Source organism: Nerophis lumbriciformis, linkage group LG09 (genome assembly GCF_033978685.3).
Source record: "Nerophis lumbriciformis linkage group LG09, RoL_Nlum_v2.1, whole genome shotgun sequence".
NCBI lineage: Eukaryota > Metazoa > Chordata > Actinopteri > Syngnathiformes > Syngnathidae > Nerophis > Nerophis lumbriciformis.
In genome coordinates, this window is record NC_084556.2 from 20,856,914 (window position 1) to 20,929,002 (window position 72,089).

General features: G+C 39.8%; 1 protein-coding gene across 1 annotated transcript; it reads left to right on the plus strand.

Moving 5' to 3' along the window:
- Positions 1-4,796: 4,796 nt before the first annotated feature.
- LOC133607555 (A disintegrin and metalloproteinase with thrombospondin motifs 15-like) lies at positions 4,797-42,381 on the plus strand. Its single transcript, XM_061962293.2, has 8 exons — positions 4,797-5,907; positions 20,004-20,136; positions 20,242-20,409; positions 25,695-25,978; positions 32,543-32,720; positions 32,827-32,999; positions 37,849-38,024; positions 38,096-42,381. Exons 1-8 carry the CDS (start codon positions 4,912-4,914, stop codon positions 38,886-38,888), a joined length of 2,901 nt encoding a protein of 966 aa, XP_061818277.1. The 5' UTR covers positions 4,797-4,911; the 3' UTR covers positions 38,889-42,381.
- Positions 42,382-72,089: the final 29,708 nt, after the last annotated feature.

The window sequence follows — 72,089 nt, forward strand, 5'->3', positions numbered from 1 at the left end:
AGGCGATCAGTTTTTTAAAAACGCAATTATTGCGCATGCGTCCTGACTCCTTTTTGCTCCTCGTAGCGTGGGGGAAATGTAAAGGCGTCCAGTTACTGTTGAGCCATAAGCGGGAAATTAGCAAGCAGAAATGCATAAAGAAAGGAGGACATTATGGAAATATCAAATCCAAAGCCATGGAAATGGCTTGTTCTCTCAACAAGACAAGATCATTTTATTTTCAATTGCCGTAGACAACGTCATTAGAGCAAACGCCTGCTGGCGCACTTTACTGCTTGTAGAGAGTGCAATTAATCATATTTATATAGTGCTTTTCTGTAATGACTCAAAGCGCTTTACATAGTGAAACCCAATATCTAAGTTACATTTAAACCAGTGTGGGTGGCACTGGGAGCAGGTGGGTAAAGTGTCTTGCCCAAGGACACAACGGCAGTGAGTAGGATGGCGGAAGCGGGGATCAAACCTGGAACCCTCAAGTTGCTGGCACGGCCATTCTACAAACCGAGTTATACCGCCCTGAGAGGAAGGAGCTTCATACCAGTTGAGTGCATTAATAGAATAACATGCAGATTGATTGATAATATAACTGCTTTGGTTAATGCATGTAAATGTCAGCGTGCTTCATATGAAGTTTTACTGCAAACGTATTCCTAACCCCTTCCTGCTCCATCACTGACACAAATATAATACCAAAGTTCCCCATATGGACCTTCTGGCTCCTGTGGCGCAGAATGTGTTGAAAGGCAATATGTCAAACGTTAATTTCATATTATTGACACTTTCGAAGTTGGATTAATCATGATTGATCACAAGTTATTACTTGCTTAGAACATTTTAATTAACTTAAAAAAGACCCCAATATTTGGATACAAACGCACTTTTTTGTCAGAATGTCATTCAGGGAAAAAATGTTTTTTTATTCGATCAAAACTTGGTAACACTTTTATTCAGAGTTCATTAAAGTGAAATTTGCCAGGAAACACACCAGTTGGAGTGCATTGACCTAATTACTGACCGTATAACAACATTTCAGGTAACTATCCCTGGTTAAGGTAAAGGAGCATTTGCAGTCAAATAAATTACATGATAAATTTGTGTATACTTATATACAAGATTAATCCAATATTGTTTTTTAGATTAATCACACGAGTTAACTCATTATTTTTGACAGCTCTATAATTAAATGGACAAGCGGTAGAAAAAATGGATGGATGGATGTTGCACACAAAAATAATTATTGAACAATTAACTCCCATGAATTTGTTTTGGTATAGAAAACATGCATCATATTAAACTCAAGTTTGAATAACATTTTTTCACGTAAAAAAATGTTATGTTTTTTTCGTAATGGGGCCTCTAAATAAAATCTGCTTCGGGCCCCAATTTAGCCTTCACCTTAGAACGGGCCACCTTCACCTTAGAGGGGATCCCGGGGCTGAAAGAGCCCCCCTCGATCCGAAAACACAGATAAAAAAATAAAAAGATTTTACTCAGTCACGGCCACAATGAAAAATTTAAATTTTAAGAATAATTTTGTTCTTGCGTACATCTCCTTCGCGGCGGCCGCATGTCCATGCAGGAGTGTACCAGAGGCCGGTCAACTTCAAGAATAGTGCTGCCAATCTTGGAGATTGCGAAGTGAAGTGAATTATATTTATATAGCGCTTTTTCTCTAGTGACTCAATGCGCTTTACATAGTGAAACCCAATATCTAAGTTACATTTAAACCAGTGTGGGTGGCACTGGGAGCAGGTGGGTAAAGTGTCTTGCCCAAGGACACAACAGCAGTTACTAGGATGGCGGAAGCGGGGATCGAACCTGCAACCCTCAAGTTGCTGGCACAGCCACTCTACCAACCAAGCTATACCGCCCCACGTGCTTTTAGCTCAGTGGTCAGCACGCTTGCCTCTCACACCGGCGACCTCAGCGCAGTAGGAAAAAACAAAGCAGCCGAGAGAGAGAGAGTACACGAAGCAGAGCTGTCTGTGATTGACAGCTACGAACGCCAACCATTGCATCCCGCCGTCAAAATTGGGGTCCTCTGATTGGGTGGGGTCCGTGGGCTTCAGCCCAGGTAAGCCTGTGTACCAAGGCCCCGTTTACACTATGCCGGGTCACCCAAAAGAAAAACAGGGACCGGATCTTCATCTTCCAGCAGTTGCTTGGGACATTTCACAGTCACATCCATAAAGCAATATTTGTAGTCACACAGTGCTTGTATCACATCCACGGGAGGAAGGGGCAAAATTTTTCGGTAAATAGAATCACAGCTGACGGACATTTGAAAGTTCTCTTGCCGTCTGAGATATGTTGTATCCCAAATAGCTGCAATTGCGCGTTTCCTTCTCTTAAGGTAGTCATGTGTGATTTCCACAAGTGTCTGTACATGTAGAAGAAGGAGAAACACGGGCATGTCTGGATGACTCGCCTTTATATTTCCAGTGGTTGGCTCCGAGTTACGAAACCGCTTTATTATGAAGCTGGCGGTGGCGCTGTCTTCCTGACGTCACTTCGAAAGTGGGCGCGGTCTTTCTGGCGTCACTTCCTCTCTGAACTCAGTTTGTAAACGCTCAATGAGTCCATACAAAGCTAAGTGCTGGAGATTCAAGAACTACACGACGCACTGAGCCGTGTAAAAATTTGTCCGAGGAGAGGGACCTTAAAGGCCTACTGAAACCCATTATTACCGACCGAGCAGTCTGAATGTTTATACATCAATGATGAAATCTTAACATTGCAACACATGCCAATAGCTTACTAAAGTGCAATTTTAAATTTTGCGCGAAATATCCTGCTGAAAACAACTCGGTATGATGACGTCTGCGCGTGACGTCACGGATTGTAGAGGACATTTTGAGACAGCATGGTGGCCAGCTATTAAGTCGTCTGTTTTCATCGAAAAATTCCACAGTATTCTGGACATCTGTGTTGGTGAATCTTTTGCAATTTGTTCAATGAACAATGGAGACAGCAAAGAAGAAAGCTGTAGGTGGGAAGCGGTGTATTACGACCGACTGCAGCAACACAAACACAGCCGGTGTTTCATTGTTTACATTCCCGGAAGATGACAGTCAAGCTTTACCATTGGCCTGTGGAGAACTGGGACAACAGAGACTCTTACCAGGAGGACTTTGAGTTGGATATGCAGACGCGGTACCGTGAGTATGCATGCAGCTGCGGCTTCCAAACCTTTGATTGCTTGCCCGTACGTGCGTGCCGCTATGTGCATGTCACGTACGTAACTTTGGGGACTTTGGGGAAATATATGTGCTGTATGAACTTTCGGGAGGTGAACGGTACTTTGGGCTGTGGGATTGAGTGTGTTGTGCAGGTGTTTGAGTTGTATTGGCGGGTTATATGGACGGGAGGAGGGAGGTTCTTTGTTATGTAGTATTAGTTTGTGGCATATTAAATATAAGCCTGGTTGTGTTGTGGCTGATAGAGTATATATATATGTCTTGTGTTTATTTACTGTTTTAGTCATTCCCAGCTGAATATCAGGTCCCACCCGCCTCTCACAGCATCTTCCTTATCTGAATCGCTCCCACTGCCCTCTAGTCCTTCACTCTCACTTTCCTCATCCACGAATCTTTCATCCTCGCTCAGATTAATGGGGAAATCTGTCAGAGTGTGTAGGTGACGAAACCCAAGATGCAGAGAAGGCGGCAGGCATTGTGCGGGAAAACATTATTTAATGTTCAAAAAATAAAGAATAAAGAAAAGACACCAACCAGGAACTAGGAATGGACAAACTGGAAACAGTGAACAGGGATCCAGCAAACAGGGACTAGGAACAAAAAGACAGTAAGCTACAAACAGCTACAAAATATAGCTTACCGCATACAGCTACACTGATATCGACACGACAGGTCGGAACGACAATAATCCAGCACTGACTGGAGGAGAAGGCAGGTTTAAATAGCAGCTGGCTGATTGACACCAGGTGTGGCCAGGTGCCAATCAGCCACAGCTGAGAGGACACAGCACTCAGGGAGACAAGTAGGAAATAACCAAAATAAGAGCGCCGACAGGAAATAAAGACAAACAGAGGAAAAACTCAAAACATAACTAAACTGTCAGTGACACACCTGACAAAATCGTTGCTTTCTCGGTCCGAATCGCTCTCGCTGCTGGTGGCCATGATTGTAAACAATGTGCAGATGTGAGGAGCTCCACAACCTGTGACGTCACGCTACTCGTCTGCTACTTCCGGTACAGGCAAGGCTTTTCTTATCAGCGACCAAAAGTTGCGAACTTTATCGTCGATGTTCTCTACTAAATCCTTTCAGCAGAAATATGGCAATATCGCGAAATGATCAAGTATGACACATAGAATGGACCTGCTATCCCCGTTTAAATAAGAAAATCGCATTTCAGTAGGCCTTTAAACGCTGGTTTAGTGTGGCTGAAACGGGGCTTAGGCTAAATAATTATTCGTTTAAGGGGTTAAACGACTTAGTGTAGACATGGCCTAAGATGGCCCCCAGGGTGCACTTTGGACACCCCTGTGGAAACCAATTTTTTTCTTCACTGCTGCGAACTACTCCATAAACATCATTAAACTGTGCAAGCGAGTGCATCTCATAACGAGTGTGAGACAGCTCCTGTGCCAAAGTGCGTGTACAGTTGAAATCATGCAGGTGGAAGCACTGGACTCTCCAGTGAGTCATCCCTGCTCACTGCAACATGTTGCATCCAATGAGTGTCTTCTCCAACGGACTGCCCCCCTCCCTCCAAATACTGGGGTAGAGTTTCCATAGTTCCACACAAGACCTCAAGGCATAAAGTGGAGCAAAGCACACACAGACAGACAGGTGCAGCCCGGGGATGGGTCAGGACCAGGAGGAGTTTGCACTCTTATAGACGTTGGAATATGCTCTTCGTGTGATTTAGTCTGCTTTGAGTCGTCGGATGCATTCTTCCTCGAATGCAAATATAGTCATGTTTATCAGAACAACGTGCCTGCTCCACTTTGTGGTGTCCCTGTCCAAACTGGTTCGCTGCATGGAAAGTGAACTTTGCTTCCCGGTCAGACTGAACATCCAGCAGCAGCAGCAGCAGCAGCAGCAGCAGCGTGATGGTGGGTGGGAGCCTGACAACTACGTGGATGCTCTCAATGGGAAATGTGTGCTAAGAATTGAAGCTTTCCACCTGGAGTTAGTGCTGGATTTACAGCAAGACTCCAACTTTATTGGTCCTAATTATGTGGCCGGCCAAGACGCGCCGTGGCTATCCGGTACCGGTGTGACCACAGACCTCAGCCGGTGTTTTTACTCCGGTCACGTGAAGGGTGACCGCAACTCTTACGCAGCTGTGAGCTTGTGCAAAGGTGTGCAAGGTGCATTCGCCTACCAAGGCTGGGAGTATTTCATCAGCCCTGTGCGTAACGACACCACCAGTGCGAGCAGCGCGCACGTCGTCCGGCGCAGAAACAGCAGCCACTCGAAGCCCAATTCCACGACAAAGTGCGCGGTGGACAATGACATCAGCCTCCATTTCGCGCGGCTATTAGGGAAATACAAGAGCGTCAAAGACGAGCGCAATGTGACCGAAACCATGCTGAGAAGGATGGGGAGAAGCAAGCGCTTCGCGTCGGTGCCGAGGTACGTGGAGACCTTGGTGGTGGCGGACCAGACCATGGTCGAGTTCCACGGCGACAACCTGAAACATTACATCTTGACGCTCATGTCGGTGGCGGCGCGCCTGTACAAGCACCCGAGCATCCTCAACTCCATCAACATCGTCGTCGTGAAGATTGTGATAATATTCGAGGTGTACAAGGGACCCAAAGTGTCCGCGAACGCAGCCATGTCGCTCCGGAACTTTTGTACTTGGCAGAAAAAGATGAACAAGCACAACGATAAGCACGCAGAGTACTGGGACACGGCCATACTTTTCACTAGACAGGTAAACACCTCTTTTTGTTGCAGCTTTTATTGTGACACCTTTATACTGCCTCTGCATTTCATTCTTAAATATCACTTATTTATTATTTTAATACTAATCGGCGCATACTCATTAATTGACTCAATTTTATTGGCTTAATAATCACCTCTCATCATTCACTTAAATATTATGATAAATGTCAATTTTTCATGAACTTCATAGTGTAGGATTATCATCAGGGGATAATAATAATCAAATACATAACTATCGTAATTATCATTGTATTGTTAGCACATCCTGGAGATTAAGCCTCCACTTTGTGTAAAACCTCGTGACGCCTGTGTTTCAAACTTTAGTCAAGGGTCCTTGAATGCATCACAGATATGTGCTTGAGGTGTAAAAGTCAAACTCAAACACAACTTTGTAGGGTGCTGCCACCAATAGGTTCTCAAACTTTGTTCACCAAGTATACCACCTCAGAAAACACTTGGCTCTCCAAGTATACCACTATAATGACCAACATTAACATGTAGTAGCGTAGTAGGCCTAAATATTCATTAAAGACAAGGGAGCAGTCTAATTTAACAAGTATATTTATATTTTGGCCACTGTAACGTTACACACAGTTTGAACAGTAACACTGTGTTTGGATATTTAAGTGATTTTATGGTGTACCACTAGATGGAGCCTGCATACCACAGTTTGAGAATCACTGCCCTGGGCTTTGTGTGGCCCTACACAAGATTTTTTTTTGTGGCCACATGATGGTTTTTAGGATTTCTCATATATTATTAGATTCCTGAAGGGCCCCAACCCCAGCCTAAACGTAATGCTGATGCCCCACCTACACACACTCTATATCTTTACATGCACTGACTTCATTTGGTTAAAACTAACTTTTTTAAACATTACATCAAGCTATGCAAAGCTATGCAAAACATCTTTAGGTTTTTGCATGCATCTTGTAATGTCTCCAAGATTTCTGACTTTAAATAATTGTACAATTATTATCATCATTATCATTATTCATTTCAATATGATTACAAATCTGTCAAGTTTTCCTTCACTTTATTGGGTCATTGCAGATTAGCTGATTCCAGTGATTATCATTAGTGTAAAATAATACTCATAATAATACATCATCATTATGATTATTATTATTATAAATGCATTTACTCGGGGTAAAGCCTACTCCGTCTCTAAAAACGAGTGGCGCCTCTGTTTTGAACTTTAATCAAGGTTCATTGAATGCACCAGACTTACGTGCTATGAGATGCAAAAGTAAAAATGGAAAAATAACTTTTTCCGATGCTGACACAAATTGATTTATTATATATTTTTTACCTTTCCTCTTTCAACTCATTCTGGTTCCAAAAAGTTGCCGCTGTGTGTGATTACTTAAATCTGAGGTTCTTTCTTTTGATGTTGTTATGACGTCTGCATTGAGTGTTGGATACTTGGTTTGTTGCTACCAGGAGGAATGAACTATTTTGGCATTTTTTGCAATAGGGCGTAAATAAGGTAACACATTCTTACTGGTAATTTGATTCAAACAACCTTATTATTGAACTTTGACAGGAAAATTGTTTTTTATCCAACTTTTAAGGCATCTTTTGTGGCCCTAAAGCCAGCCCTCACAACACATAAACTTGACCTATTAATTTAGCAGTATCATTAGTAATGTGTAAAATAAATGCACTGCATCATGGTAGTAAGTGCCTCTAATATTTTAACACAGCTCTTTTATTACCATTAGCTTGTGCTGGTGTGCCTAATGTTGTGGCTGTTTATCCATCCATCCATCCATTTTCAACCGCTTATTCCCTTCGGGGTGTGGCTGTTTATGTGTTACAATAATTGAACACAAATCCGATTGTTGGGGTCTTCATGCACAAACATACACATTTCTGTCCTTCACTGAAAAGACAAAGAGGAACATGTGTCACGTTTTACAACAAATATGTCACAACCCGACCACTACTATAAACAAAGCAAGATGTGTCATTATTAGTGTGACACTCAATCAAGTGGCCTCATTCAGCAACTAACCATAAGAGGCCTAATATTGCCACATACGATAAAGAAATTTTTTTTTATTGCTTTGTATACATTTTTCGACCAACAATGTCACTTTCCACTGCCTCAACACAATGTATACCACTGATCTGCTTTTGGTCCAGGGTCTATAGAGGAGTTGGGAGTCCTGACCTCAACACCATCCAACACCTTTAGGATGAACTTAGACATCAATTGCACAAACCGACTCCAAAATCTTATGCAAAGTCTTCCCATATTTTGTGCATCCATTTCTACTCTTTGTGGGTATAATGGTCATATGTCCCATTACTTTTGCCCATTCAGTGCATCTTTCCAAAGTCAACAGCAAGATTGCTATTTTCTTTAACATGTTTAATAAGATAAAATGACACATGGTTATGTTATACACTTATACAATATAAGTTGTGCAATATTCTGTTACCAAAAATAACGAACATTGGGGCCCTAAGGGATGCGCTAGTCGGAAGTGTTCTGTTTCTCACAGCAGTTCTCGTTCCTCCTCCTCCAGCTGTGTTTTTTCCCCCCAAACTAGCCTGCTCCTCATTAAACAGGGGCCTGAGGCGAAAGCCCGGGGAAGGACATATGATGTAGATTGTGCATGTTTAAGAAGTCACACCCTTGCAGGTTTATGCCGCCGCCTGCTCAATCCAAGTCGGAAACCTCTACGGTGTCACATCTCCACAGCTGTAGTCAGCCTACGTAATGTGACCGCGGCTCGCCTCACTTAAAGGCCTGTATTTACTCTCCTTCCATTATTGACCGTAGACTCAGTTACAAATGTTACCCAGACTTGTATTCACATGCTTGTTGTGTCACTTGGTTGCAATCATCTGTAGAATGTAGACATACACTATATCGCCAAAAGTATTTGGCCACCCATCCAAATGATCAGAATCAGGTGTCCTAATCACTTGGCCCGGCCACAGGTGTATAAAATCAAGCACTTAGGCATGGAGACTGTTTCTACAAACATTTGTGAAAGAATGGGCCGCGCTCAGGAGTTCAGTGATTTCCAGCGTGGAACTGTCATAGGATGCCACCTGTGCAACAAATCCAGTCGTGAAATTTCCTCGCTCCTAAATATTCCAAAGTCAACTGTCGGCTTTATTATAGGAAAATGGAAGAGTTTGGGAACAACAGCAACTCAGCCACCAAGTGGTAGGCCACGTAAACTGACAGAGAGGGGTCAGCGGATGCTGAAGCTCATAGTGCAAAGAGGTCACCCACTTTCTGCACAGTCAGTTGCTACAGAGCTCCAAACTTCATGTGACCTTCCAATTAGCCCACTTAAATTACGCAGAGAGCTTCATGGAATGGGTTTCCATGGCCGAGCAGCTGCATCTTAGCCATACATCTCCAAGTCCAATGCAAAGTGTCGGATGCAGTGGTGTAAAGCATATCGCCACTAGACTCTAAATCAGTCGAGACACCTTCACTGGAGTGATGAATCACACTTTTCCATCTGGGTTTGGAGGTTACCAGGAGAATGGTAGATTTCGGACTGCATTGTGCCGAGTGTGAAATTTGGTGGAGGAGGAATTATGGTGTGGGTTGTTTTTCAGGAGTTGGGCTTGGCCCCTTAGTTCCAGTGAAAGGAACTTTGAATGCTCTGGGATACCAAAATGTTTTGGACAATTCCATGCTCCCAACCTTGTGCGAACAGTTTGGAGCGGGCCCCTTCCTCTTCCAACATGACTGTGCACCAGTGTACAAAGCAAGGTCCATAAAGACATGGATGACAGAGTCTGGTGTGGATGAACTTGACTGGCCTGCACAGAGTCCTGACCTGAACCCGATAGAACACTTTTGGGATGAATTAGAACGGAGACTGAGAGCCAGGCCTTCCCGACCAACGTCAGTGTGTGACCTCACCAATGCGCTTTTGGAAGAATGGTCGAAAATTCCTATAAACACACTCCGCAACCTCTTGGACATCCTTCCCAGAAGAGTTGAAGCCGTAATAGCTGCAAAAAGTGGACGGACATCATATTGAACCCTATGGGTTAAGAATGGGATGGCACTTCAAGTTCATATGTGAGTTAAGGCAGGTGGCCAAATACTTTCAGCAATATAGTGTATTCCATAGGTTCTCTCATAGCAATCTAATAAATTGAACTTTTTTTTAAATTTTGCCCATCATTCACAATCCTTATGTGAGACAAGAACACAGGTATTTCCCTTTTCTTTGCAATTTGCATAGTAAAAAACTGTTAGTAAGAGGCGTCTAACAATGCATGTAATTGGGATTATTCTATTCCGCCTAATAAGCGCAGCGCTCTAAAAAACATCCAAAAATTGCCAACAACGCTCCATTTACCTGCATATTAACTAAGCTATATTGACATTGTTATTGTAAGAGCTAACACAGAGGAACTACTTTTTTGGCCTTGTGACACATCGCACTTCCGACCACTAGCGAGTAGCCAGCTACTAGCAAGCTTGAGCTACTAATAATGTTGGTTCAAATCAAAGTAAATCAAACTTTATTTATATCACACTTTTAATACATAAAAAATGTAGCATGCCCCGTCAAATAAAAAAGGAGCTTGAGATTCTTCTGCTGTATTGCCTTTGAGTTGGGAAAAGTTAATGCATCTCATCTGTTTAGTAGAAGGTTGTTTAAAAAAGTTGTTTAAAAGCCCACATGCTACTAACTTGATACTATATGGCTCTCAAAAAATGGAACATAGCATAAGATCATCGCAACATCAATAGGAAGAACTTGTTATTTGAGGAGTGAGGATTATTCTGATTTCACCAGCTCAAAGAGCGCACAAGTCCTGAAAGATACAACCGTCCCAGTGATAGCAGACATTGTAAGTCACTGTTTTATGCTCTTTTTTGAGACGTTTAGCAACAGTGCTACTTGATAAGGCTCCAAGACTTTCACAAAGTCTGCCATTAGTTTCACAGAGCGCGTAGCAATGGTAGCGCCCAGGAAAGATGTTACGATAATGCTCTAAAAGAGCAAAATACTGTTTATATTACATGTTATCATGAATGTGCCTGTTACTACATTACATACATATTTACAGCATGTATATCAACACTGTTGGAGGCTTTTTTAGAGTGCTTTGTAGGCAAAATTACCTCCATTGTTAGCCGCTTCCTACAAGCAGTTTTTCCACTATTTAGAATCCACAGAAAAGGGAAAGACGTGTGTTCTTGTCTCACATAAAGTTTGTGGATGGGCAAAATTCCCCGGAAACATCAGTACCAGTTCCCTTCCATTTCAGCAACAACCTTATCATATCTTCTCAAGGGACAATAAAATAGAATTTATTGGATATAACTTAGAGTAGACCATAGACAGCTTGGGAAGCACTACATATTTACTGCCCTCTGAAAAGAAGTCAACACACGGTTATTGTTGTCTAAAGCAGTGTTTTTCAACCTTTTTTGAGCCAAGGCACATTTTTTGCGTTGAAAAAATCCGGAGGCACACCACCAGCAGAAATCATAAACTCAGTTAACAGTAAAAAGTTGTTGTCGCAATTGTTGGATATGAATTTAAACCATAACCAACCATGCATCACTATAGCTCTTGTCTCAGAGTATCACCACCTGTCACATCACCCCCTGACTTATTTTGAGTTTTTTGCTGTTTTCTTGTGTGTAGTGTTTTAGTTCTTGTCTTGCGCTCCTATTTTGGTGGCTTTTTCTCTTTTTTTGGTATTTTCCTGTAGCAGTTTCATGTCTTATATTTCCCACATCTACTTTGTTTTAGCAATCAAGAATATTTCAGTTGTTTTTATCCTTCTTTGTGGGGACATTGTTGATAGTCATGTCATGTTCGGATGTACATTGTGGACGCCGTCTTTGCTCCACAGTAAGTCTTTGCTGTCGTCCAGCATTCTGTTTGTGTTTACTTTGTAGCCAGTTCAGTTTTACTTTCGTTCTGCATAGCCTTCCCTAAGCTTCAATGCCTTTTCTTAGCGGCACTCACCTTTTGTTTATTTTTGGTTTAAGCAGAAGACACCTTTTTACCTGCCTTTACAAAGCAATTAGCTACCGGCTGCCACCTACTGATATGGAAGAGTATTACACGGTTACTCAGCCAAGCTCTGGACAGCACCGACACTCAACAACAACACATCATTTGCAGACTATAATTACTGGTTCGCAAAAAATGTTTTCAACCCAAATATGTGTAATTAGATAATCTTCCACGGCACACCAGACTGTATCTCACGCCGCGGCACAGTGGTTGAAAAACACTGGTCTAAAGAACCACAAAAGAGAATCCACTTTACAGTAAACGTGCCTTAAATGGGAATTTTTAGTGCGAGCACCATTGTTATCTAGCACTGCTGCACAGGGTGCTACTTCCACTCCTCCATGATGATATCACTGGTGGATGTTAGACATCTTGCGCTCCTCCACATTCCTTCCCATTGAGGATCATACCTGTCAACGCTTCCCTTTTCCGTAGGAAACACCCCATTTTAGGCCCTTCTTTTCCGGTTCCTTGCCATTCCCGTAATTCATTAAAACAATATATACTTTACTTAGTACTCACCAGCATCAGGTTCCAGTTTATTGTAGCTTTCGGCAGCACTCTGGCACACTGGCGCAGACACATCCTGTAGGCCTTCAAAATAAAAGCACACACAGTTGGCTGCACCCCACGTGTCCATTTTTTCCCTATTATTTTCCAATACCAACGTTGACAGGTATATTGAAGATGCCCCGCAGGAGCTCAATTAGGTACAGGCCTGGAATAGATATACTTGACCATCACCTTGACTTTAAAGTTAAAAGTTAAAGTACCAATGATTGTCACACACACACTCGGTGTGGTGAAATGTGTCCTCTGCATTTGACCCATCCCCTTGTTCACCCCCTGGGAGGTGAGGGGAGCAGTGGGCAGCAGCGGTGCCGCGCCCGGGAATATTTTTTGGTGATTTAACCCCCAATTCCAACCCTTGATGCTGAGTGCCAAGCAGGGAGGTAATGGGTCCCATTTTTATAGTCTTTGGTATGACTCAGCCGGGGTTTGAACTCACAACCTACTCCAACCACTAGGCCACTGAGTAGGTGGCCTAGTTTGATCTTTGTTGTCATTTTGGAGGTATATCTGAGCTTATGTCGGAAAACTGCAATGCGGTCCAGAGTTTTTTTTGATTGATTGAAACTTTTATTAGTAGATTGCACAGTGAAGTACATCCGTCCATCCATTTTCTACCGCTTATTCCCTTCGGGGTTGCGGGGGGCGCTGGAGCCTATCTCAGCTACAATATTCCGTACAATTGACCACTAAATGGTAACACCCGAATAAGTTTTTCAACTTGTTTAAGTCGGGGTCCACTTAAATTGATTCATGATACAGGTATATACTATTTTCATAATACAGTCATCACACAAGATAATCATCACAGTATATAAATTGAATTATTTACATTATTTACAATCCGGGGTGTGGGATATGGAGGGGGGGTTAAGTTTGGTTGGAATCAACACTTCAGTCATCACTTAAGTCATGCTCTGCTTCACATTGTCACAGTACATGTTGGAATTTGTGTTTTAGCCATACTTGACTGTAGGCAAAAAACAATTATATCAATTGTATTACCAGCTATTTTGACAATAATGGCTGCGTTGACTCATTTTCAATGAATAGTAAATCTATACTGCTGTACAAGCTCCATTTACATAGTATTGCCCCCTGAGAAGATATACCCTAATAAAATGGTTGGCTGAAGTGTGAAGTGTGTACTCACTTTTGTGACTGCTACATGTCCCTGACATACATTTTAGACTGCTGTTTTATTGCTACACTGTTGTACATCAAGACAGTTCTGACAAGATGTCAGGACCTCACTTATGCATGTGGCCAAAGACCAAGAGCTTGTCAATGTTTCAAATGCAAGGAAACACCGACAAGTTTCTTCACCCTCATAACATGCAAATTGTATTCAAATTGATGCCTCACACCAACAAACTGAGACAGCGGACAGATGTGGGAAGTAGGTCATCCTGTAGAACAAACTCATTGACACTGCAGGTTCTTTCCCTTCTTCATGTTTGCTTATGTTTTCATTTCTCAATAATGACCTGAAATATCTCATGAGCACATCTGGAGTTCACTTGCAAAGGCCGAACAATTGCGGTTTTGTTCTTTGCTTTGGAATAATTTGTCACAACATCACTAGACTACATGCTGTTGCTTATGTACTGTACATGCAGCCAGGGATGCCGAACTATATATATATATATATATATATATATATATATATATATATATATATATATATATATATATATATATATATATATATATGTGTATATATATATGTGTGTATATATATATATATATGTGTGTATATATATACATATGTGTATATATATATATATGTACGTTTATATAAAAAAAGACGTCATAAACGTTAATGTGAAATAAATATAGCTGTAGAAGTTCAATAACAAGGTTGCTTGAAGAAAATTAGAAACGTCAAAGATTAACTTCACCCACTATCAAAAAGACAAAATGGTTCGTTCCACTTGGATAGCAGCAAACCTAAATTAGAACACTTTACTCAACATGGACGTCATGACATCATCAAAGCATTCACCCACAGCACCAGCATTTTAGAACAAGGATGAGGTGATAGAAGAAATATAAAACAACAATAAATCTTACCTGTGGCAGCATGGGCAAAGGTTATGTATAAGTTTTAGTTTTGCATCTCCCTGCACATAACTGTGGTGCGTTCAAGGACCCGCAAATAAAGTTACAGAGGCGTCACTCGGTTTTAAAGACAGGGGGAAACTTCCAGGAAATGCACTAATAACAATTGAATCAAAATGACGTATTATCATTATTTAAATTATCCTATGTCTATCAGATAATCTGTATTTACATTTTAATTTTGACAGATTTATAATCAGGTATAAGTGAATGATGACAGAATATATCATTATTTAGATTCATATTCTTGTTGCGTTCGCTCATTGTAGTGGAGGTCATGACCCCAAATTGCAGGAGTCTGCAGACAACGTGCAGGTAGACGTCTGTTTAATGTCCAAATGTTCAAAAACACAAATAGCACTGGGAAAATTTTGCATGAAAAAAGTACAAAAATTTAAAAAAAGTGCAGCAACAGAGTGCACAGAATAGCGCAGAGAGCTTACAACAAAAGAAAATACATAACTGTGTACATAACTCCAACAAACTCAAACAATGATCCCACACCGACATACACGTGAGACTGGCTTCACTAGTGCCTAGGTCAGGGGTCGGCAACCCAAAATGTTGAAGGAGCCATATTGGACCAAAAATACAAAAAAAAAATCTGTCTGGAGCCGCAAAAAATTAAAAGCCATATTACATACAGATAGTGTGTCATGAGTCATGAGATATACATTGAATTAAGATGACTTAAAGGAAACTAAATGACCTCAAATATACCTACAAATGAGGAATAATGATGCCATATGTACATATAGCTAGCCTAAATAGCATGTTAGCATTGATTAGCTTGCAGTCATGCAGTGACCAAATATGCCTGATTATCACTCCACACAAGTCAGTAACATCAACAAAGCTCACCTTTGTGCATTTACGCACAACGTTAAAAGTTTGGTGGACAAAATGAGACAGAAAAAGAAGTGGCATAAAACACATGTTAGAAAGTCGGAGAAAGTTATAAATGTAAACAAACTACGGTCAGTTCAAGGACCGCCAAAATTAGTAGGACAAAACGGCGCTCACCAAATACTCGAAACAGTGAAGCATGTTTAATACAAATAGTGTGCTTTATAACAATTAGGGAGGTTTGTGTCATGTTTGTCCTCCTAGAGAAACCATATTAAAACAAAACAAAACAAAATTTCCCCTCATCTTTTTCCATTTTTCATACATTTTTAAAAAAGCTCCAGAGAGCCACTAGGGCGGCGCTAAAGAGCCGCATGCGGCTCTAGAGCCGCGGGTTGCCAACCCGTGGCCTAGGTGATCAGCGGCCAGTGAAACACATAATCACTAATCACCCCGAAGTGGAAAAGACGGCGCTAATTAGCAGAGGTGACTCTACTGCAGGGACGACACAAACAAAATAGGATGTGTAAACAAAATAAGAGCACAAGACAGGAAGTGAACCAAAAACACAGGAAAAACACCCAAAAACTAAACAAATAATGACCTGGCGTAACATGTCGTAACAATTTTGGCTACTTTGTATTGAAACTGTTTCCACTTTTTGTAAAAAAAAAAAAACCGTAATAAAACAAAACAGAACTTATTGAAAAACGATAACTTAGGCTGGTTTATCTAATATCTAGAAATGTTCTTAATAATTTAATACCATCCTTAAAAAGCCAAAAACCTAACTTACGTTTTTTTGTATGTTTTAAAATGCTGGTTTAAACAAAATGCAAGTGACACATTTTTTTAGTGCATGTCAACATACCAAGTGTGTGTGTATGGGGCAGCGACGTTGGGTTTTGGGGTGGGATGGGGTAACCTTTAGGAGTCATATGTATGGGGGCCCAGAATATGGTGCTATGTCCCTGCATGCAGGATTGCTGAGGATTTTAAGGGTTGTGTTTTCCATGCAATAACTGTTTAGGAGCTTTGCAGTGTTTGCATAGACGGAGCAGGCAGCGGGGCGGTTCTGTGCGGTCATCTTTGTCAAGTTGTCCTGTGATTATGAGACTCAGTCAAGTGCTCCAAATGGATCGTTGCTAAGATTAGGATTTGAAATTTTGTGGTGACGGAAAAGGCTATTTGGAAACTGCTCTGGAATGGAAATGGTAAGATTGGGGACAAGTCATATTACCTCACATGGGTCAAAATGTAAGCATTACTTAACACCATTGTGGTTCGGAAACTTCCGCCAGCTTCTTCAAGATTCCATTTTTACTATTAAGCTCTTCTGGTTGTTTCCTTCAAGTAATTCCTGTCTGGTGTGAAACAAAACAAGTAGTGCAAATAAGCCTCAGAGGACCAGAAACTAATATTTTGGTACACAGACAAGCTTTAAACAAACCTCCAGATTAGAAAGGCAACTATGGGAGACCAAACAGAACAGTGTGTTGTAAACATCCATCACAGTTCAAAGACTTACTGTTTGTCCTGCACTCATCTGTTGAAAGGCACTTGGAATTAATCGTAGTCGCTTATTCACAGCCTATCATATCAATCTCTACATAGCATGCAAATGTGAGAATTATTGGTATAATATCAGTATCAGCTCTATAGTATCAGCTCTTCTCTCACACAACGATATTATTTAGTCATAAGAAGAGCTAAACAAATTATGTGGCGGTGGCAGCAGGTAGCTAATTGTTTTGTGGATGTCGGGAACCTGGTTTGTTGTGGTCACAATATGCAGACGACAGCGGGAGGCAGCGTGCAGGTAAAAAGGTATCTAATGCTTAAACCAAAAATACACATAAGGCCAGTGCCGCTAAGAAAAGGCATTGAAGCTTAGGGATGGCTATGCAAAACGAAACTTAAACTGCAAAGTAAACAAAAACAGAATGCTGGACGACAGCAAAGACTTACAGCGTGTGGAGCAGCTGACGGTGTCCACAAAGTACATCCATACATGACATGACAATCAACAAGAAAATAGGAGCGCAAGACAAGAACTAACACACTACACACATAAGTCACGGCGTGATGTGACAGGTCATGACAGTACACCTACTTTGAGACGAGCTATAGTGATGCATGGTTGGTTATTGTTTGAATTTATATCCAACAATTGAGAGAACGACTTTTTACTGTCAATATCGGCTGCGGAGTTTCATTTTTTTATGTTTTCTGCCAGTGGTGTGCCTCTGGATTTTTTCAATGAAAAAAATGTGCCTTAGCTCAAAAAAGGTTGAAAAACACTGTTCTAGATCACTAATCCGCGCCTCCATGGCGGCACATAAACTGTGTTTTTTTTTACTAGTATCATCACAAGAAACAGCTAGACATGCTACACTACACATTATAGGAAGATACATAAAAGCATAGCTAACTGTTAAGCTATAACTCTTGTACCTGTATGTAAACAAGGGTGTGCGGATCGATACAAATATTGACAATACCGTTATCGATAATACAGTGATCAGGTTGATATTTATGTTTACAAACTCCAGGGAATAAGATCCAATGGTAGTTTTTGCTTTTGTTATTTTGCACTATTGCAGTGGTTCTTAACCTTGTTGGAGGTACCGAACCCCACCAGTTTCATATGCGCATTCACCGAACCCTTCTTTAGTGAAAAATAAAATGTTTTGGTTTTTTTTCAAATTCAAGACAAAGTTATATGTTTTTGGTAACACTTTAGTATCGGGAACATATTCTAAGTAACAAAGACTTCATTTAGAGTTTTTTGGACACTAGGGGAACATATGTAAGTAACAAAGATTTAAGTTAGAGTTATTTGGTTAGGGTTAGGGTTAGAGGGTTAGGGCCAGGGTTAGAGGGTTGGGCTTATAATAAGCCCATGCCGAATAAGGCATTAATAAGTACTTAATAATGACTAGTTAAGAGCCAATATGTTACTAATTCACATGTTAATAAGCAACTAATTAATGGTGAATATGTTCCCCATACTAAAGTGTTACCATGTTTTTTTTACTGGTGCACAAAATGAACTGTGCATGAACATCACCTTGTTCAAAAAACAAAACCAACACAGTGCATAAACTCACAACAAATTACAAACCTGCAAATCAGTGTGACTTCTGCTGTTGCCGTATCCATAATATACCGATAGGGAGAAGTTTTTATTTACACGATGAGTCGGGTGTGTCTTGACCTCCGCCGAACCCCTGAGCCTGACTTACCGAACCCCTAGGGTTCGATCGAACCCAGGTTAAGAACCACTGAACTATTGACTATTTATTTTGCTCAAAATATTGTACATAATAAAAGTGAATAATTAGTCTTTGTCTGATGATTATTGTGATAGAAAATTGAATCATTCAATCATATTGTAAATTTAAAGTATCAGCACTGGTAAGGCCAATACTGCCCCTGTAACTACAGAACCTGGTATTGGATCGATATTATAATTTGTAGTATCGCCCAAAACTAAAGTATAATATTCAAGCAACTGAAAAATAATTACTTATTTAATTTTGACAAAAGTGTAGATAGAATCATGTTACAACAGAAAACAACCAGCTACTAACAGTAAATTAACAAGTATATTAATAGTTAAGAGAAAATGATACAACCAGAATAGATGCAAAATGTCACATCATTTGTCAGCAGCTTAAATTTGAACCTATTTGAACGTAGCTGTTTTGAAATGCTTCTATATGAATATGCCAAACAATATATCGTAATATATATACAAAAGTTTGGACACAACTTCTCATTCAATGCCTTTTCTTTATTTTCATGACTATTTACATTGTAGATTGTCACTGAAGGCATCACAACTATGAATGAACACATGTGGAGTTATGTACCTAGCAACATTTTTTTAATGTTTTATATTCTAGTTTCTTCAAAATAGTCACCTTTTGCTATGATTACTGCTTTGCACACTCTTGGCATTCTCTCGATGAGCTTCAAGAGGTCACCTGAAATGGTTTTCACTTCACAGGTGTCCTAGTTTTGATGCCTTCAGTGACAATGTACAATGTAAATAGTCATGAAAAATATGAAAAACGCATTGAAATGAGAAGGTGTGTCCAAACCTTTGGCCTGTACTGTATATCCTTATCGCAGGAAGCTGCTATGTACAGTATTGCACGATATAGATTTTAGGCCATCTTAAGGCCATTTAGCCTTTTTAAAAAATGAAGTTTAACTTTATAATTGTGACAAATACAGACATTTATTTGATAAATCTGTTCTCCTAAAGCACTTTTGGGAACATATTCTTTTGGTGCGCTTTCATTTGTTGGATATAATTTGGAGCCGCTGACATACAGCAGCTTTAAGCAATTGTTCTTCCCACAGACATTGACCAAATTCATATCGTCTATTTTCACCCTCCGACAGGTGTTCCACGACTTTTCGAGATCCTGTATTCACTGAGACTCATTAAAAACAAATGTGACTATTATTTATTGACAATAGTTTGCTGACTTTTTCACTTACTTTGGTTTTTCAGGACCTTTGCGGTGCCTCCACATGTGACACCCTTGGTATGGCGGATGTCGGCACCATGTGCGATCCCAAGAGGAGTTGCTCCGTGATCGAAGACGACGGCCTCCCTTCGGCCTTCACCACAGCTCACGAGCTCGGTGAGCCGTCGATCATTCGGCGCACATTAGCCCCGCGCAAACCCTGACTTCCACTCCGCGAAATAAATCAAGCATTTGTGAAAGACATCTGTCATCTGTCCGCAGGACACGTCTTCAACATGCCGCACGACAACGTGAAGGCCTGCGAGGACGTGTTTGGGAAACTGCAGGATAATCACATGATGTCTCCTACGCTCATTCAGATCAATCGCACCAGCCCGTGGTCGCCCTGCAGTGCTGCCATCATTACTGAGTTTTTGGACAGTGGACATGGTGAGTCTTCATGAGCCCTTTAGACCAGTGGTCTCCAACCACCGGTCCGTGACGCATTTGCTGCAGAAACATTAATTCATTTATAAACTACCGCATTTTCTCTGACTTAACTTTCGCCTGTCCCACTAAACACACCAATAAGCTTGTTAATAGATGTATATTACAACTTCTTTGTTATAGTACGAGACAATGCACATTAATAGACATATAAAATGTTAATGTGCCAGATTGGAGCCAAAGGCTAATTTGTTGACTGTTTTTATCTGCCACACGTAGAAAGACGGTCCGGGAAAATAATGTATACATTAAACCGGTCCCTGGTGGAAAAAAGGTTGGGGAACCCTGCTTTAGACAGTATTTTGTAAAAGCTTAAGCTGCGTCAAAAGTCCCACATTATACTATTTTCAACCATTTTGAATACAATTCAGAGGTAACTAGGCGCTGAAAGGTGCTTTTTGTAAGCCCTACTGACAAGTCTGTTTTGTGTGTCTGTAGCTTTAATGCTAATAAGCTAGCTTTGTCCACACATGTCTTCTTGTGCCTTTTATCCACTTTTTATATAGAAAACAAATAAGAGTAGTACCTCCACTTACAAGCATAATTGGTTCTGTGACAGAGCTCTTAACACAAAATATTTGTATCTCAAGTCAAAGAAAAATAAACTGTTGGATACGAAATATTGTATTCGGAATAGAAAAGGGGTGTCAAACTAATTTTCATTGAAGGCCACATCGCAGGTATGGCTGCCCAAATGTGTCCGTTTGTAACAGTGAATAATATATTAACATTAGGGCTGTCAAAGTTAACGTGATAACGCTTTAACTATAAGCTCCTTTTTTTCCCCTGACTCCTTCGTAACCCTCTGGCCATTCTGTAGCGTGTGGAAATATAATGGCGTCAATTGCTGTTGAGCCACAAGCTGGAAAATAGCGAGCAGAAATACACAAAGAAAAGGGGGACATTATGAAAATATCCGATCCAAAGCCATGGCAGGTCGTTCTTCCGACAAGAAAAGACCATTTTACATTCGAACGCCATGAGACATCATCATCATCAGAGGGAAGGAACTTTACTTCCGTGTTTGGATTACCGTTAAGGTGCATTGATTGTTACTGTGACCGCTTTAGTAAGATGGCATAAAGGCTCAACAGAAATGAGAGACAGTAAGCAGGAAGACGAAAGGGGACTTTTTTATTGCCAAAAATTCAGGTCTGTTGTCAGAACATGTCAAGACACCTTCTCAAACCAATCACACTTTTCCAGCTTCAAAATAAAACTGATATGCTTTACGTATTGTTCAATTTAAATTAACAAAATAAAAGTGTCTTAATTGTATTAAATTACGATCATGCTCTGTCAAAGATGTTTTTTGTAAGGTAATCTGATATTTGCACCTAAAAAAATGTTAGTACACGAGTTGAGGAATATGCAGGGGATTTTTTTCTGGCTGGGCTGTGTAAATAGGTTTATAACATGTTCTGGTTGATACTCCTCAGTTACAGAATACAAGCTGAATATTACAATTTATTGATGAATAGAGAAAGTTAATGCATTGCCATGCAGCTATATGAAGACCATTACCTTGTACAACATGTAATGTACAGAAAATCAGAAGCAATTAAGGTAGAAACATTGCATATTACATTACAAAACATCTTTGACAACAAACCATGATCGTTACAATCCATATTTTGTCTTTTTTTAATGCGTCTAACTGGTATCTAAACATGGTGGAGCGCCTACTCTGAATGCAATTGCTCCAACAGTAGGAATACAAATTATGTATTACTACAAAATACAAAATTTGGCAAAACACCAACGCACTGCAGGTAATTTTTTTAAGTCTCTTGTTCATATCCTTTTTGTGTTGAGCGGTTTAAAAACGCACATTGTTTAAAACACATTTCATTAAGCAAACTAATTGTCCAGTCATGGTATTAAAAACTTGAAATGTATCTGTCTAGGGTACAATTCAAAAAATTCTAACCCTAACCCCCTAACCCTTTTGACAGCATTTACTGTAAATGAAAAACTTATCAGTTTTTTCAAAAGTAAATTTTTTTTTACTGTTTTACAGTGTACACTTTGATGAATAACTTGCTTTAAAATCATTACGCAAGCCAATATTTGGGTATTTTTATTTTAACGTAACGTCTTAAAAGTTTGGACTGTATGATAATATATTAACATTATTAGATACTATTAAAGTTTAAAATATATGCAATTGTATGTAATATATGTATTTTTTTCTGTTAACTAATTTATTGGTGCATATTATTTCCAGACTTTCGCGGGCCACATAAAATTAAGTGGCCTTGAGTTTGACACTTGTGCAATAAAATGTAACACAAACAAAGGCAGTAGTTTTATGAAGTAATGTAATAATAATGTACAGTATTAACCTTGTATGGTATCTCCTTCTCGCCGTTTCTATGTCAAACACCATGAGCAGCTTTTCCATATTTTCATGGATAAATGTCCGTGTTATAGACTCTTTCTGCTTCAGTATGGTGCAGACTAGCACTGATACCCTCACACTGCTTCACAAGTCGGCTATAACGTCTGTCATGATGTTGATGTTTTTTTTTCTTGAATTCAATGAATATCACCCATTTTTTCTTCTTAGCACTGTGCTCACACTCACTTTCTTCGATACCATGGTTGGAAAAACAAAGCATGCTCATCTTTAGCTATAAGCTAATGCTAGTGAGTAAGACCAGATGTTTTGGTCAAATCTTCCAGGGTGGCAGCTAATCACTGTGCCAACTAATGGCGAGAATGCTTGTGCACGCAAATGTTTGCTTAACAATTGGTCGAGAGACAGCTCTTATCTCAACATACTCTTAAGTTGGAGGACTCTTAATTTGAGGTACCACTGTATTAGAAAATAAGAGCCTTTACGTGGATCCTTGTGCATAAAGCCATCATTATCCCTACACTGCTGTATGCAAGAGAAACCTGGACAACACAGAAATGTAATCTGGAAGCCCTGAGCAGGAGAACCAATGCTGTCTCCTCTGTAAGATCAGTTGGCAAAATAAACAAATAAATGCGAGCGTCTTAGAGCCTAATCATCGCCAACCAATATAGACATTGCAAGCTATATAAAGACAATCTGAAGTGTAATTTTCAGGTATTGACGTAGACGACTCGGAAAACCTGACCATTGATCGCATCTTCTGGAGGCGTTTGGTTGCAATCATTATGAAGAAAGTGTCAGAGTATGTTGGTGACGAACCCCAAGATGCAGAGATGGCGGCAGGCCTGGTACAAGAAAACATGATTTAATTTAACACTATAGCAAAAAAACAAACAAAAGGGTACAAACAAAAGGCGCGCACAAGGCGGAGAACAAACTTGGCTATGAACTAAAATAGCACAAAGGCTAACTGTCAACAAGAAACAAAAACACTAACTGTGACACGAAGGAACTATGACATGAGCAGAGTGAACAAAAGTAGACAGAGCCACAACGACAAGTATTATGACAGGTAGTAGTGACAACAAGTGTTAGCAACAATGACAATAATCCAGCACTGACTGGAGGGGAAGGCAGGTTTAAATAGCAGCTGGCTGATTGACACCAGGTGTGGCCAGGTGCCAATCAGCCACAGCTGAGGGGAAGCAGCACTCAGGGAGACAATCAGGAAATGAAGACAAAATAAAAGCGCTGACAGAAAACTAAGACAAACGCAGAGGAAAAATTAAAACACAGTCAAACTGTCAGGGACAAGCCTGACAGAAAGCCTACTATGCAGAACCAGAACTACTAAACGCCTAGCATGTCAAAGCACCTGCAAATCGAGGGTTGTCACCTTCCAGCTGGCAGAGCTTCAAACTTCATTTAGGATGTTTAATGAAGCCTATTTTTTTTACTTTTTTTTTTTTACAAAGCTATCCGTTGTGAAGTGGTCTCATGTCTATGAAGAAGGAGGTCTTACTTCAGATATTTGAAATGTGGAGCAAACAAGTGAGGGAGGTAATAGATTTTTATCACGTTTGGTGCTCACAAACAGGCCCTAGGGACACATATTACTGTCAAAAACGTCCATTTTGTACAATGGACTGTAATGCAGCAAATATTTGGGTGTTGATCACTTACAAAACAAGTTGGTTGCATGTGACTATTGTATTATATTTAAGGAATGAAGTCCCTTGGCGCTTCTTCTTTCCCCCTCTTGATTTCTAGCCTGAATACAATCACTTTACTTGCATCAATGCATGGCTGAGGATTTGCACTTACCCATTCTTTCTTCAGAAAGCAAAAAAAATGAACACAGATTGTTCACTTACAAGCCAGACCACAGAGCTCAGCCTTTGAGTGATGCGAAACTTTAATTTTAAAATCTGCTCCACATGTGTCCCAAATTAGTGGCTTTGTTTGGAGGAGAGTTACCACGGTGGTTTGGACAGCAGAGTTTTGAACCAACTAGTTTCCCACACAGGTTGACTCTAAATAAACAATCTTTGATCATGTTCTGACAACAAGAGAGCATTTTTTGTTTTTACCCCTATTTTTGAAATACCTTTTTTTCCGACATTTTTAACAGCAAGTTTCAAAATGTCGTAACATGGTTTCTCCTTGCCATCGCTTATAAATCTTCACTTCAACACGGCGGTGGGGAAGAATGAAGACATGCCGCCGCACGTTTGAGGCGCTCTTGCGGCGCTCTTGCGGCGCCTACAATCATTTGTTAATTTCCCCACACTTTGCAGATGTTGCCAGGCAATGTTTTAAGCAAGTTAATCAGCAGGATTTTTTTTTTTATTCATTCCAAATTGTGGTGAAACAAGGGGGGGAAGCCTGAGGCCTTTTTTGCCTGTAAATTCCCCGCAAACCAAATCACATCATAAAAAGCGAGGAGGGTAGGGAACCATGTTTTTCTCCCATCCAGTTTGTTACATTCCTCATAAGGCTGTGAAGTTGTGCATCAGACAGTAGAGTGCAAAAAAAAAAAAAAAACCTCCTCCTGGACCCCCTTATCTACTGATGATGACCTTTCATTTACCGAGCACCTGCTCGTCAAAGTCTTCCTATTATTAGCTAGTTCCTGGAAAGGTACCTGCATGTCATTTATTATAAATGAAGCTTAGCTTGTTTTTTTTATTATCTATCAGTAGAAGCAACCTATTAAAAGTCAATCAGAGTTTTTCGGAAGCTGTGATTGATCTAATTCCAACACAAGAGCAGAAATGTGTGCATTTTCAGGAACATTTTGCTATGTGTCATTTAATAATGTCGTCTACAATACCTGGTGAAATGGGACCGACATGCTCTTTTACAGGAGAGTGTTTGCTGGATCAGCCACAGAAACCATTGGGCCTCCCAAACGCCCTCCCTGGAGCATCTTACCAGCTGGAGCGGCAGTGTCAGCTGGCCTTTGGTGAAGATTCCAGACCCTGTCCTTTCATGCAGCCGCCATGCATCCGTCTGTGGTGCACAGGGAAGTCCAATGGCCAGTTGGTGTGTATGACTCGACACTTCCCCTGGGCGGACGGCACTCACTGCGGGGATGGAAAAGTCTGCGACCGAGGGATCTGCTCCGACAAAGAGGACTATAGTGTGAAGGTGAGAATGAGCTGGTGTTTGGAGGGATGCAAATCTGCTGCCTTTGCACTATCGAAATGCCTGTGAGCAGGACACGGAACCCCTTGAACTGCTGAAGGATGTTACACATGTGTGATGACCCTCTGCCTGCATGTGTCAATTAATTAAACACAAACTGTACAGCAGACCTTCAGAAGTTAACTCCAGAGGTTAAACGAGCCTTCTGGGTCACGTTCAATGCCATTGCAGGGTGGAAATGGCCTGCGGGCCTCGAGTTTGAGTATGTTTACACTGCAGGCCAAAGTGGACCTGTGACAGTCCTAACTGCCGTGCGGGTTCTCAGGACCATCCAGGGAAGACATTGTCGTGAGACGGTTTAGACTTCTTTATTATTTCAATAACAGAGTCTTTGGCGTGCTTTTCAGCAGCTGCCTTTTCTTACGTGAGCACACAAATGGTTTTCTTTCCGTCCGCCGTCTGCTTTTCAGCAGCACGTCGCCGTCATTTGCCGTCTACTTTTCAGCAGCACGTCGCCGTCTACTTTTCAGCAGCACGTCGCCGTCATTCGCCGTCTACTTTTCAGCAGCACGTCGCCGTCGTTCGCGTGGTAGCAGAGGATGGTTTCCTCCCGTCCGCCGTCTGCTTTTCAGCAGCACGTCGCCTTTAGCGTGCTTTTCAGCAGCTGCCTTTTCTCCGTCTCCTCTCTTGATGTTCACGTCTCTCGCCCTCTTAAACGGTCCGAGAGGGTGATTGCACTGTCCACAGCTGCGCGCTCCACGCACCTTATGCTGATTGCGGCGTCGCTCCCAGCGCGCCCCGCCTTGCCGCTCGCTCGTCCACGCCCCCTCGCCGCCATCATGGAGCGGGCGCTGTCTGTCCGCCGGCCCCGCCTCCCAACAGGACCAAATCTGTTTTGTTTTTGTTAACTGTTTTCAGCTGACTGTTTTACAATGCAAGTAAAATGTGATCTTAATCAGACAAATATAAACACGCAAAAGTCCCAATATGGCCGCGACGTCACTTGCATGTGCAGTTTGATAAAGGGAAAAGAAAAGAAGTTGACCATAAGTTGATCTGTCGAAATTAGCTACCAGTCACTAGCGCTACAAGTAAGTGATTATTTTGTCATACAGGATATTTTATTTGATATCTAAATCGGCGTTTCGTAACTTAAGGTACACTATATTGCCAAAATGATTTGACCACCCATCCAAATGATCAGAATCAGGTGTCCTAATCACTTGGCCCGGCCACAGGTGTATAAAATCAAGCACTTAGGCATGGAGACTATTTCTACAAACATTTGTGAAAGAAGGGGCCGCTCTCAGGAGCACAGTGATTTCCAGCGTGGAACAAACCTGTGCAACAAATCCAGTAGGGAAATTTCCTCGCTCCTAAATATTCCAAAGTCAACTGTCGGCTTTATTATAAGAAAATGGAAGAGTTTGGGAACAACAGCAACTCAGCCACAAAGTGGTAGGCCACGTAAACTGACAGAGAGGGGTTAGCGGATGCTGAAGCGAATAGTGCAAAGAGGTCGCCGACTTTCTGTTGCTAGAGAGCTCCAAACTTCATGTGACCTTCCAATTAGCCCACGTACAGTACGCAGAGAGCTTCACGGAATGGGTTCCCATGGCCAAGCGGCTGCATCTAAGCCATACATAACCAAGCCCAATGCAAAGCGTCGGATGCAGTTGTGTAAAGCACATCGCCACTGGACTCCAGAGCAGTGGAGACGCGTTCACTGGAGTGATGAATCATGCTTTTCCATCTGGCAATCTGATGGACAAGTCTGGGTTTGGAGGTTGCCAGGAGAACGGTAGATTTCGGACTACATTGTGCTGAGTGTGAAATTTGGTGGAGGAGGAATTATGGTGTGGGGTTGTTTTTCGGGAGTTGGGCTTGGCCCCTTAGTTCCAGTGAAAGGAACTTTGAATGCTCCAGGATACCAAAACATTTTGGACAATTCCATGCTCCCAACCTTGTGGGAACAGTTTGGAGCGGGACCCTTCCTCTTCCAACATGACTGGGCACCAGTGCACAAAGCAATGTCTATATAGTGTGGATGAACTTGACTGGCCTGCACAGAGTCCTGACCTGAACCCGATAAAACTACTTTGGGATGAATTAGAACGGAGACTGAGCCAGGCCTTCTTGACCAACATCAGTGTGTGACCTCACTAATGCACTTTTGGACGAATGGTCGAAAAGTCCTACAAACACACTCCGCAACCTTGTGGACAGCCTTCCCAGAAGAGTTGAAGCCGTAATAGCTGCAAAAGGTGGACCGACATCATCTTGAACCCTATGGGTTAGGAATGGGATGGCACTTCAAGTTCATATGTGAGTCAAGGCAGGTGGCCAAACACTTTTGGCAATATAGTGTATATTTTCTTGATGCGGCAGATCGATTGACACCGCTGGGAGCTTTTTTTGACAAAGCGCCTCATTTCGACAGAACAAGGATGTGGCTGCTACAGAAGAAAAAATGGACGCCACAGATCAGTGTGTCAGTGGGTTTGTGTAGAGGAAGTAGGCAGGTGATGGAAAAAAACTGCAGGAGGCAGAAGGAGAGTGATCGCGTTTGTCCTTTTCTACACAAAGTTTTCTGAGTATCGCGGTCGACTTAGCATGCCCCAAACATACGCACTCTAAAAAAATATTTTTGTTGGTGTACAAACGGATGTTAAGATTTGGTTGTTTTTTGTTGTGTTATTTATCTATACATAGTGCAATCATTAGTGTGCAATACGTAATATTATTTTCTCATTTTTAGTTTTTCATTACTTTTTACTTTTGCTACTTTATATAAAAATCTGCAACCACTTAATTTTCTTACTATGAGATTAAATAAATAAAACATGTATTCTATCCTACACCAGAGCCCAGATATAAATTTAATCAAACATTATTTTTATTACTGTCAGAGTGAGAATTAGGGCCAGAATTAGTGAGGAAAACGCAATAAAAAAATAAAAAATTTCATAGAATGAAAAATACCATATATATATATATATATATATATATATATGTATATATATATATATATATATATATATATATATATATATATATATATATATATATATATATATATATATATATATATATATACATATACTAAGGAACTAAATTAGACCCCTGGACCTCACATTTGCAAAAATGATAATATGATACTATAATAAAAATAGTTGCTGAAGTGTGAGGGTTGTACTCAATTGTGTGTGATTGTATATCAGTGAAATACATCTTACATATTCATTATACTAAATTAAAACCACATTATTATAAAATGATTACTATTATTGATAAGCGAAATATAATCCACCATCTACTATATATTCAGCTAATGATGTGAATCACAGCTTAATAATTATCTATTCATGTATACTTAATTGATATTATTTTAGTTGTTTGTTATGTTGTGGATTGCAACAGGAGGTGAACAAATTTGAAATTATTATAAAACAAAAAGAAAGTAGGATTAAATAAGCTCTGCTTCCTCCTACTACTTTTCCGACTTGTTGAAATGTAAAATTTTAAATATTATAACTAAATTGTAACTTTATGTATGAAATATATACCAATACCTATATCATGTTGTGAGAAATCATGTGGTCTAAGTCAATGTGTCTTAACCATAGGGGCGGGCCCATTGATCGGCCGCAATCGCCCTCTAGAGGGCCGCCAAAAAATACTACTCAGTTGTAGTGCACTTTTCCCCCACTTGCGGCAGTGATAACAATCTCAGACAAACAGAAATCTGGAGCTAAAGTCATGGAGACATTTCTTAAGTGCAAAAAATAGAACTAAAGTGGTGAAACTGTATTTTCATTTGCACTTTCATTTTACTGACATTCTCGTTAAGAAATATATATTCATTATTAATTTAGTTCATTTAGTTTAACATAACATAATTGTATACAGTATATATTTATATTTTGTCAGTTATTAATGAGTCCATTCTTATGAAGTATATTTGGTTAGTACTTAATATTCTAATCAGCCTGATCCAAGCCTCAAGTTTATGTGTTAAATAAATTATTATCCATCTTTCCATCCATCTTCTTCCGCTTATCCGAGGTCGGGTCGCGGGGGCAGCAGCCTAAGCAGGGAAGCCCAGACTTTCCTCTCCCCAGCCACTTCGTCCAGCTCCTCCCGAGGGATCCCGAGGCGTTTCCGAGGCGTTCCCAGGCCAGCCGGGAGACATAGTCTTCCAAACGTGTCCTGGGTCCTCCCCGTGGCCTCCTACCGGTTGGACGTGCCCTAAACACCGCCCGAGGGAGGCGTTGGGGTAGCATCCTGACCAGATGCCCGAACCACCTCATCTGGCTCCTCTCGATGTGGAGGAGCAGTGGCTTTACTTTGAGCTCCCCCCGGATGGCAGAGCTTCTCACCCTATATCTAAGGGAGAGCCCCGCCACCTGGCAGAGGAAACTCATTTCGGCCGCCTGTACCCGTGATCTTGTCCTTTCATAACCCAAAGCTCATGACCATAGGTGAGGATGGGAACATAGATCGACCGGTAAATTGAGAGCTTTGCCTTCCGGCTCAGCTCCTTCTTCACCACAACGGATCGATACAGCGTCCGCATTACTGAAGATGCCGCACCGATCCGCCTGTCGATCTCACGATCCACTTTTCCCTCACTCGTGAACAAGACTCCTAGGTACTTGTCTCCTCCCCAGCCCGGAGATGGTACTCCACCCTTTTCCAGGCGAGAACCATGGACTCGGACTTGGAGGTGCTGATTCTCATCCCCTTGTAGATTAGAATCAGCAATCAGCAATTAATTATGATTCATGGTTTCTTATCATTTGACAAGGTTGCAAACTAAGTAGGTTAGATATAATTATTGAATACGATTAAAATCAAGAGTGATATTACTAATTCAGTGTTAATATTTGAGTGGGCCCCAGGGCCCTCTGTAGTGGAAATGTTGGGTTCCGAAGTCAAAAAGTTTAAGAAGCTCTGGTCTAAGTTATACTGCATGTATTGAGGCCTGGTACAGCCAAGCTTATTAAGTTACTCAGCACCAGAGGTGGGTAGAGTAGCCAGAAATTGTACTCAAGTAAGAGTACTGTTACTTTAGAGATTTATTACTCAAGTAAAAGTAAGGAGTAGTCACCCAAATATTTACTTGGGTAACAGTAAAAAGTATGTTGTGAAAAAACTACTCAAGTACTGAGTAACTGATGAGTAACATACACATATCATATATATATTTATATATATATATATATATATATATATATATATATATATATATATATACACACACATTTATATATATATATATATATATATATACAGTATATAATTTATATTTATTTATTTTGCCGTTTTTGTTTACATGTTAAAGGTGTTTTAATGAATATACATGCATGTTTAACACATATAGATTCCTTTCTTTCATGAAGACAAGAATATAAGTTGGTGTATTACCTGATTCTGATGACTTGCATTGATTGTAATCAGACAGTAGTGCTGATAGCGTCCACGTTTTCAAATGGAGGAGAAAAAAAGCTCCTCCTTTCTGTCTAATACCACATGAAAGTGGTTGATTTTTGGCATCTTATTTTTCCATACTCGTTTTCATACACTTTACAAGAAATACATTGGCGGCAAACTCCGTAGCTTGCTAGCTTGTTTGCGCTGGCTTTCGGAGACTCTTGTTTTGAAATAGCAGGCGCGATGGAGCGGCACTTTTATTGTGAAGACAGGAACTGTGCAGTCAGTCTTTAGGCTTTTGAGAGAGGTACGGTTGAAATAAAAGGGTCTTTTTTCCTTCACACTTTTGATTGATTGATTGAAACTTTTATTAGTAGATTGCACAGTACAGTATATATTCCGTACAATTGACCACTAAATGGTAACACCCCAATAAGTTTTTCAACTTGTTTAAGTCAGGTCATGTGACCGCCTGGCTCTGTTTGATTGGTCCAACGTCACCAGTGACTGCATCTGATTGGTGGAACGGAGTGAACGTCACCAGTGACTGTATTTGTTGAAACGCAGGCACTATGAAGGTCTGTTTGACAGACCAAAACAAACAAAGCGTGCATTAACAGATCGATAAAAAATAGTAGCGAGTAGCGAGCTGAATGTAGATAAAAGTAGCGGAGTAAAAGCAGCGTTTCTTCTCTATAAATATACTCAAGTAAAAGTAAAAGTATGTTGCAATAAAACTACTCTTAGAAGTACAATTTATCCCAAAAGTTACTCAAGTAGATGTAACGGAGTAAATGTAGCGCGTTACTACCCACCTCTGCTCAGCACCATGACTCTTGTTCTATGAAGCACCATATGTACTACAATACATCTTAGTATTATGGCCTGTGGGCACAACAAAGCAGACTACGTCTACTTAAAGGTCAAGAAACATGTATTTTCAATGTATCTAAAAAGTCGACTCAAGTACTACCAAAACAAGTGGATTTTGTCAAGAAACAAAAACAAAACAGTCAACACTGGATGATACATTTTGAACTGAGTAGCTATTCTTGAACCAGACTTTTAAAACACGCCTGGTGAAAAAGTGAATGTTAACCTCACCAATATGCTGCTGATTGATGTACTTTTCAGGTGGACGGTCGCTGGGGTAAATGGGGTTCTTTTGGTTCGTGTTCTCGCACATGCGGAGGTGGAGTCCAACTGGCCAAAAGGGAGTGCAACAACCCGGTTCCATCAAACGGGGGCAAATACTGCCAAGGGGTTCGAATCAAATACCGCTCCTGCAACCTGAACCGCTGCCCTGACATAGGTTGGTATCGCACAATAACAGACACAATGGCATCCAGTGGCCTCTCTTTAAATAATTCCAGTTTCTGACCTTGCACGCTCCACTTCCCTCCCTCCTTTCTGTGCAGGTAAGACGTATCGGGATGAGCAGTGTGAAATGAGCGGCCGCAGCTTCAGCAGTAACCACATCGCCCCCTCTGTGGTGTGGGTACCAAAGTACTCCGGAGTGAGTACCGATGACAGATGCAAACTCATCTGCAGGGCTAACGGAACCGGCTACTTCTACGTTCTTGCACCTAAGGTAAAACGCAACATGACGAATACACTAGACGTCAAGAACAAAATGTCATCATAGGCTGTGGTCAATTCTTGTCGTTAAACTTTTGTTACACCAAGTAGTTCTTTCAGCGCTTTTCAGCCAATCACACTGACAAGAGTAAAGCACACATGACAAGCTTGACGAGCAGCCAGCGTTTCTTGCTGATGCCAGTTGGGAGAAGAGTAGAAACCATAAGACTCTGCAAACCGAAACATGCCACACACATCACTCCAGAACAGTAGTCACTCAACATACCACATCCTCCAATATCTTTACTTACAAGCCAAACTTTGAAGTTTTTACACTCGCATCCTTTCACTCACATTAGTAAATTGCTTCCTTTTTTGGTTCATTGTATGCTTTAATAACAAATAACCAGACTTGGTTGTTATTCCTAGCGCTCACACTTTCCACCCATTTGCTTGCGCCATCCCTTACAGCAAATTTGGCAGATTTTGTGAATATTTTCTGTATTTTTTCGAGTCGTTTAGTTTATTTCTGTTGTGCAAAGTAGCGCCTGTCATTTATGACTTGTGGGAGGAGCAATTGCATTAGTTAAACTAGACAAAGCCATTTCAGTAGAAAGTGCATGTCACTGCTAAAATGCCGGAGTACAACTGAAACGCTAACAGTTGGCACACTAGCCAGATACTGTCAAGTAGGAAAGTATATGACTCTTAGGAGTATACCTGTCAAATGAGTAAATTAGCTTACGTTAACATGCTAATAGTTAGCATGTGTAAAATGAAAAAAAAAAAACGACTCTGATAAAAAGCAAACAAGCTAATGTTAGCCTTCTACCAAGATAAAGTAAAGTAACAAAATATACGATTTTGGTGTGTACCTGTCAAATTAATTCAAAGGCTAGCATACTTACATTAACATGTTAGCGCAATAGCATTTTTTCCCTGCTCATTTGACAGGTATTTTAGTAAGCATGTTAATAATTAGCATGCATAAAATGACAAAATACATGACTCTTAGGTGTATACTTGTCATGCTAACGTTGTTGTATGTTGACATTATTGTGTCTTAAATTCATGTTAGCATTTAAAGTAGGAGCGATTATTGTTGATTGCTAGCTAGAGGCTAGCAATAAACGGCACTAACGATCAGCGGCGCTAGTTTGCGTCTCCAGGAAATGAGCAGTAATACCAGTCAGTAATACCAGTCTGAGTTTAATCAAAGTTTGGTTATAGGATATTTTAAAAAAAAAACGGTAATACTAACTGTCAATAGTTTTACCGCAGTAATAGTTACATCTATATGCCACTTACATGCTACTGATTAGCAGTGGTGATTTTACTTGGCAATTTTGATACCTCCAAATTTGGTAATCAAAAATAGAACTAAGATACACATTACAAACAGCTCTTATGTAATAAGTATAATACTTAGAGTATAAACACTTTGTAGTGCTCACAAAAAACAAAACTGGCAAATTCAACTTAATGCTAATAGACTACTTCCTGACTACGGCAATGCACCGAGGACAAACTGAAATGATTGCATACTTTCAAATAACACTCAAACGTGTTAGAAAATACAATATATATAATATATAATATCTAATAATTAGAGATGGCCGATAAATGCGTTAAAATGTAATATCGGAAATTATCGGTATCATTTTCTTTATTATCGGTATCGTTTTTTATTTTTTTTTATTTATTATTAAATCAACATAAAAAACACAAAATACACCTACAATTAGTGCACCAACCCAAAAAACCTCCCTCCCCCATTTACACTCATTCACACAAAAGGGTTGTTTCTTTTTGTTATTATTATTCTGGTTCCTACATTATATATCAATATATATCAATACAGTCTGCAAGTGATACAGTCCGTAAGCACACCTGATTGTGCGTGCTGCTGGTCCACTAATAGTACTAACCTTCAACAGTTAATTTTACTCATTTTCATTAATTACTAGTTTCTATGTAACTGTTTTTATATTGTTTTACTTTATTTTTCATTCAAGAAAATGTTTTTAATTTATTTATCTTATTTTATTATTATTATTATTATTTTTTAAGTACCTTATCTTCACCATACCTGGTTGTCCAAATTAGGCATAATAATGTGTTAATTCCACGACTGTATATATCGGTTGATATAGGTATCGGTAATTAAAGAGTCGGACAATATTGGAATATCGGATATCGGCAAAAAGCCATTATCGGACATCCCTACTAATAATATATATAACTTGACTGCACAGTTATCATTATTAGCTCAGTGTTATATGTTGAATGAAAAAACATTTGTTGCCACAAGACACAAAAATACTGAAAATTGGTGCTTCAAATTAGGACTGCATGATTAATCGACATCGAATCAACATCGAGGTTTGAGTTAGTGTGATTGCATAACCGCAAGAGGCTGATTTTTTATTTTTTTTAATCTCGCCGCCATCACCGACATTTGAGCGGCAATCATAATTGTTTAGGCTTGCGTTTATTTGTCTCTCACTACAAACAGGGAGAACAAGGTCTCACTCTGTGCACTCCTCTGAGCACCTGAGTGTGTTTATTTAACATTAGAATTACCTGAACGCAGTGAGCCCTCTGTTATGTCATCCACAATCTTTGCCAAATGTCCCGTTGTGGTAATATCTCAGGGGGAAATATGGGCGCAGAAGCACGGACAAACAATCGAGAATGCCCTGATCACATGATAGCAACAACAACAACAAAAAGACAACGTCAAGACCTAGTTTTTCCAACTGAGGAAAAAACACACTTTAAGATGTTAAATATTTATTTAAGTAAATTTTTTGCTTACATAAATGAAAGTCCACTTAATTTTTGTGTTTGTATATTTATATAGGATAACAAACTTATTCACCTTCAAATTACAATGCAATGGTAAACATTTCTACAGTAATGAGAAATACAACTTTATACCCTTTTAAATAGTTACTTGCATTATTTTTTCATATATTATGATTACATTACATTGTAAACGCTGTATAGTTGTTATCGGTTATTTCTTCAGTTAAAGAGCATGATGTAGACAAAAGCTCTGAGTCTGTCTGCATAAAGCCATGTTTTTTTGGAGTAAATTATTGCATACTGTTTTAATGTGTGTCACCTAGTCTATAAAATCCGCTACACCTCCCTGATACCGAAGTACATGTCAAACTACTTCCTTAACGTAAATGACCGCCATAACCACAACACCAGGGGGAGCTCCACTAACCACGTTAAACCCAGATTCCGATCTAACAAAGGTCTTTACTCATTCTCTTTCTATGCCACATCAATGTGGAATGCGCTCCCAACAGGTGTAAAAGAAAGTGCATCTCTATCCTCCTTCAAAACCGCAATAAAAGTACACCTCCAGGCAACTTCAACCCTAAACTAACACCCTCCCCGGATTGCAAATAATCAAATGTTAATAATCTAAGGTAGATATTTTTTCTTATGCTTTCTGATCTCTCTCTCTCTCTCTATGTCCACTACTTGCTGTACATATCCTACCAAGTCAGACCTACACTGTTTCAATGTCCATTTCTCTGATGATGCAATTGTTGATGCTGATTGTTGATGACAGAAGTGTTGATACCAACCAAACCTAACCCCCCCAATATCCCACACCCCGGATTGTAAATAATGTAAATAATTCAATGTATATACTCTGATGATTATCTTGTGTGATGACTGTATTACGATGTTAGTATATATTTGATAGTATATATCTGTATCATGAATCAATTTAAGTGGACCCCGACTTAAACAAGTTGAAAAACTTATTCGGGTGTTACCATTTAGTGGTCAATTGTACGGAATATGTACTTCACTGTGCAATCTACTAATAAAAGTTTCAATCAATCAATCAAACCTTGAGACAATAATGTGTTGATCGACAGTTTAAAAGTAACATGTCTTCCTTCACTCGTTAATTTCGCAGTTTTATGCATTTATACATAAAAAAAATCGCGGCTTTAGAGAGAAAATCGCAATTAGGATTTTTCCTCAAAATTTTGCAGCCCTACTTCAAATGTAAACGTCACTCATCTTTAGCCTGCATAGTCAGTCACTTCTTTTTACTTCAAAAATGTAAACCACATCGGTATACCCCAAAATGTAGAATTGATGTCTTTAAAAGATGTTAATTGGTCAGATCTCTCTTCAACCAACCACATAATCCAGGGCGTACCCTGCCTTCCGCTCGAATGCAGCTGAGATAGGCTCCAGCGCCCCCCGCTACCCCAAAAGGGACAAGCGGTAGAAAATGGATGGATGGAAAATGTAAAGCTTGGCAACATTATTTACATTTATTTTCATCATTCCGGACTCCATGCATGTTTAATGCATTAGAACGCGGGTATTAATTTTAGCTATGTGGCCAAAGGTGACTTCATTAGTGAGCAATGTGAATTCATGCTGGCCTCCGAGTGAAAAGAGTAATGCATAAGACGGGGAGGAGGAGGAGAGGGGGTTTATCTCGCTGAGATAACAAGGGTGTGGAGTGAGTCTGAGCAGTCATGAGCGAGAGTTCACACTACATCATATTGAGCTGAGAGGACATGAACACTCGGGGGACATGTAGCTCTGAATCATAGAACAGCTGCATGCTTTAAACCAAATATCATTTTACACCACATCCTGCTCTACGGTGCAGTGGAAATGTGGCAACCAACGCCTCAGCTTTTAGAACTAATTGCAAAATAATAATAACATGTAAAAATATAACAACACACCCGAAAAGACATTATCTAAATGAAGTCTTAACATGCCTGTGTGCCTGTGTGTGTGTGTGTGTGTGTGTGTGTGTGTGTGTGTGTGTGTGTGTGTGTGTGTGTGTGTGTGTGTGTACACCACAGGTTGTGGATGGAACCCCTTGCTCTCCAGAATCCCTGGGAGTGTGCGTTCAAGGAAAATGCATCAAGGCTGGTTGCGATGGAAAAATTGGCTCAAACAAGAAGTTTAACAAGTGTGGAATCTGCGGCGGTGATAACAAAAACTGCAAGAAGGTGTCGGGGCTCTTCACAAAGCCCTTGTGAGTATACCATCATGGACGCCAATCATTGTTTTATCACCTCATTGACTGTAATGTGTTCTGGCACGCAGACACGGCTACAACTTTGTGGTCATATTGCCAGTGGGCGCGGCCAACATAGACATCCGTCAGCGAGGATACCAAGGAATGCTGGGTGACGACAACTACTTGGCGGTGAAGAACAGCGAGAGTCAGTATCTGCTCAATGGCAACTACGTGGTGTCGGCAGGCGAAAGGGACATCATTGTTAAGGGCAGTCTGCTGCGCTACAGCGGCACCACTGGCATCTCTGAGAACCTCCAGGCTGTAAATCCCTTGGGCGAGGCCCTCACTGTAGAGGTGCTGTGTGCAGGGAACTTGACGCCGCCTCGCATACGCTACTCTTTCTACCTGGCCCGTCAGAACAAAGACGACAAGACTCTGAAGAAGGACGCTGGTGGGAAATCCCACAACAGCGTTCTGGCTGATGACAGTGACAAGGAGAAGGGTGTGGACACCTTGAAGAAACCTTACAGCAAAGAGGAGCCTCCTCTTGAGAAATGGACATCCACAACCTGGGATGAATGCTCAGTGAGCTGCGGCGAGGGTTTTCAGAGGCGAATGGTGCAGTGTTTAAGATCGGACGGCTCGCCGGGATTGAAATGCGATCCGTCCCAAAGACCGTCAGCCATCAGAGCTTGTGGAGACCCATGTCCAGAGTGGCATATTGGCCAGTGGGCGCCTTGCTCCAGAACCTGCGGGAAAGGCTTTAAGAGACGACCGCTGAGCTGCAGAGCCCAAACAGGACACGCACTTCCTAGGGACCACTGCACTGGCTTACGTAAACCACAGGAGCTGGACTTCTGTAAACTAAGGTCTTGCTAGGAACTCCCAAAAAACCCTATATTAGGACTGAATAGACATTTCCCACATACATCCCGACACACCTAGCAAGGGAAGGAGGGTGAGCGGTGTAGAATGAATGCTGTCATATATTTTCCCCAACATTTAGACTATGTTATCTGAATCCACTCCCGACAGAAGACCAACACTGAACAAAGTCAATATAGAGCTGACATATGTTAGCAAGCTATTTATCTTGCTTATCAGTCTGGAAACCATTTAATGTCATAATGTTTTTAAACGTTGGGATTTTGTGCGGCCTTTGTCTAGCGTGACCGATGCAAAAACATTAATTTTTTTGACCAATTTGTCAAACACAATGTGACTAAGCCCTTGTTCACACTGTAGGTCAATTAATTTTTTTTTTGCCACTGTCCGTGTGAACAAGGTAATTCAAAATTTTCCATATCCGACCAAGGCCTCTTTCGTATGTGGATAAAAATCGGATATATATGCGATGCATCCTTAATGTGAAATGCTCCCGTGCTCGGGTCACACTCATTTGACCAGAATGTCTTCAAAAAGCAATAACCATCGTAATTCTTTGCCAAAATAGATGGTTACAAAATAAACAGTGGTGGAAATAGGTGAAAATAATATGTTTTAGGAACTGACGTGAAAGTTCCACCACTCCTGTCTCCGACTGCTCGCCCACACGCTCTTCAAGCAGTCATCGAAGCAAATTATCTGTGAGAGCCCAAGTACTTGTCTCGTCATTCTTAATCTTCTACGTACAACAATTTGTTTCAGAAACTATTGACATTGATTGCACAAAATCAATGAAATTGCCACAAATGCGCCAGTGCTGAGACCGACAAGAGTTGGAGACATTTTTACTTCAGTAAACACTGCAGTATGTGCCACGTCATGACTTCATGTTTGTCTTGACATTAAAAATCATATTTTTTTGTAATGCAAACGGCCACTAAAAATATCGGATTTGACAAAAAAATTAATTGGAATTGGACATCCAACCCTGCAGTGAGAACGCAGCCTAATTCCACCTTTTTCTGGCATGTCATTCAATCCTGGAATAGATTTGTAACAAAACATATCATGGTTTTCTTTTTATGAGTTAGGTATTGTGTCATATTGGCTCACTTCAGGCCCTATTCTCCCATTTGGTTAAGTGAAAAAAGTTGTGCAACTGTGCAGATTGTGCCTGCCTGACATTCTCCCCCTCGACTTAAGGGGAATTGCCCTTTTTTGGGGGAATTTTGCCAATCATTCACAATACATATGCACATATGATTTGATTTTTTATCCATTGTAACTCGGAAATAAACGTAAATGAAAGTCAGCTAACAATGGAGCCTACGAGAGTCGCTATCTTACACCTACAAAGTGCTCTAAAAAAACTTAAATATGTTATATATTTAATGTAGTAACAGGCACATTCATATTAACATGTAATATTTATGTATTTTTGATCATTTTAAGCATACGGCGGGGAATTACAGCATTTGCTTTTTCACTTAATAACAACATCCATCCATCCATCCATTTTCTACTGCTTGTTCCTTTTGGGGTCGCGGGGGTGCTGGAGCCTATCTCAGCTGCATTCGGGCGGAAGGCGGGGTACACCCTGGACAAGTCACCACCTCATCGCAGGGCCAACACAGACAGACAACATTCACACTAGGGCCAATTTTTTGTGTTGCCAATCAACCTATCCCCAGGTGCATGTCTTTGGAGGTGGGAGGAAGTTGGAGTACCAGGAGGGAACCCACACAGTCACAGGGAGAACATGCAAACTCCACACAACTACTACTAATTATACCTCACAAGAGCCAACAAACATAATATAACAATCTTTTAATTTACAATGTCTGCCCTCACATGGATGCCGACTGTTGGGATGTTCGAATCTTGCCGTTTAGATGAAGAATTAATCATAATCCTTGCGAAGTGTTGAGAAAAAAAAGCCAGTACCGCAAATTAGCGTCTTTTTGTGTCTTTCTCATCCCCGGGTATAAGTGGATATACCTTCTCGGTTTATGACCACAACCTCTTTCAATCCAGGTGAGAGGTATGATTTGGTTAATATTCAGGTCACGAGATGTAAATGGGGTATTGTTGGTGCCTTTTGGATGCATTTGTAGAGCGATTTAGAGGCAAAATGGATGAATCCCATTAGCACCATTGCTTGCCACCCAGAACGAGCCGATTATTAAAAAATTTGCATGCAAAAAAAACACATATGTTCTTGTCTCTCATAAGGATTGAGAATTTTAGACAAAATTCCCTAAAAAGTGCAGTTCCCCTTTAAGTCTGTCACAGCACGACTTCCTCCATGATGCACACTTTGGGTGGAGCAACGCTTAAGTGTTGGCAATCCCACAATTTGTACTAAACAGAACTCTTAACATTACAAATACTCTTAGATTGCTTATAATAAAATATCACAAATACCATCAGATTGGTTATAATAAAAGGTGAAAAAAAGTTTAATCTACGGATTATTATTCACATCCAGCCAGGAAGAAGACTCTCTTGTAGCTTGCATACACACACACTACTTTAAATAAACTCTTAAATGCCCTTACTGCATAAACTACACCTTTTATCCCCATAATAAGAAAGCTACATACTATATGCATCTTTTATTTTCATCTACATTTTTGCTTGATCGGAATTCCAAAAGCATTGTGTACGTGGACACTAGATAAATTGATCTGATCATGTTGCGCGTATACATGCTCCGAGCGTTTAATCAGAATAAACATCTGGGTTGTCGGAAATAGTAGAAGACTACTTTCGCCAATGTTGCAAACAAAAGTCCTGTTCTTTGGGCCTCACAAGTAAAATGTCTCCTCTCTGGCATGTCTGTTTAAGTAATTTTTCAAATTCATTATTTTCATGAATTCGCTTTTACAACTACGTGTTTCCAACCTTTCAACCACAAGGCGTTCAACAATCCTGAGTTCCTTTGAACATTTCCAGCATGAAGAAACAAACATTGACATTGATGCTGTTTTGGCAAAAACCACACTCTTGTTTCGAATTAAATTTCCTTCCGAATTGTCCATATCGGACTAAATATTCTGATGTTTTCTAAATCTGATATGACCTTTATTCTGATTTTTTGTGTCCTTGTAAATACAGCTATTTTCTGCCCACCCGACTATTCGACATTAGTCACCACAAAAAAGACTAAGCTGCTCTTTCTGCACACTCGATGAAATCCTGTAAATCATGATATTATTCTTATGCTGTTCCTTTACGGGCCCACGTTGTCCAGTACAACATCCCGCCACATGATGGATCCTTTTATAGTCAGATTTTTATTTCTATTTTGTAATTTCATCAGCTTTTGCACTTTGTACAGCAAAAGAAAGTGTTGACTTATAAGGGCTGTACTGTATACTATGTATACATTTATTCAGCTCTGTGCAAAAAAAATCATGTAAATATGTTTTTAATCTTTTTTTAAAACACAACTGAATTGTTTTTGAATATATTTATTCCAAATAAAGCCTTGAATAAAAATGTGGAGTTGATGATCTTTTTTTAACTACTTGTACACCAGTAGAGTAAATAAATGATTGGTTTAATGTGCATCTTTTATAAACACACATCTGCTGTTATACATTTTGGAGCAAAGCGTAGATAATATATGACAAAAGGCTGACCTACATAAACGTGGATAGAAGAGGAGCTGGAGGGCAGCCAATGGAAATATTTGTTTGTTCCCCCAATGGCCTCTTGTTTGAGTTCATAGTCAGATCTTGTTGCAGCTTTGATGGCATTAATTGTACGAGACAGCTTATCTTGACTCGAAGCTTTCCCAATACAGTTTAGGATTTGGATAGCAGTCTCATACATCAGGAAGCTGAAGTTTTATTGGAAGCTGTCGCAACTCTCTGTCCAGTTTACACTTCGCACTCACTGAACACTTCATTGGGTACACATGCACATTGTAATGACTTGCAATACAAGAAGATTGCACAAGGGACTATAGAAAACAAAAGTTAAAGTTAAAGTCCCAACGATAGTCACACACACACTAGGTATGGTGAAATGATCCTCTGCATTTGACCCATCCCCATGTTCACCCCCTGGGAGGTGAGGGGAGCAGTGAGCAGTAGCGGTGGTCGCGCTCAGGAATCATTTTGGTGATATAACCCCCAATTCCAATCATTGATGCTGAGTGCCAAGCAGGGAGGCAATGGCTCCCAGTTTTTGTTGTCTTTGGTATGACTCAGCCAGGGTTTGAACTCACAACCTTTCAGTCTCAGGGCGGACACTTTAACCACTAGGCCACTGAGCAGGTCGGATAACATTACTCGGCTTTTGTACTTTTCATAGAATTTACTTTTCGATATAAATCTTTACCTGGTTTGCGTATACAATCTCGGTTTTCACATGGCCAAACAATGTGCTAAGCAAACTAGTCCGTTAGCTCGAGTATCATCCTGCTGACTCGAGAGCCCTAACAAAGAATCCCACATGTCAGTGACTCAGTGTTGTTGTATTATGAATACAGTGGTACCTCAACTTTAGGCTGCCCCAACATAAGAGTGCTCTCGGATAAGAATTTTTTTTCCGGCTAATTGTTACGCTTTAAAAGGGGTCATATTATGATGCAGGCGGAAATAGTAACAAATCTGGTACAATATACTGTTATAATTAATAAATTTAATCTCCTACAAAAGTCTGTATCTCTCTTATGTTAAATCCTGGACAAAACAAGTGTATATTGACAATAAAATGCTTTTCTATTATATATCATGTGAATAATTTTACTGCACTGCTGTTTTGACCACTTTTAAACAATAGAGGTACAGTATCTATACTATACAGCAGTGGTTCTTAACCTTGTTGGAGGTACCGAACCCCACCAGTTTCATATGCGCATTCACCGAACCCGAACCGTAATCATAAAATTATGTTATTATATTAAAGAAATACTAATAAAGGTATATTTTACAAACAGAAAGTTACAGGAATGTAGACATGATCCCATGTTTACATCTCATTGTGCAACATGTGAATGTTTTAGTGGGAACTAAATGCGATATCTGAAAAGGGTACACATTATTTCCAAAGCAGGACCCCCCCCACCCAGACATATAATATTAGTACACAGCTGATTACACAGCTGAATAGCATTGATGCTATTATCTTACAGTAGAAGGCTATGCTAGCTACACAATAAATTTAGTTATCTTTGGTAACGTCTCATTCGTACATTTCTAACGTACTGTTATTATTTATTATTTAATTGTCTCCTCCATTGCTATAAACAGTAGTCGCCAAGCCCGCCATTAAAAGTAGTTTTTTTTGGAGGTTTGTGAAGGTCTGTGATTGAACCAGAACTCTTCTTTGCACACACTCGAATCGACTTCTTCATAATTGAAGGCACATTGCCACAAATCATAACCGTTAAAAGTAGGGCACTTTTTGCTTCGGATGAGGCTGAAAGTTTGCGTAGTGACTTGACTTGTGCAGGTTAAAGCAAACCAAGAATAGAGTATTTTCTTGATTGGCTTTCATTGTGGACATGTTGCGGTTCAGTGAATCCATCCAACCATTTTCTACCGCTTTGCCCTTTCAAGGTCGCGGGGGGAACTGGAGCCTATCTCAGCTGCATTCGGGCGGAAGGCGGGGTACACCCTGGACAGGTCGCCAACTCATCCCAGAGCCAACACAGATAGACAAACAACATTCACACTCACATTCACACACTAGGGACAATTTAATGTTGCCAATCAACCTATCCCCAGGCGCATGTCTTTGGAGGTGGGAAGAAGGAAGTCGTAGTACCCGGAGGGAACCCACACAGTCACGGGGAGAACATGCAAACTCCACACAGAAAGATCCCGAGCCCAGGATCGAACCCAGGATCTTCGTTTTAACCCCTGTTTCACCGTGCTGCCTGTGGTACAACCGGTCCTACAGAGTGTTGGGTTAATTACTGAAAACCAGTAACTAGTTACAGTTACTAGTTACTTTATTTCAAAAGTAACTCAGTTACTAACTCAGTTACTTACACCAAAAAGTAATGCATTACTGTGAAAAGTAACTATTTAGTTACTTATTTTTTTTAAAATATTTTTCTAAGGCTCCCATTAATGCTCTTTTAGCCTTCATTTCAGTACTGTTATTGCACTGGAGAATAATACAATCTGTTGATAAACTTGACATGCATTTGCATCACTGAACTCTGCTAAGCAATGTGGTCTACGTACAACACACAAAGACAAAGATATGTTTCAAAGGGCCAATTTATTTCGGGCCAGAACAAATTGACTAAACTATTTTAAATAGCTGCAACATAACATACATAAGTAACAAACCGCATAATAACAACATGTCACAACATAGCTGTAAACCTGGCTTCACCCAAGGAAGACACACATGACATGATTATATGTTACCATGAATTGATTAACGTGAACCCCGACTTAAACAAGTTGAAAAACGTATTCGGGTGTTACCATTTAGTGGTCAATTGTACGGAATATGTACTGTACTGTGCAATCTACTAATACAAGTTTCAATCAATCAATCAATGTCATGTCACTATATACAGCACACATACTGCTATACACAAATATACATATTTTTCTCTCAAGGTATTGTGAAATAAAATCATGTCTTCAGGAGATCAACACTGTACTGAAGCCCAGAACACTCTACGCATATCCCCAGTTTTAGTTTAGAGATAAGGAAACATTGGCCTGGCCCACTAGGATCCCTCTTTATGTTTGTGAACTTTATAGTCTATACATTTAGAGTGATGTGATAATCAAACAGTCTAGAAGTCTAGAATGAAAGAGTATATAAGATAATTGACAGAGTGTGTGTACCTTCAGTGCTGAATGATGAGCAGAGGCAGAGTTTGGAGTGTTTTCTTTAGCTTGCTTTCCATGTTTATGTACTCACTGTCCACTGTGTCCAGATGCCTGAAAGCGGGTGACTCCACTGTAGAAATAGCCTGCATGTCTTCTAGCACATACGCTGCAATGGCTCTATAAATGTTGTCCTGGCTAGCAGTCCCTCCGTTAAAATCCAGCCGCTGTTGCTTGGGTGGAGGTGGAGGTGAAGGTGAAGTGTGTCTCTCTTTAATAGCTTCGTCGAAGCATGTTGCTTTTTTAGGTGTTTCAGCAGATTTGAATTGCTGTTTTAGGCAGTAGTTGGGATCTTTGATCCAAGACACAACTTACATTTAACTAAAATGTTCTTTTCTTTGTGCTTGACAAAAGAAAAGTAGTGAGAATATCTCCATGTTAAGAAACACGACTTCGGCTCCGCCTTGATGTCTTGTTAGTAAACACAGACCCCCCCCCCCCCCCCCCCCCCCACACACACACACACAGCGCGCCTCTTGTGAGACAGGAAGATTCAGAAAGACGGCACTGCAGCTCTCCAATAAAACACACTCACATCTTCTCAGTTTCTAGCCGATAATATTTAAAAAATAACATAAAATAACGCAGTAACGCATCATGTAGTAACGGTAACTGAGTTACTGAATATAAAAAATATCGCGTTATACTACTAGTTACCGCCGAAAATAACGGCGTTACAGTAATGTGTTACAAAGTAACGCGTTCGTCTCAACACTGGTCCTACATAAATTAAAATTGGCTGACCTGTGCAAAGATGTATGGGTATATAGGGTGTCTACCATATATGGATAATCCGCTGACAAGTCAGAGCAAATTCCAAACTGACAGTTTCAAGGAAGTATGAAGTAAGGCAAGATTGTTTTACAAACATCTTTGCAATGCCTCCACGGTTTGATTTCAAAAGGACTTATGCTTATCCCAAATACACATAAGAAGGCACAAATAGGTAAGTCAAGTTAGTTTTGTATAATAGGGCGTCTTTAAGTTGCAAGAAAAGATCTGAGTTTCAAGCATCCCTGCCATGGGTTGGCATAGCAAATGTCACAGTGAACCCTGTGTGATGGGCCCAAAATGTCTGATCTTACTATAGCATCAGCTTATAGTTAGAGATCAACATAACTTTGTTTTTCCAAGTATGGGAAGGAACAAGGGCAGCACGGTGGAAGAGGGGTTAGTGCATCTGCCTCACAATACAAAGGTCCTGAGTAGTCTTGGGTTCAATCCCGGGCTCGGGATCTTTCCGTGTGGAGTTTGCATGTCCTCCCCGTGACTGCGTGGGTTCCCTCCGGGTACTCCGGCTTCCTCCCACCTCCAAAGACATGCACCTGGGGATAGGTTGATTGGCAACACTAAATTGGCCCTAGTGTGTGAATGTGAGTGTGAATGTTGTCTGTCTATCTGTGTTGGCCCTGCGATGAGGTGGCGACTTGTCCAGGGTGTACACCGCCTTCCGCCCGATTGTAGCTGAGATAGGCTCCAGCACCCCCCGCAACCCCAAAAGGGAATAAGCGGTAGAAAATGGATGGATGGATGGGAAGGAACAAAGTGAGTGTGAGGTACAGTGCTGAGACGAAAAATGTAATGATATTAAGTGGTCATATCATGCAAAACCAATTTTTCTTACATTGGATGTTCTCATTCCTCCAGATCATTGTATTCTGGGCATTCAATTGAACTGTGGACTGTTTGGTTTGTCTTAGATGACGTTTCGCCTGTTATCCAAGTAGACTTCATCAGTTCATAGTGGCTGGTGCCAAAACCCCTAATAGTTATAGTCCAACACAAGGAAGGTGTGCCTTGGCAAGGATGTTTCCGTCCGAGGAAAATACACTTCAACAACTGTCGTTGGCATTGACAGTAGGATTGTTTGTTTGCATCTCAACAGTTGTTTTTCTCAGTACGATGGAAAGGAACCATCCTTGCCCATGGACACCCTCCTGGCGAAACGTCTTCTAGGACAAACCAAACAGTCCAGTTGCGATTGAGTGAATGCCCTGAAAAAACAACTATTATTTGCCTGTTGGCACCTGTTTTTGTGTGTTTGACATCACAAGAACTCCCCAAAATTTGAATTTAAACCATGGAAGTGGAGATAATGAAACACTTAAGCCTCTTGAGACGATTATGACGTATTTTTCTCTGGTTACGTCAACGGATATACAAGTCTTCAATAAAGGTAAATGTGACATTAAATGTTCATTCATTCATTTATTTAACATTTATATGTATTTCACATTGTTTTCTGAATCTAAAACGTACATTTTTCTCCATAAAATTTACATTATTTCTTATGGAAAAAAAATGCTCACCTCAACCTGTGGACTACAGAGGTCCCATAGAAAATAGTTAATAGACTGATAAATAACACATTTAAATATATTCTCTTAGTATTTGCTCACCCGTGTTGTAAGTTAAAGAATAATAATTAGCCAATACCGATTTTGGAACATTCCTAAGCAGACGTAACCTTGTAAACAAAGCAAAATGATCTAAAACAGATGATGGGACGAACACCTCTTAGAGGTTCTAATTAGAAGGAGTGAGCCAAACGATGACATGTCTGTGTGTTGTCTGTCTGTGTGCCTGATCAGCAGCAGATGTGTGTTTGCAGCGATTGCTGATTCGGACAGGCTGCTCACCACAGACTACATTCAAGATCTCAATGAGCCGCTTTGTAGCCGATTCATGTGACGGTGACTGGGTTCATGGACAAGTCCGATGAGGAGCCACATTAGTGCGCATCACTGCTGAGCTCTGCTGACCACAGCAGGAACAGGATGATTCTGCAAACAATGGAAGTGACACATTCACAGCTGACCTCCATGCACTGCAAACTATTCTAATCATTCCGTCGAATGAGGTTAAAAATAAACTGTGTGCCGCTTTATTGAAACAAGGCTAAAATACAAAGTAGAGCAACATTAAGCCAAGTGTACTGCATTTGCAAATGCATCATTTTATATAACTTGTAAACAATTGCATTGACCAATAAATCCAACCAAAGCAGCAAGGCAACAGACCGCAGCACCAAAGTGGAAACTGTGGACTATAATACACAACAGTTTTCTGGAAGCATTTTGCAATTTCTAGTCAATCACTCTGTATAATTCAGTGTGAATGGGTCAAAAAAGGCCTTGCAATGCATGCACAATATCAGCTTCCATCACTGCAAACCGTCTAAGACTACTTTGCATTCATGAAAACAGCATTACCACATGTTTGCATTTGAGCTAGATAATTGATTGGATCATATCCCAATCATTTCTAAAAAAAACTCAACAACAATCCACTATCAGAGTGTCCTGATAAAAAAACACAATCATAGAGGCATGTGAAACCATTAAATGTGTCAGCAGATATTATGATCTGCTTAATCAACCACAGTTGGCATATTACGGTATTTAATCATAATGCTCACATTAAAGAACATCATAGAAAAGAAGAAAAAAGCTCATGGTTTGGCTGGTGCAGCATCTGGTGAGACTTTGTTTAACCCTTCTATGGCTTTCCAAAAAGCAACTTGAGAAAAGTCCAGAGGTAACTGTCAGTTCTCATGAGAATTTAGTACGATTTCCTACACAAAGTTTGCACAGGTAATCGTAGAAAACGAGCCCAGAGGTTATGTTTTGATAGTCATTTGCATATGGGTCCTGGAAAAATCCAAATCAATAAAATCTGGATAAAACACCAGACTAAAGAATGCATTTTGTATTATCACAGTTACAGTCCACTTGAAATAAAATATATGTGCAGTGTTATCACTTGTCACTGCACAATCTGCCACCTGCAGGCCTGTAGTGGAACTGCACCCCTCAATATTTTTTTATTTAAAAAAAAAAGCTTTGATTATAGCCGCAGCGTTTTATTTACATAAACTACAAAGAGGATGGAATGTTAATTTTAGGATGTTATTTTTAAACTGTCATTATACATATAAAACCTTTTTTTTTAACTTTGAAAATGTTGCTATCTTTGACTACACGTTAGGGCTGCACAATATTGAAACAAAAATGACATTGTAATCTAGTTCAGTGATTGTCAAACTGCAGTACACGTACCACTAATGGTACGCGGGCTCCATCTATGGTACGCCAAAGAATCACCCAATAAAATATTGAAACTGTTCAAACTGTGTGTTATGTTACAGTGGCCAAAATATTAAATATACTTGTTGAATAAAACCTCTGTCTTGTTTTTAATGAATACTTAAGCCTACCATGCTACCGTGTTTTAATGTTGGTCATTATGGTGGTACTTGGAGAGCCAAGTGTTTTCTGAGGTGGTACTTGGTGAAAAAAATTTGATAACCACTGATGTAGTTTAATTAACCCTGCAATATGTATTTTAAAATGCAGGGATTTTTACTAGATGACTTAAAGCTGGGGTACTTGAATCTTCCATCCATCCATCCATTTTCTACCACTTGTCCCGTTCGGGGTCGCGGGGGGTGCTGAAGTCTATCTCAGCTGCATTCGGGCAGAAGGCGGGGTACACCCTGGACAAGTCGCCACCTCATCACAGGGCCAACACAGATAGACAGACAACATTCACACACTAGGGCCAATTTAGTGTTGCCAATCAACCTATCCCCATGGTGCATGTCTTGTGTCACCAGGCAAAATTCCAACTGTAAAGCATGCCCTCCACTCGCGTCAGCTTATGAGGAGTCTCCTTCGTGGGCTCTGCTCACCCCTCCTTTCTGTAAATCCTGTGGTTGAATATGGAGGGGTTGAAAGCCAGGAAGACAAACGGTTTTGTCTTTTGGGGTTTTATTTACTAAGATCCTTATTTATAAGGCACAGACAGCTAGCAGATGTACAATTTTTTTCAGAAATGATTACTGCTAAGGTATACTTTTTCTATTTAGTTAAAAAATATAACTTAGATACCCCAGCTTTGAATAGCACTTTAAGTTATGCTACACTGCTGTCATCTTTGTTCATTAATATAGTGAGATATGAGTTGTACATTAACAATGTATTAATTGTATTTATTGTTTTTTAATTGCCCGTGAGTTTGAAAAGGCATCCACCTGCGGAGTTAATTTGTCTCTCAAACGCAGGACCTTGAAATTGGACTATTGTGCACAACAAGTACATTGTGATTACGATGCTGAAACTATATGTTGTGCATCCCTACTAAACGCCCATTAACAATGTATCACAACTTAGCAGCAACAAAACCCATGTTGTATTACCATTGAGAAGCAAACTGCTCATCCAGCATCAATACGTTCATTGTATCACACATGAGTTTCCCACCAACAGCTGAGTAGTGTAAATTACATTTAAAAACTATTCCTTACGGTTGACCTTAAATCTCGTAGAGCAGAAGTCTTCAACATTTTACAGACCAAGGACCCTCAAACGGATGCAGAGATGGAGCAAGGAACACCATCCTAAAGGTATCTTGTTAACTTGCGGTTTCTGAGGTCAATGGTAGGTTGTGTTACAAAAATATAATTTTTTCCAATCCCAACACTTAAAAGGCCTCTCTAATGCTGACAACATTAGCTATGTTCACATGTACACAATTAATTGGATTAAAAGCCTCTTCGGAATAAAAATGCTTCATGTAAGAACGCCATTCGGAATATTCTGACCCGATCACACACAATTAGATTAAAATATCCTTCCGATCCAGACGGATGGTTTATGCCGATAGTCATTAAGATTGGAGCAAATGTAAACACTTTTTTCGAAATTTGGGTCCAAATTATCCTTACAGCGCATGTCTTTGGCGTCAGCTTTACTTTGGTGGTGGAGGGGGACTAAATTTCTTGCAATTGTCTTACTGATTTCTCCCCGATTTAACATGTACAGAAGTAGTGTTAAATGATGTAGAGTTTGTTGCTCTAAACCTGAAACTAGCAAAATCAAAAGTATGGTCTAGAGCAGTGGTTCTTAACCTTGTTGGAGGTAACGAACCCCACCAGTTTCATATGTGCATTCACCGAACCCTTCTTTAGTGAAAAATAAAATGTTGTTTTTTTCAAATTCAATACAAAGTTACATGTTTTTGGTAACACTTTAGTATGGGGAACATATTCTAAGTAACAAAGACTTAATTTAGAGTTATTTGGTTAGGGTCAGGGTTAGAGGGTTAGGGTAATAATAAGGCCATGCCGAATAAGGCATTAATAAGTACTTAATAATGACTAGTTAAGAGCCAATATGTTACTAATTTGCATGATAATAAGCAACTAATAAATAGTGAATATGTTCCCCATACTAAAATGTTACCATGTTTCTTTACTGGTGCATAAAATGAACTGTGCATGAACATCACCTTGTTCAAACAACAAAACCAACAGTGCATAAACTCACAACAAATTACACACCTGCAAATCAGTCTGACTTCTGCTGTTGCCATATCCGTAATACGCCGATAGGGAGAAGTTTGTATTTACACGATGAGTCGGGTGTGTTTTGACCTCCGCCGAACCCCTGAGGCCGACTCACCGAACCCCTAGGGTTCGATCGAACCCAGGTTAAGAACCACTGGTCTAGAGCAGTGGTCCCCAACCACCGGCCCGGGGACTGGTACCGGTCCATGACGCATTTTCTACCGGGCTGCAGAGAAACATTAAATAATTGATAAACGACTGCATTTTCTCCGACGTTACTTTCGCCTGTCCCATTAGACACACCAATAAGCTTGTTTATAGATGTACAATAAAACTCCTCAAAGGACGTTGCCATTTGTTATATTTGTTATAACTTTGTGACATGATATAATGCACATCAATGAACATAAACTATTAATGTGACATATTGTAGCCAAAGGCTGAGTTCCATCTGCATTACATTGCAAAGAAACAAGCCCAGGCCTCCCACCAATTCAGCGTTATGGTGAGTTGTATTTTTCAGGCACTTAGTTTTGCAGTATTTATCTGGCACAAGTGGAAAGCCAGTCCCTGAACATAATGCCTACATTAAACCGGTTTGTGGTGCAAAAATGGTAGGAGACCACTGGTCTAGAGGGCACAAACAGCTCCATTTGAAAAAGAGAGGTAAAACAAAAGTAGCAAACAGAATGAAAAATGTATAAATGAATAACATGACAACGTCGGACAAGCAGAAATGCAGAGACATGTTTGTTTACAGCGAAAGTTAGTGCCTCTTCTTTTTCTTAATTAGCCCCTTAAATCCTTGGGCAGCTATAAAAAATATAAAATGATGTTTCTGAATAGATGATACTGTATGTGTAATATTTTTTAATTCTGACAGTCCAAAATGATAACACACACTCATTGGTTGGTTGAAGTCTATTTTGAACATGTATACAATTTGAACATGATACATCCCATATTTCACACATTTTTTTTCATTTCTCCTAAGGCGTCCAAAAAGGAATGGGAAAAAGCAAAGCTTGTTCAATACTACCCAGGAGCATCACTTGGTTTGAAGAACAAGGGGGGAGTTTATTCCCCGGGAGGATACTGTGATGCGAGTGCGCAAAGCGCGCAAGCAAAACATTTTTGAACTTGCAAGATCTTTTCGCTCACAACTTTTTGCCACTGTGTTAGAATTACACAACACTGAATGCATTTAATTGGTTGAAAGTGGATGTGTAGGAAATCTTTCATCTTTAGTAAGCATGAGATGGCCCAAACACATAAGGACGGTATTGTTGCATAAAGGGTTGGAATTGGGGGTTAAATCACCAAAATGATTCCCGGGCGCGGCCACTGCTGCTGCCCACTGCTCCCCTCACCTCCCAGGGGGTGATCAAGGGTGATGGGTCAAATGCAGAGAATAATCTCGCCACACCTAGTGTGTGTGTGACAATCATTGGTACTTTAACTTTAACTTTAACTTTAAAGCTAGCAGGCAACTTGCAAACAGGCAAACGTTGCACAGATGGTAGTGTAAACAAACTTGCACAACACTACAGAGTTGACCTGAAAACAGAGGAGGTTCTGGTGGAAAGAAACTTTCTCGCCTGGAAAACAGGGGCTGGATGTCCACCCAAAGATACATTGTCTGTGCACAACCTCAAAAAGTACAAAGAAAAAAAAATATTGATAAACATCTTGGACCTTATTTAAAAAAAATCTTATTCATCTCATAGGTGTAACATAAATTACTTAACTATTTATTTATGAGAACTTTAATTATTGTTTATTTATGTATTTAATAATTATTTACTTACTCATTGTATATTATTAATGTATTTATTTATTCACTGGTGTGTTACAAATAGAGAACAAACAAATTAAATAAAACTGCTATGATACGAAAAAGTTTTTACATGCAACAATTTAAGTCTGCATGTTCATTTTATACCAAACTGAAGAGGGAAGTTTGCCAAACATCTAAAATTACAGTAAAACCTGCCATAAAGCGCAATTTTCAATGTTAATCACCATTACGCTGTCATGTAGATCTGCCTGCGCACACACACACATACACACAAACACAGACATGCACACACAAACACAGACCCGCACACACAAATACATAAAGCACTTTTTTCCGCCACACAGCAGAGCGTTGATTGTCATTCGTACACAAATTTAAAAAAGTAGGATTTACAATAATGATGATCAGAGACACTTAAGTTTGCATTGATTAAAGTAAGCCATACATATAGCTAACAGACTGAACAAGACACATACCGATAACTGTTATTAAAATCCCCCCCCACATCAGACTCTGAAGACTCTGCAATATGAAGTATAAACGATAAAGCATTGAACATTAAGACTATGTGAAAGTTCGACTCCTTACAGTTTTTTCCAATTGCTTAAACACTAAATTTTTTAATTTTCACACAGTTAAAGTCTACACACAGTAAACAAAACCACTGTGCAGATTAGCCTGATATTAGGCATAGACTCTGCTTCACAGTTTTTGCAAAATATTACACACAACGCTTTACACACACCTTCCCATCTTGCACATGTGATGTGGATAAGATACTATGGCCCGATCAAGCTGGACGGGCAGGTGATGATTAGAAACAGTAACTGAGGCTTTTGAGTACGTTCTTTCATAGCGCTGCTGTTGCCTAAGTCTGCACATGCTGTAATATTTATTTATCTCCAGATTTTTTTTCAAACATTTTATTCGTCTCAGATTTTAATTTGTACTGCATGTCATTGTTGACTACTGTGATATGTTACTTCACCTGACTGTGGTAAAAATAAATATTTGCAGTTTGCAGCATCATTGTTGAGCATTTTTTGAAAATATTACAGGATATTTTTACTTTGTCTTTAGGTCCTTACGTATAGGCCCACTTCAAAGCAAACAATGACGATTACTATGGATTTGTCAATATATCTTGTCAAGTTACAGTAATCATTCATCACATATGCTAAAAAGGTCGTGCAAAATGCCCCAAACATGTGATTTCTTATAGTAAAATATTTTTTTTTATAAATGTGTTTTGTATTTATCACTGTTCTGGGTAACTCACTCCAATAGTGTCTTATAATTTGAAGTCTGTGTGAGTGAGATGAAAATAAAACTGCAGTTTAACAAATGCTTGCTTTATTTTGATGAATGGGCATTTGTTTTGACCGAAGTGTGTCATTTTGCAAATAATACAGGAATTAAGAACATTGAATTTGATGTTTGGAAAAGTGTGCATATCTTTTGAAAAAAGACACACAGTTAGTAAAATTGTGTGTAAGCAAATGGAAAAAACTGTAACATGCAATGCAAAACTCATGGTCATCGACTACCATTACTAACATTGTCAGCAAGGTAGCATTATTACAACAATATAAATTGGGACATTGCCACACAGGCCATAGTCTAGACACCCCTGGAATAGAGGCGTTGCCTTTATAAAATAATGTGTTTTCACCTCTAAACTGCCATACTGCCCTAAAGCGTCACATTTCTGAGGTAAAATATATCAAAGAAGTTGGCCTTTTGGAAGATGATCATTTTGCCAGAAAAATAGTCCAAATCAGATATGGTCTAAATAGTCCGTAAATTTGATTATGACTGCCAACTGAATGTTAATGAAAATAAGTTTCAGTGGAGCACATCTGAGAAGGAAGACGTGCAAAACGTGTCGGTTGAAGTAATGTGGAGCAAACACTTTAACGTTGTCGTAACTTTCTGGCTGCCAACGTCTCCTCATTTCCACAGCGAATGCTCTTTGAGGACGAGTACATCTTTTCTCTATAAATGTGACAAGTTCCTGGCCTAGGAAAATAATCTGCTCAATTTCAAAACAGCACCTTGTGCCTTTGAAAGTTGGCCCAGAAGACGAATAAAGTTCTGCTGTTTGAGATTACTGGAGAACGACTCTGGATTTTGGCCACATTGGTCTAGTCCTGCCAATCCCCCCAGACTGAATTATTGGCCAAGCACCTTAAAAGGGAGCAGCGCGGAAGATTAAGTCATTTGGTAATGCTGTTGACTAAGGACATGCAATTCTGCATATAACTTGATTAATCTGCGGACAAAGACAACAATGCATTACAAACAGGACTTTAATACGTCAACGTGAGCAGGGCTCCTGATTAAAACTCATGATTTATGAGCAAGAGTTAAAGAGGGCAGGATCCTGCTAATCAAAACCTGCCGTAGGCTAAACACTTGAAAACATGCTTGGGAAAAGGCATCAAATCTGGTCTTGTTCAAGGCTCGCTGTAAGGTCAGCGCACGCCGCACACTGCACTGCACTGTTTGACATCACGCTAATTTAAATGGATACATCTCGGTCTAATGAGGAAGAATGTGCGTTTCACGCTGCAAGGTATTATCTGAGTTTGCTGAGCAGCCAACACAAACCCGACAATGTTTTATTAGCTCATCCTGCCAAGAGCCATGGGAGAATGGTGCACAGCAAAGGCACAGAGGATGCACAGAAAACAAGCATAACAAAAAACAGCAGAGCCCAATGCTTCCTGTTGGCGTCCGAGTGTCAGCATGGGGGGAAATGGAATTCAAAAAAATTCATTAACGGTGCATGTGGATAAATTGCAAACGTCCGTGAATGTCTCTCATGTTTTGCCAAAGTGTACAGCCTGTGTCTTCCTGCCTATAATTTCATTGTTATTTTTAGTGTCGATGGACATTCAGTATTGTCACAAAGCATCAGCCAACCACAGTTGACTGTTTCCTTCCAATAAAGATGAAACGATTCCAGTTTAAAACAGACCACTTGATGATAAAGAGTCGTGTCTTGTTGCCAATGTGGAATGACGTCTAGAGAAGAGCAAAAGTTAATTAATCATCCTCAGGTGGATTCCTGCTTTTGGGTGCTCTGAGGCTGTATCTATCTTGGAGTGTTTAGTCCAGACTCCATCTCAGATCATCACTATGCAGTTCTGAAACTCCACCACTGACATGAGTAATGATTGAGATTAGCCGGATGAATAATGTCTTTTTCAATGGATTTAGGGGTATTTTAGTAATACAGAGGTGCCTCAACTTAAGAGTGTTTTGAAATAAGAGCTGTCTCTAAGCTAATTGTTTTGCTTTTAAGTTGCAAAAAAAACTTCAGTTACAACGAACCCCGCCATTAGTTGGCGTAGCAAATGTCACAGTGAACGCCATGAGAGCCAACCAAAACATCTGGTCTTACTCGCTAGCATTAGGCTATTGCGAGAGATCTACATACCTTTGTTTTTCAAATATGGGCAGGAAGAAAGTGAGTGTGAAGGACAGTTCTGAGCAGAAGTAGATGGTATTCATTGAATTATAAAAATAAATAATCAAAAACATGTAGCCAGCTTGGCAAAGCAATCTGAGCTTTGTCTGCACCATACTGATGCTGAATGAGTCTGCCAGACAAAAATTACTTTCTTAATTTATCCAGGAAAATATAGAAAAGCTGTTGATAGTTTGTTTGACAGAAAACCAGCTGGAAGGAGATACCATAAAACTCTCCAAAGTAAATGTTGAACATTATTATACATGATTTCATATAAATACAGTAGTTGTTAGTAGTACATGCTGTTGTATTGTTTTCATACAATGTTTCTTATCTAAAAGTTTTCTTTTAGATACCATATTTTTCGAACTCCAAGGTGCACTTAAAATACTTTAATTTTCTCAAAAATCGACAGTGCGCCTTGTAACCCGGTGCGCCTAATGTACAGAATAATTTTGGTTGTGCTTACCGACCTCAAAGCTATTTTATTTGGTACATGGTGTAATGATAAGTGTGACCAGTAGATGGCAGTCACACAAAGCGATAAGTGTAGACTGCAATATGATGCCAGTTAACAACACCAAAACTTTAAATGTTCCATTGAGTATATAGAGCATTACACACGACACTCAAAAATCTGTCAAAATGTTTTAGTACGACTAAGTGGGCCTTATAATCCGGTCCGCCCTATGGTCCGGAAAATACAGTACACGTCCGTCACATACCAAATTAAGCTTGTTAGTCGAGGTACTACTTTATTAGTGTCACACAAATTCTTTGCAAATGTGAATATTCCCTTGAGATCTTTGGTTACAGGTAAGTACAAACAACATTTACATATTCAGTATCTTTATAACGTTTCAAAAAATACATTCATTACCATGAATTGATTAACGTGGACCCCAACTTAAACAAGTCGAAAAACGTATTCGTGTGTTATCATTTAGTGGTCAATTGTACGGAATATGTACTGTACTGTGCAATCCACTAATAAAAGTTTCAATTAAATTAAATTCAATTAAATTCACTTGAGTGTAAATAACATACATGTTTGCAGTGATGGGCAGTAACAAGCTACATGTAGCTAAGCTACATAGCTTAACTACATTTTCCAGTAGCTTGGTGGTAGCTTAGCTATTTTTTGAATGATCACATGACGACGAGGGAGTCAGAGACAGAGGGACGCTTCAAGCTGACCACTCCAAAAAACAAAACACGTACTTGAAAATGGCAGAGGAATTCTCTCCCGCAGAATAGTTTTTTCCTTTAGTGATGAAGACGATGTGCAGGAAACCCACAATAATGCGTGTCCATGACCATATTTGGACAAATATATACATTCAAAGAAAACAATGCCCAAAACCTTAGTTTTTAGTTGTTTACTCTGTGAAATAAAATCATAACTGCTCTCTTCATCTAAGATGTCCAACACAAATGTAGGAACACACATTAAGGTGAGTTAAACTAATATGTGATGTATATACTCAATACATGCAAAGTGTGAGACATCTCAAGCCCCAAAGACCCAACATTTTATGAGACTTTCAATTCAAAGTTTTCATAAACTGTAAGCCATAATCATCAAAATTATATCAAAAGAAGGCTTGAAATATTTGGAGTTGCATGTTATGAGCCCATGCCATATGTTAGTTTTACCTTGTTAATCTAAATCCTGGAATAAACAAACCGCACGATATTGTAACTTTTTTAGTTTAACCTTTAATATGGAAAATTCAATGCAGTGACACAGTGTAGAAAACAAAACTTATCTCCAAATACATGTTAAGCCTATTTAAATACAACCAAATAAATGTTTCTCCATTTTTGGGTACATTAGTGTCTGACCATCAACACATGTATTTGTGAACAGTTGTTAAATACAACAATGAAAGACAATGATCCAATATCAACCAAATAAAACAATAATTTCCTTTGATTATGTGCAACTATTTGACCAAAATCAAACAAATTAAGTAAACAAAAGCAAAAACTATGATTGACTCTCATTCAAATCATTTGGGTTTTGCCACCAAATCCCTTTCAACAACATAATAAACACACAAATATTTGTGTAAATAAACACAGATGAGAACTATAAAAAATAATCATCATCATGCAAGTACTGTATCGATTAGACACCGATAATAGGAACCTGCTCTACTGAGATCCAAATAACAAGTACTAAAAAGTGTGTGCAAAATAAAAACAATGTGTGTACTACTGATGTGCAATTGATAACAACTGCGAAAGTGGTGCACACAACCCTATTTAAATTAGGTTTTTACACGTACTATATGGCTGTCACCATGGAGACACTCCACACTCATGACATTGTATGCTCCAACAGTCCAACCTGTGCTGTTTAATTCTGTTGTGGAATATGGAATATGCAGACAAATATAGTGTGAATCACCTTTTTTTTGGGTGATATATAAGTGCAATCTGGACAACAAAATCTATTTTTAGCACGATGAAGGTACGCTCTGGGAGGCGCCGGTGTTGTCTTTCCACATAGTAGATACTATATGAACAAAACGCAAGCTTTAAAAACAACAAACAACAAAACAATTCAATTTGTTTTAATCAACCCCTTATGTCATCCAGCAGCTATAAAAGTCTAAACTTGTATTGCTGAATAGTCCTTGCAGCATGATAGCCTCTTTTCTCACAGCCATTTGTGCGAACTCTGCTCGTTTGCGCAAACAATTATAACGTGCTAATACAGGTGCAAAACAGCAGCAGCAGAACAGTGTCAGTCCTGCTAAATCACACTGCGAGCACTAAATGATTATTGCATCTCCTCCTCCAAGTGTTGTGGGCGTTTTGATAATCAGCATATAATGTATTGTGCGTAGTATGCATGAAGACAAACACGCTAAACTAACTCAGCTTGCTATTTTGCTCATTTAAGAGACAATTCTCTGCGTACGAGCTCAGTAGATCAGCTTTGCGTGTCCTATCAAGTTTGCACTTGTTTTAATACACACCAACATTTAGTCGATCAGGCCCTATATACAGTATATTGATAATATTGATATTCGGGTCGACCCCCCCGCCTCTACTGAAGCACACCAATAACAGCCATATGTGTTTAGCAGTGGCGGGCTGTGCGTTTCCCACCTAGGCCTTCAGTGATGTCCGACTTCAAAGATTACCTCTCAAAATACCATAATTGATGTCACCACATGACCATTGTTGGAGAAATACTATATAGAAACACATTTACGCACTACTGACCATTGAAACACATCAACAGTGTACAAAACGGGTTATTTTCTGCCGCATTTAAAAATCAATTAAAACGCATCAGCAATTAAAACATATCTTACGTGGTACTGTCAAAATTAAAATTGCAAAAAAATTAAAAGTGGAAAAATAAAATATTTGAACTTACAATTAGTAGGACCTATTCGACGCCGTTCCCCATTTCATCGCCAGAACAGCTGAGCTAGCTTCCGGGGTTGGCCGACATCGTCTCACAAGATGTAGTTTCTCTTTAAATATCCTTCTTGAAAATAGACTTGCAAATAAACAGTATATATCTGCCACCTAATCAACGTTTTGATCTCCTTCTCTGCTATCCCGGTCTGGCACAACACTTTCCGCTTCCTGCTAAATTGAAACTTTTAATTGGATACTTACTTTGGAGTGACAAGTGTGTATCCAATCACAGTCTCGTTAACATCAGGCTACTTAGACAACAACCTGTGATCTGATTGGCTATCGCAACTGTCTCTCAACTCTGTGATCTCAAATTCATCCGCTAACGGTCCCGGTGAGTATCCAATCACAGGACACGTAAATGTCACGTTCAACGTGAGGCCATCTAGAAGGTCTTACTGACAACAACTCGTGATTTGATTGGCTATCGCAACTGTCTGTCACTGTACGTCCTTGTTCACTTACAGTGCACGGACGCCCGCATTGTTGATTCTGAAGGCCTCGGGCAGATTTGGTACAGCATGGCAACATAAGCGAGCTGAATTCTGATTGGATAAAAACTAAAACTAAAAACAACAGCACTGGAAGGAGCATAATATGACATGAAGAGAATATGAATATGTTTAGATATTTAAGGAAAGTAAATAAAAAAAATTTTTATCTTTAATTATGATCATGATTTCTGGTTATGTTAGGCCAGCAGAGAAGGCCTTGCTGGCCCTGACGGCACACCACTGGTGTTTAGGGGATAGACCAGAAACCCAATAAAAGCCCTTTTACAAGGAATGAAAAAGATAAACATAGTTTATGCAAGGTAGACCTTTGTGGTGTGTTTAAAGAAGAGTTAACATTTTTAAAGTCAAGCGATGAGAGTTCCCCTTCATCTTAGCATTCTAAAAGAGGGGATCAGTTTCATACAAGAATGTAAATAAAAGAAGCGGACATGCTTATAGTGAAGTCTTTACCAAGACTAACAATGAATTATCATACATGAGAGGTTCGGAATGCAGGCTGATTTATAATGGAAGATGTCGTCATGATCTGGCAGCTCTGCTGCCGCCTGTCTACTTTGTGTTGCAGTGCCTGGTTTTCGGGCTACGGGGCGGAGCCACATTCGCGCACACCTGATACCCATTTCCTACCTGACTACTTAAGCTCTCCAGTGCATTCCACACGCTTCCAGTCGTGTTCATATCCTCCACTGTGGCTTCTCATTCCTGTGTCTCTGCTGTGTAGTGTTGACTCCTTCCTCTTCACACCTTTTTGTGTGCATCCTTAGTTGTTTTCCCCCACTCCTTTTTGATTGCGCTTTTTGTTATTATTTTTATTTATTTAATCTCTGCGTTGGGGTCCTAACTCAACTCTAAGGTCAATCGTGACAGATGTCACATTATTTTTAAGGCTCTTTACTGTATAGAAGTTGTTATGTTCTTACTTTTATTCCATTTCACTGAAATTAATGACTGTATTTTGTTTTATTGTTTTAGCATTTAATCTAAGGAATACAATTATTTCTTCAAAATTATTGTAACATGAACTGACTAGGGCTTGGGGTCTTTCTGTGTGGAGCATACTTGCCAACCCTCACAAATTTTCCGGGAGACTCCCGAAATTCAGCGCCTCTCCGGAAAACCTCCCGGGACAAATATTCTCCCGAAAATCTCCCGATTTTCAGCCGCAGCTGGAGGCCACGCCCCCTCCAGCTCCATGCGGACCTGAGTGACGACAGCCTTTTTTCACGTCCACTTTCCCACGATATAAACAGCGTGCCTGCCCAATCACGTTATTCCATACGAGGCGTCCGGCATACCGCCGATGAGCATGGTGCAGATGGAGAAGATCGGCGTCCGTGTTTGAGCACATGTTGCCAAAGCCGACGCTGGTCAGGCTGCTGAGGGTGAAGTAGAGGGCGGCGATGTACGAGCTGCGCACCGACGGGCCGCCGACCGTGTTGTTGACGTAGGGCATCTCCAGGCGTTTGCCCAGCTCATGGAGCCATCCTTGGGGAAGACACGGGAGGACAACAGGGTGACACGAACTAAATCATCCAGACTAGAGATAAATTGTATTATTATGTTTATCTTACCTAAAAATAAATATATTTATTAATAAAAAAAACAAAAAACTAAATACATTTTTACTATATTTTGCTAAAAACATCAAAATTAATTTTATTTTTATTTGTATTTTTTCTGACTCCTTATTAAATCCAACCATAGAATTATACATTAAAATAAACATATTTGAAATAATTAACCTTAAATGATCATAATAATTCATTTAAAATGACCATATTTAATTATTAAAATAATTGCTTGTTTATCAACAACTTTAGCATTTTATTCATTACATTTTGAAGCTCTCAGAAGCCAAGTTATGTTGTATTCCTTAAGATTTATTTATGCAAGTTTGAAGTATCAATTATCTAAACACAGTTTTGTTTGCATATTTTCAGGATGTAGATATATATATATATATATATATATATATATATATATATATATATATATGAAATACTTGCCTTGGAGAATTCTAGCTGTGAATATACTCCTCCCCTCTTAACCACGCCCCCAACCACGCCCCCTGTTTCTATGTTTTATTTATTTATTTTTTATCGTGCTCTGTTTGTGTTGTGTTGTGTTTGCTCGTTTCTCTTGTGTTATCTTTTAACCTGCCTATTGTACAGCACTTTGGCTACTCCTGTGGTAAATTTTAAATGTCCTTTATAAACAAAGTTGATTTGATTTGATTTGATTTGAGTTGTTTAATATCATGAGGCAGTTATACTCTACATTTATATGGTTGTATGATGCATGTTTAGCAGTTACAAGCTGCCCTCTGAGGGCGGTCATAAAATCAGTTTGACACCCCCTGGATATGAGCAATTAAAAATGGGGTTGGAATTGGGGGTTAAATCACCAAAAATGATTCCCGGGCACGGCGCCGCTGCTGCCCACTGCTCCCCACTGCTCCCCTCACCTCCCAGGGGGTGAACAAGGAGATGGGTCAAATGCAGACGACAAATTTCATTACACCTAGTGTGTGTGTGACAATCATTGGTACTTTAACTTAACTTTAACTTTACACATACAAACTGTAACACACAAAAAAGCACATTTAATAAAAAAAACGTTATAATGGTCTTACCTTTACTTATTAGTTAAGTCCATGCGCCGCTGTTGTGCTGGATTAATGAACCCCCTGACGGGAGTGTTATATCAACTAAAGCCCTCACTTAAACTTTCCACGTGCAAGATTGAATCTATTTAAAAAAGTGTAACCGAGGGTTTATAAATGTCGCCTATACTGTATGAAACTACAAAATAACAAACACGGAGGCTCCAGTTTACACGAGGACCACTTTATTTACCTTCTTTCAAAAACCTCCGCAACGTGTCATCACTTCCGCTCTTAGCGCCTTCAAAATAAGAGCTCAAGGCATATACTGTATAACAGCGCATAACAGGAACTTAACATCACAAAGAGGAAAGCCCATGAAATTAGGTTACAAAAGTTATTTAATAAGAAGCCAAAAAGTGCAAAAACAATAATGTTCGTGTTGGAGGTGTTGTGAATTAGGTACACCTGCAGTCTGCAGGTGTACATAATGTTGTGGCCCTGCAGTCATTCACAACTCCTCCAACACGAACATTATTGTTTTTGCACTTTTTGGCTTCTTATGAAATAACTTTTTTAAATAGATTCAATCTTGCACGTGGAAAGTTTAAGTGTGGGCTTTAGTTGATATAACAATTCTACGGCGGGGGGGCAGGAGGCGGGATTACTGGAGCCTCAGCCAGTGCGTCTTTTGCAGCCGTTTTATGATCGCTCAGCACAAGAAATACGTTACACACATACAGTTGTTGACAAAATACACTGTACATTATATACCTCATCTAACTAAACTATGGAAATGTATAATATAGTTCATATAGCAATACGGTCTCACTGCACAGCAGGCCAGCAGTTAGCCGAGTCCGTAATGTATGTTGAGGCACTGAGTGACGTGCCTCAACTGGCTGCTGTTCACCACACCGTCTCTTCTCAGTATTTGAACGGCAAATGTGAAAATTCAGCGATCTTGAATAAAAATAATCTAAAACTGGTGAAGTTAAATGGAAAATAACTTTATAGTATAATCACTGGATACATATAACAATTTAATAATTTTTTTTTCTTTTTACATTTTTTTTCTTTCCATGATGGCAGGTGAGGCCCCGCCTGTAACGTATTTCTTGTGCTGAGCGATCATAAAACGGCTGCAAAAGACGCACTGGCTGAGGCTCCAGTAATCCCGCCTCCTGCCCCCCCGCCGTAGAATTGTCAACTAAAGCCCACACTTAAACTTTCCACGTGCAAGATTGAATCTATTTAAAAAAGTTATTTCATAAGAAGCCAAAAAGTGCAAAAACAATAATGTTCGTGTTGGAGGAGTTGTGAATGACTGCAGGGCCACAACATTATGTACACCTGCAGACTGCAGGTGTACCTAATTCACAACACCTCCAACACGAACATTATTGTTTTTGCACTTTTTGGCTTCTTATTAAATAACTTTTGTAACCTAATTTCATGGGCTTTCCTCTTTGTGATGTTATGTTCCTGTTATGCGCTGTTATACAGTATATGCCTTGAGCTCTTATTTTGAAGGCGCTAAGAGCGGAAGTGATGACACGTTGCGGAGGTTTTTGAAAGAAGGTAAATAAAGTGGTCCTCGTGTAAACTGGAGCCTCCGTGTTTGTTATTTTGTAGTTTCATACAGTATAGGCGACATTTATAAACCCTCGGTATATTAGATAAACTGTAAATACAATTTTTGTGCAAATAAAAACACAACTTCACCCCTTTAGTCATAATTTTTTAAACTTATCTATGACTTTGGCTCCAGAACTTTTCTGTTTGTTTGGTATTGTCATGACTGCTACAAGTGGGGGAGAAGGGTATTACAACTGAGTACCGCTGCTGCCCCTACCGACCACTGCTAAGAAACAGATATCTTTTGCATTCCAACAATGGGCCTCGGCTCTATGGTTTAGAAACACTGCCGTAAAACATGCCTGTACAGTTTAAAAAAAAAATTTAATGAAGATATTTTTACTGTGGCCGACAGAGACAAACGCACAGTAATGTCCAAATAGCCCAAACACAGAAATAATCTAAAACCAAAAAACACTATAACAGTTGCAACAGGGAAATACTGCTAAAATCCTGCAATCACAATATACTGCAGGTATGTCTATGAATGTTCTCATTCCTCCAGGTCATTTTAATCTTAGGGCATTCAATGGATCGCAACTGGACTGTTTGGTTTGTCCTGGAAGACGTTTTGTCTCTCTTTCAAGTAGGCTTCATTAGTTTGTGCTCATAGACTTAGATTGGTCAGATTTAGTCTAGCAGCTGGTGCCAAAACCCTAAATGTTTATATTCCAAAACCAGGAGTGTGTGCCTGGGCAAGGATGGTTTCGCTCTATCGTAACGAGAAAAACAACTGTTTTGATGCAAATGAATAATCCTACTGTCAAAGCCAACGAAAGTCGTTGAAGTGTAATTTCCCCTCGCTAGCATTGAGGTATTGTGTGGCAGAACAATCGCTGTGGATCGACTACTATTAGTCCAAAATAGTCGGAATCCCGTGCTTAAGTATTCCATTAATTTGTAGACAAATGGCACAAATGGCATACTGGTCACCTTCTGTGACCAGAATGTTTCTAACTCCTGTTATTTGTTGGAGGCTAAATTGCAGAGTCTTTAAGGAATGGTTGAAAGGACAGTGTTGTATGTGGGAGACAGGTGGTGTCGCGGACCACCTCCTCTGGTCAGGGATGGTTTTTCAATCTTGATATAGATGGCTTCCCTCACTGCTCTTTCGTACCATCCGTCCTCCCTTGTCCAGAATCTGTACATTTTTGTTCTCAAAGGAGTGCTGTTTTTCCCTGAGGTGCAGGTAGACAGCAGAGTCTTGGCCTGAAGAGTTTGCTCGTCTATGCTGTGCCATGCGTCGGCTTAGTGGTTGTTTTGTTTCCCCTATATATGAATCAGTGCATTCATCATTACACTGGATAGCACACACCAAATTGTTTTTGTGGGTGTGGGGTGTACTGTCTTTAGGATGCACTAGTCTCTGTCTCAGGGTGTTGCCTGGTTTAAAGTATACTGGGATGTTGTGTTGGTTTCTCAGATACACCTGTTACATATAGAATGACAAAATGTTTGCGTTTGTCACCTTTTTCCTCCTCATCCACTCGGTTCTTGTTATTTCTGGACCTGGATGCACTTTTCACAAACAACCAGCTGGGGTAAACCCAAGTTTTGAGTGCTTCCCTCAAATGCCTCTGCTCTTTTTTTCTTTGGCCTGTGGGCTAGTAGGAACATTATAAGCTTTCTGTTGTAGGGTTCTGATAACGCCCAGTTTGTGTTCCAGTGGGTGATGTGAGTCAAACGGTAGGTATTGATCGGTACGTGTGGGGTTTCGGTAAACATGGAGGCCCCTGTTTTCTCCAATGTGGACATCACAGTCCAAAAAAGGTAACTTACGTTCTTTGACATCCTCATGTGTGAACTTGATGTTTTTGTCCACTGAGTTAATGTGCTGGGTGAAGGCTTGCAATTCTTGGTTTCTGATTTTCACCCATGTGTCATCCACATATCTGTACCAATGACTTGGTGCTGTTCCCTTAAAAGAGCTCAGAGCTCTCTGTTCCATGTTCTCTATGTAAAGGTTTGCTACTATTGGGGATACAGGTGATCCCATGGCACAACCTTGTTTTTGTTGGTAAAACGTTCCCATGAATTCAAAGTATGTAGTGTTAAGGCAAAGTTTAGCAATAGGCAAATCTGTTCTGGGTTTAGTGTAGATCAATCCTGTAAAGTGCAATCACCTAGTATACTGCAGGATTAAAAACAAAATAATTTCTGCAAATTTCTCTGTATCAGAGAAACACTACAAGAAAACGGAAGGAAAAGGAAATTCCGTGTCTCAACTGAATACACCGAGGTTCCATCGAAAAGGGAAAACATCTCGAATCCCTTCAGTAAATCTTCCCAAGATGCTCCCAACATCAATGCATTGTTTGACCACTTTAGGCCTCCAAAACCACACGCCTTTGTTCATTTGGCAGCCTCTCCTAGATGTTGAGGAGGCTGCACTGTGCAGTCGTTGCACGTTACAAGTTCGGAGACTCCTGCTGCCTCCAGGCCTGTCGTGAAAAACGCTTCTGCTGCCAAATGCAAAGCGAGCACCAAAGAATGAACGTGTAACTGATCTGTCTGCTTTACAGATGGCCTCACTCCAACCCCAGCGGACCTGAGGGGCTCATTTGGCTCTCACAATGTAACATGAATGCACACATACATCAAGAAAATGAGCCGTGTTGCATTAACTATGTGAAAAAGTCGATCATCAGAATGTGAGTAAGTCAACACCGCAATAATTTTTTTTTTTTTTTTTGTGTGCATGTTTTGGCTAAGAATGCAAAATTAGAGGATGTATACATAAAACAAGCAGACCAGCATAATACCAAACAGAAGTGTGCAGGCGATGTTGAATCATCAGTCGTCTATTCGGCTGATGTCAAAGTCCCACAGGAAAAATGGGATGCCAGATGTTGTGAGTTGGCAAGAGAGCTACAATGTCTTCTAGATATTCGATGTATCATCCATCCTCTCATCTTTTCTAGCATTTTCTCTTGTTTTTCTGCTTTTAAGGTGCTGTTTTTGGCCCTCGAAAAGAGACATCTGCTCATTAGCTCCAATGAGGCATTACCGTTAAAGTTTCTGGTATTTGGTCATAAAGCAACGTCTGGCACTGATAATGAAAACTGATAATTGGACCAAAGTCCAAGGAAACATGTTTTATTATTATGGAAAAAACAGGATTTTTTAAAAAATTTATTTTGCATTTCTTCTATTTTGAAAACATCTTTTTTTCACTGGTTCTTATGTTGCAAGTATTTCCATTGCCCCGAGGCAATGCTGTTTACTGATGAAAAACTGCTGCTTCTCAAACATACCAAGAAGAATCCTCGCCCACAAATCACCTCTCTTGACTTACAGGGAAAGTCTTTTCATTCATGCACGGAACATCCGTCAAAGGATGTTTTCTGCAGAAATACTAACTACAACCCCTAGCAAAAATAAATTACGGAATCACCAGAATTGGATGATGCTCATTCAGTTGTTTGGTTTTGCAGAAAGAAATCAGATAACAACCATGGCACAAAACTACAGTAATTTCAAACAACTTTCTGGCTTTCAGAAACACTAAAATAAATCACGAAAATAAATGATGGTAGTTAGTAACAGTTTCATATTTAGATCAGTAGGAGTAAAAAAAAAATGGAATCACTCAGTTCTGACAAAAAAAATGATGGTATCATGAAAAAAATGACAACACACCACTGGTAGTACTTTGCTGCACCACCTCTGTCTTTCATAACAGCTTGCAGTCTCTGAAGCATGTATATAACCAGTGACAAACAGGCCAACACAGGTTATTTTTACCATTCCAATTTATGTTGACATCGCAAACAACAGTCATTTCTTTGTTTGAATCACATGAGTTCAGAAAAGTTTTAACTGATCGTAGAAATCTACTTTGGCAGATGGCTGTTGCTACAGACGTATCAGAGAGAATGACATGAGAGAGATTTCAACACCAACACGGTCAAAATTACAAGTGGCTGACCAGACAATCTCTTTTGACTTAAGAGTGTTTGTTACATAAAGTAAGACCCCTCTTCTTTTTCCTCTCATCCTATTTTTTTGATTGCTGGAATCAGCAGTGTCCAAAATGTCAATGTACTTTAAACTTTTGCATTTATTGAAGATGTAATGACAGCCATGTCCCAAGTGCCATTACTTGACATGCAGGTCCATATCATCAATGACAGTGAAAATGTGCATGTTTTCTTCAGGCAGTTGTCTTCATAAATCTCATCGGAACGTCACCAAGAAGTTTTCTGTCTTGAGGTTTTGATATTTTGCTTGACCTACCAGTATGCTTTGCTCTTACAATCTTCCCCAAGTTTTTGTACTTGGTCCAGATTTTAAACACAACTGACTGTAAAAAAATCAACATATTTTGCAACATTGCGTGATGTTTTACCTTCTTGAAGAAATTTGATAATCTTCTCCTTCGTTTCAATTGACATATCTCGTGTTGGAGCCACGATTCATATCAATCCACCTGGTGCAACAGATTTCCAAGGTGTGAGCACTTTTTTTTCTCACTGCAGACTAATGAAATGATTCAATCAAATACAGGTGTTGGCTTTGGAAATGAAAATTTACTGGGTAAATCCAAAATGAATTGAGTGAGTCTATAATTATTTCACTCTGCTTGATCTAAAAATGAAACCGTTACTGACTACCACAGTTTATTTTCTTTTAGTGTTTTGTAAAGCCAGAAAGCAAAATGGGTATAGTTTTGTGTCATGTCTCTTATCTGCTTTTTTCTACATAATTAAACAACTGTATGCACATCCGAACAAGTCTAATAATTCTATCATTTTTTTGCCAGGGGTTTGTATGTGCAGCATCTCTTTGTTGTTCTTTTCCTTTTTGGTACGGATACAATTGCTTAAGGCAGTTGGCACAAAGATGCTATGAATATTGACCTCCACTCAGGGATGCATAACTGTATGATGGACTTTGATTGGTTCCAGAGTCACAAATGTGACACTTTTTTTTCTTCTTTTAACCGTAGTAGATGACATCTTTGTTTTGGTTTCTGTCTCGATGCAGACAGAGCTATTAACAATTCTCATGCTGGAAGTGCAAGGATACACATGCAGGAGTGACAGAAACAAGAGCAGCACACGGTTTTGTTGAAGCGGTCGTGCACTGCATTGCTAGACTAGCCGAGGAGGCCAAACTATCTCGAATGAGAATCACTTTGGAGCCAAAAGTCTGCTTTACATCCTACTGTCATTATGTCAGCTTTTTTACTTTCTATTTGGTGACCCTTGTTGGTAAAAGCACACAAGAATGTCGGCGGGCGGCTGTTGCAAATCAATGTCTGTACACATTAATCAAGCACGTTTCACTCAAAAAAACCTGACAACCTCTAAACACTTTCAGGTTCAAAACTGAATGTTTGCCGAGAATGTTTTGATCTTTATTTGTTTGGAGGTCAAAAACCTCCAAATTCCAAAGTTACATAAATGTGTCAAGTAGCACAAACCTGGAAGTTATTATGCAATACTCCAAAATATTGTTTGAACTTACTTTCACACTTCTGTGCAGTACTGGCAACATTTAAAGTAACATTTTACTGCTTTTGATGGTGGTGTCAAAGATAATATGTTAACTCGTGTGTTTAATCACAAAAAATATTGCATTAATCATGTACATACGCAGACTAATCACACAATTTATTTTGACAGTACATGCTCTCCTTTAACTGAGCATGATTACCTGAAAGGCTATGTGGGTTGTGTATAGGGCCAGTGATCAGGTCAATGCACACATCAATAGAAAGCAGTGCGTTTCTCACCTAGGCCTTCAATGATCTCCGACTTCAATGATTACCTCCCAAAATACCATAATTGATGTCACCACATGATCATTTCTGGAGAAATACTATACAGGAACACATTTACACCCTACTGAGTATTGAAACACATCAACAGTGTACGAAACTGATTATTTTCTGGCGCATTTAAAAATAAATTATAACGCATCAGCAATTAAAACATATACCGTTAATTTCTCTGCTTGGCTTATGGAACTTCCGGTCAGTAAAGTTTGATTCAAAGTACACACTTCTCAAAGATATATTAACTCCCCTGACCACGTGATGGCGACAAATATACATGTAACAATGTTTATTAAATGACAAGCATGACACACTTTAACAACAAGAGTTTACAACTTTTAGTTGTAACATCTACTGTCAACAACTTGAGATCTGACTGGCTATCGCAACTGTCTCTCAACTCTATGTGTTCTCAAATTCATCCTCGAACGGTCACGATGAGTATCCAATCACAGGACGCGTAAATGTCACTTTCAACGTGAGGCCATCTAGAAGGCCTTACTCACAACAACTTGTGATCTGATTGGTTATCGCAACTGTCTATCACTGTATGTCCCCGTTCACTTACAGTGCACGGACGCCTGCATTGTTGATGTCTGGCAGATTTCGTACTGCATAGCAACATAAGCTAGCTGAATTCTGATTGGATACAAACTAAAACTAAAAACAACAGAACTGGAACATGCATAATATGACATGAAAATAATATGAATCATTTTAGATATTTAGGGAAAG

Coding starts and splice junctions, on each gene's coding strand:
- LOC133607555 (XM_061962293.2), top strand. CDS start 4,912: ATGCATTCTTCCTCGAATGCAAATATAGTCATGTTTATCAGAACAACG. Junction 20,410..25,694: donor GTTTTTGGACAGTGGACATG/GTGAGTCTTCAT, acceptor GCTCTTTTACAG/GAGAGTGTTTGCTGGATCAG. Junction 25,979..32,542: donor AAGAGGACTATAGTGTGAAG/GTGAGAATGAGC, acceptor TGTACTTTTCAG/GTGGACGGTCGCTGGGGTAA.